This window comes from Melospiza georgiana, chromosome 6, assembly GCF_028018845.1.
Source record: "Melospiza georgiana isolate bMelGeo1 chromosome 6, bMelGeo1.pri, whole genome shotgun sequence".
NCBI lineage: Eukaryota > Metazoa > Chordata > Aves > Passeriformes > Passerellidae > Melospiza > Melospiza georgiana.
Window position 1 is genome coordinate 18,740,144 of NC_080435.1, and position 60,948 is coordinate 18,801,091.

At 40.7% G+C, this 60,948-nt stretch overlaps 2 protein-coding genes across 2 annotated transcripts; both read left to right on the plus strand.

Annotated features, from left to right (window-relative positions):
- The first annotated feature begins 10,224 nt into the window (after window positions 1-10,224).
- On the plus strand, window positions 10,225-18,626 carry PSMA1 (proteasome 20S subunit alpha 1). The gene is made up of 10 exons (XM_058027000.1): window positions 10,225-10,315; window positions 11,289-11,333; window positions 13,472-13,573; window positions 14,069-14,172; window positions 14,942-15,030; window positions 15,244-15,314; window positions 16,187-16,316; window positions 16,941-17,020; window positions 17,710-17,814; window positions 18,281-18,626. The coding sequence occupies exons 1-10, from the start codon at window positions 10,313-10,315 to the stop codon at window positions 18,335-18,337; spliced, it is 786 nt and encodes a 261-aa protein (XP_057882983.1). The 5' UTR covers window positions 10,225-10,312; the 3' UTR covers window positions 18,338-18,626.
- Window positions 18,627-20,620: 1,994 nt separating this feature from the next.
- COPB1 (COPI coat complex subunit beta 1) lies at window positions 20,621-39,257 on the plus strand. Its single transcript, XM_058026773.1, has 22 exons — window positions 20,621-20,717; window positions 22,983-23,133; window positions 23,785-24,014; window positions 25,053-25,222; window positions 25,378-25,492; window positions 26,033-26,125; window positions 26,648-26,785; window positions 27,731-27,850; window positions 28,273-28,380; window positions 28,472-28,618; window positions 29,046-29,191; window positions 30,207-30,303; window positions 30,915-31,075; window positions 31,602-31,722; window positions 32,077-32,304; window positions 32,479-32,658; window positions 33,461-33,605; window positions 35,003-35,122; window positions 35,442-35,587; window positions 36,821-36,910; window positions 37,640-37,795; window positions 38,924-39,257. Exons 2-22 carry the CDS (start codon window positions 23,043-23,045, stop codon window positions 38,981-38,983), a joined length of 2,862 nt encoding a protein of 953 aa, XP_057882756.1. The 5' UTR covers window positions 20,621-20,717; window positions 22,983-23,042; the 3' UTR covers window positions 38,984-39,257.
- The last annotated feature ends 21,691 nt before the right edge of the window (window positions 39,258-60,948 follow it).

A 60,948-nucleotide genomic window follows, 5' to 3' on the forward strand; every position in this document is an offset into this window, starting at 1 on the left:
ACTTTTCACTTCATTTTTCCATCTGGACAGGCTATAGGACTTGAAGGGCTCACTTCTTAAAAAGCTTTCTTGATGATTAGAAGTAAGCTAAAGACACTTTGTTTGAATAAGGCAAAGATTCCATACTCTTTATCAGCTGATCTGTTTCTGTTCACCCTGAGGGCCTTATCTGTACCAGTGCTTCAGGCCAGATAATCTTACTGATAGCAGCAGGGTGTAGGGGGATACAATAGAAGAAAACAAAGGTAGTATAGAAAGTAATCTTACCCCTTAAGGAGTTGCAGCTGAGCCAATTATTAGAGATTGGGAACAGGCCTGACTTTAACAGGATGCAGCTGTAGCCAATAAGAAAAGTGTTATAAAAGAGTGGCTTGGTTGGTTGAGGGGAACTGGAGTTCCTTGGTTACTGTGAGAAGAAGAAGGAGGAGTTAGTGCTTAGAGGAGCTCCCTACAAGAAACATCGAGGAGGTATGAAACTCTAGCAGTATAGAACCTTTGCAGTATAATGACAATAGAACCTTTGTAGTGTAATAACAACAGCAGGGGAGGACACAAGTATCAGCCCCCTGTGTAATGACAATGGGACAATAAGCACCAACCTATTTCTACTAATTGAGTTGAAATGTCCCCTGAATCAAAATGATTCCTCATTTCATACATTGTAGAATGCTGACTCCCAACCTGGAAATGTCTTCTGTTTTCTTACAGCTAAGAGAGTTTTGGCTACTGCTGAAATTTTTAGTCTATGTTTTTTTGGGTTCTTGGGCTCTTGAGAGGTGCATTGATCTTGGCAATTGTTTCCTAATCTCAGATGTTTATTCCCTTTGCACTGATAGCCAGTATTCCTTGGCAACTTTCTCTTTATACTCACTGAGATCATTAGCACTAGTGTCAGGAGCATTTGTTAATTAGGCTTTTGGGGTCTTCAGGACCAAATATCAAAATACCTTATTTTCCCACCAACACAACTAGAGAATTGCTTTTGAGTATTGTTTCAATCAGATGGGGAAAGAGCAGTATTCCAAAGACAAAATCCCATACCTGGGACTCTGATTTCTGAATGAGACCTTAGTAGCATGTCAGCTCCACTGTGGCAACTGGAGAAGTTTTCAGAACTGCAACATCACGTTATTTGTTTTCCAGAGAGCCCTAAAACAGGCTATTGCCTGTTATCATATAGTTTAAGGAAAAGATCTCCCTGTGAGCATCACCTTCAGCTCCCCTCAGAATATCAGAAGTACTTTCAAAGGCTACTTCTCTAAAATCACAGGAGTTACATGTGCTCCATAAAAGACTGGGCTCTTCAGCCTCATTTCAGTTCCACATTTGGAACTACCTTGTGAGCTTCTCAAACTATAGCCACAAGATCTTTGACCATCTGGTGACCTTTATCAGATTACTGCCTAAAGATTTTTGCCAGAAGTTTGACACTCCAATTATTGAGGGTCATATATCATCTAGAACAATCCTGCAAGCCTCACTTGACACAGCAGGGACAGCAGTCTGGGCTTACACTGCCCCCTTATTTCTTAGACAGTTTTCTTGGCTTCTGTTTCCAGGAAGAATAAAGCTGTTATGAAAAAAGAGATTCCTGAGCATCCTTTCCAAAGGAGCATTACAAAGGAGGGTGGAACATCATACCACGAGTAAGCAGAAGTGATAGGAAATTACTTACTCCTCTACTGCCTGTTTAGTCAAGTTTTGTCTTTTTTTAAAGTACAGACTTTTTCATGGATGAGTCTGAGGAACTTTATTATTTGAATGTTCCTGTAACTACCCATTCTCCCAGGTCTCTGTAGCAGGCTCTTACTTCCTTGGCTGGAAGTTGTGTCTGAGACTTGAGATGGGAAGGAGGTATGCTGTCCTTCCAGAAGTAAATATATCAGGTATCAGACAGATTTGCTAGCAATCTGTCTGGGGTTCTTGAATGAGCTGGGGAACAGATTAGGTCAGTCATGTATCCACGTCACATGTAGGAAGTCCATGCCAATGTTCTTGAGACTTTTCTACAAGGAATGTGGTTACCCAAGACCTACTCTTCCCATGGATGTGAATAGGAAATGCCAGTTTTTACTCCACAGTGGCTTTCAGACTCTTTTGTAATCAATTGTTAAAGGAAACAAATGCATTCATGTCCCTTTTTTTTTTTTTTTAATGCCCAGAGTGATTTTTTTCTCTCTCTTCAAAGAAATACCATAATTAATAGAAGAGCAAGTAAAAGCCAAATGTATTTGGCCAAGTAAGCTTAATTTTCCATGTGACACACAGAAAAGACTACTTTCTTTTCCTTGTCAGGAATTCTGCTCTGTTTCCTGGATGGTGCTGGATTCCTCTAGCAGCTCAATCTCTTTGGCTGCTCTTTTAGCACTGCACTTCCAGACTAATACCCTCCTTGGTTTTGTTGCTACAATAGTAATTCAATCTTGAAAGGTTAGTTATTTTTTTCTCCTTTATCTGATACTTTTCAAGTAGGTTTTGAGTATCATACTTGTTTCTTCTGCTTCTCAATTATTTGGAGTGGAGAAATGTCACTTGAACTTTGATGTATTTGTGAATGCTCATCACAGGTCCTTCATAATCCAGCCTAATCTTAGAAGAGTATTTGTTAAGGAAAAGTATGGAAGAATGCATACAAAGATAGATATATCTTTAAAAAGTTATCAACTATTTCAATAAAAGACCTTAAAACGATGATAATGCTTATGCAGCAGTGCAAGTTGAGAAATAGCCTTTCGTGAGCTGAGAAACATTCTCTGAAATTTGCATTCGCTTCACTTTGCAGAAGTGAGTGTATAATGAGTTCCTCCCTGGCTAGAAACCAGAGAAAGTTGGTCAATTTCTAACCAGTGCTCAAAAGTCTGCTAAAGGAGACGTAAACCCCTCCCAAGAATGAAGCACTGCTGTTGTTTTACTGGTATACTACACTTGCACAATGCTGTGTTACTAGAAACTTGGTGAAAATACAAATGTGCATAATGAAGTTGTAGTATCAATTCCTGACCTATTTTTCAATTTCTTTCCTTCTTTGTGGCCAATCAGATTTAGGCCAAAACCCAGAAGACCATTCATAAATGTGTTGCTGGAGGGTGATATTCAGTGTCCAGATTAATCCTTTAAACTCACCAGGCAGATGTTATGATATGGAATTTGGAGATCTAATCATGTAACTGTCAGCTTTAAATCAAAGAAGAAATAAAATATCTTTTATATGCTTTCCTAATTTGTTTTCAATTTGGCAGTTCCAACTATGCGTTCAAGATCTAAGCAAAACTGTGGCTATACTGAAGTAAGTCAGTCAAAAAAACCCACTGATAATGCTCTCAAGAGTATAACCCAGAAACTAGATTTTAAGTTCCAAGTTGAATATATTCTGAAGAAATCAATAATGAGTCTCATTTGCATTTTAGAAATATATACTGATGCCACTTTAGAAGAAAGCCACAATATGAAAGGGCAAGCTACATACATGAGTGAAGCTTGGTTATTATTGTTAGGGAAGCAGCACCAGGGAATACTTCAAATTACATTGTGTAAGTGATTTTTTGGATAAGATCCTAATCAAATTAACTTAATGTTTAGCTTTAGTGGTAAGAAGAGTATTTTTGTCTGAAACTAATCTAAATAACGTGCTGAGTATTGTGCAAAGGTAATAGTGAGAATACAGAATTTGAAAGAAGGAGCATTCTGTTCGAGAGGAGATAATTTTGTAACTTTGACTCATGTGATTTTCTGCAATACAGAAAGAAACACAAATCCATTCGTATTCACTGCTCACTGTGGAGCAAGAAGGTGTCCAGGGCTTTCTGGTAATTGTATTGATGTAATGCATTTTGAATTGCATAACAAAAAATTGATAGCCTCTATCACTGGTGCCTTCAAAATCCTAAGGCATGTATTCAATTTTCAACCTGGAAAATATCTTCCTGTGCTTATTGAGTATTATAAAACAGTTGAAAGGGTCTGTATAAATGCAGGAGTAGTCTTCTGATTTCACAGTATTTTTTGGTTTTGTTTTTTTTTTTTTTTTTTTAGTTTCCGTGCTCCAAGTATGAAACCTTTCATTTGGTGACAACTTTTATCTGAATAATCATTATTCCCATTTGCTTAATGATGTGATAAACACAGCTTAAAAAATATTTTCTGGAATATGTGGAATCTGTTGTGAATGAGACATCTCTAGTCACAAATTTGATACATACTTCTTAAAATTAAAACCAGACATGCAGATGTGCGACTCTGTGCTGATATGTTAATAACAAATGCAGAGCTTTTTAGATACTCACTCAAGGCAGGGTTACATCAAGGTGGTCTGGAATTAATTTAGAGCCCTTTTGGCCCATCACTGAATCCTTCCAGGGACCAGGCAGAGAAGCCAAGGGTTGTGCCAAATACTCTGGATTTAGAATTATCCTTACATCAATGGAATTTTTTCATAATTTAAGCATGTGTGATGCAGTGTCTGAGCTCTGTGATCTGTCCAAATTATTGCAGCCAATGGACACAGCAGTGCCAGAAGCTCTCTCACATTTGTCAGGACAGGCTTAAATTTCTGCTTGCATTGTTATTAGTTTAGGAATACATGCAATAAGGATGACTGTGCCAAACAAAATTTGTTCTATGAAAACTGGGATATGCATGACAGCAAAGCTGTTAAAATCCATGTAACAGAATTAGGGGCTTGGCAAAATGTTAAAAAAAAAAAAAAACAACGGGCTGATGACAGCAGGATTTTTAAGACTAAAGCCTACTCAAACATCTATTTTTCCTGCATATTAATTCTCTATTGATGTCTTTCCTAATCAAAAACTCAATCCACAGTAAGAATAGGCTGAGTCACTTTTTAAAAGATGTGGTCCACAAATACCAGAACCATTGCCTAAACAGTAACTATTACAATGTTTATCTCTCTCACAGAACTTGAAAATGCCCATAAAGAGAAGTGTCACATAAATCCTTAATGCTTTGCCATGGATAGTACGCCATTCCTAGGGCCTTTTCTCTCTCTTTTTTTTTTCCTTCTCTTTTCAGTTTAATATCCTCAAGAAAATTTGTTTCTGTATGTAAATGTCTTTCAATTTTTCAAGCAGAAATTTTTGGCACCAGTAGATGTGGCAAAATATTGTGAACATTTTATTGTGTGATCTACATACAAGCACTCATTGTAAAATATTTATGGCATATAAATGCATAAGTGAGAAGGTAATGCTTTGTCTACTCATTAATTTAATATGACAACAATGTTGGTGGTAAGGAAATGGGATCCATTAGTGATCTCATGGCTTCATTTCTGTGCCATGCTGTTATTTCCAATCTGTGATGATTCTTCCATAGGGAGAAATTTTGAACCTACCTGAGGTAGTGTTTATTAGTGAATCTGTTCACCATTCTGTCTCAAAATGTTATATATCCACTGCTGAAGGTTTGATGATGCTTTGGTTTTGATTCAGGTATACTTAAAAATAGTTCCAACAATATGAATCAAGAGAGCAGTTAATATATTTGAAAGAGCTTATGCAGCTATATGCTCACTGAAATGGATCTCTTATCCACAGAAACTTAGTAACTGCCATCCTTTTTCATTGAAATGAAAAGTTTAGCAGACTTTCTGATAACTGCAACAATATCTTTCATAATGCTCCATAAATTATGATAATTCTTCAGTTGCATTTTGATGACTCATACAATTCTATGTATGCTGTTTAAATCATAATTTCTGGGCTATCAAGCAATTTACAGCTCAAAATAAATTTTTCTTATAAAATAAAAGCATATTATACAGAAACTCTTCCTCACTCAGAGTGAAGAAATAAATTTCAGGTCCCAGAAATAACCAACAATAATGCCCATCTAAATTTATCTCTCTATATATTTTTGGTCTATTCAAACAAGAACCAACAAATAAAAACTATTTCCCTGAGCAGGATATGCTGCAACAGCTCTGCTGTGTTGAACCTTGTGCCCTCGTTTGTTCCAGAACTGGACAGAAAGAGCCAGACCCTTCCCTGCAGCTCTCTTTCCACGGGATTATTTAAGCCTGCTTTCAGCATTGCCTGGTCTTTCCTAGCCAGCTTTGATGATCAAGCAAGGTTAGTTGCCCTGTAGGCCTGTCCTGAAAGGTCAACTGACGTCAGCCCACAAAAGCTAGGGATTAAAAAAAGTAAGGAGTGGACTTTAAAATGTATGTAGCTAACATCTTTTGTGACAATATATTCCAGTGATTTAAATTGGTCAGTAGTTTAAAAATGGTAAAAAAAGCCTCTGGCAACATGAAGGCAAGTTTATCATAGAGACTGAAATGTCTGCATCTCTACTAATGTGCCAGCAAAAGAATAGGAAAGAAATTTGGCATAATTTATATAGAGAGGTTATTTTTTTCCTATTTACAGTATTAATACAAAATTATAGATTTATTTTTTGTTGTAAGAACTTCTAAGATTTTCTTTATTCTAAAGACAAGTATGTACATTTATAGCTGCTGTCAAATTTTTATTTTTAGCCTTAACCTACTTGATGAAAATGTCATCAAATACTACATATGTCATACACCAAGGCTTCTAATTAAGTAGTCTTGTTAACATATATCTATTAATGAAGCAAATCTCTTACCTGTATTAAATCCAAATATGGATTGTTCACATTGTCAAGGCAGTAAGACAGTTCTCAAAATAACTTAGTCAAAATGCTCAGTCTGAGCACATTATGACAGCACTGCTATTTGTGGGCAACCACTTGTCCATCTGACAGGAGTGGCTCTGTGATCTATCCTTCCCTTTCTCCAAGGGGATGGAGGCACTGCCTTCATTCACTCTGTCCCTTACTGGCACAGCAGTTTTCTTCCTCCTCCTTTGGCAGCCTGCTGTGCCTAAGCAGCACAACGTGCAGCCCCTGGGAGTGCTCCCAGAGTGTCACCACTGACCTCAGAGGAGCCAATCTTCTGCCAAAATACTCCCTCTAACTACAGGAGCATAGCACACAGGGGTTAATGTGGGCTGATGGTGAGTATCCCAAAAAGAGACTTACAGGAATGTTGTTTCTTCTCGTGAATCAGCAGAAGCAGAGGCATAATGGCCTTGCCTTTCAGTTGCTGTACATTAATCTCTGCAGAGCAATGCCTGTCATCGCTCAGATGTCAGATGCTGTTTATAACTCTGCTGGAAACACAGCATAGAATAAAACAGGCTCATTAGTTTCTCTTGAGACTGTATATGCATGGTTTAGGTTAGCTATGCTTTCACTGCTGCACTGAGCTCAAACATTGCAGCAGCAGCATTGGTGGGTTGGACAGTTTAGTCTGTGAATCATCCAATATCTCCAATGTGAATATCTCAATACATGACCAAAAACCCACAGTGTGTTCAGATGCAGAGGTTTCCACAGCACAGGTATGACAAGACCCAGAATACCCCCTTGGCTTGAGCCTGCTGCTTTTAATGGCACCCTGTACCAGCCCTGCAGGACAGAGGGAAGCATTGAATCTGTTCAGCATCTCTGTGCCAGCTGTGATTTGGCAAGAATTCAAAGCCTTTCCTGCTATTTACACTGAGGACTTCTACTCCTTACTGTCATCCTTTATATGAAGCTATTCCATAATTTGAGTCCTTCTTTCTACTTTTCCCAGTGCCACAGCATTTCAAGGGGGGAAATGAGTCACAGCCAATGTTCAACAGTGTTAGATGCAGCATGGATTTATACAGGGGCACAGCAATGCTTTGTTTTGTTCTCCTTCCTAATCATTGCTTACATTTAATTTGGACCCTACTGGGCACTGAACTTGTGTATTCATTGCTCCAAAGTCATCCTGGTTACCAGGTTGCCAACTGTGAAAATAAAAGGGAGAAAATATTTTCTGTGGAAAGCCAGGGCACAGGGAACATTTCTGTCTGCTCTGGGGTGCCCTGACCCCCAGGGGAGCACTGACTTTGACCCTCATTCATGGGGAAAGTTTCTTAGACTTCAAGATAGACTGGAATCCACAAAAGTGTCAAAGAGATATACAGAGCAGTGTAGCACTTGCTGAGAAATTTAGCTGTTGGGTTTTTCAGTATGTTGTGGATGGAAGCAAGATGGAGTGCACAGGGTGTCATCCTGGGTTTCTTCTTCATGGGTTTGGGTGGCATTTTGTAATTGGGCAGAAAAGTCCCATTGTGGGCTCTTTAGGATCAGTTATTGGGTTAAAAGGGAAAATAATCTAGGTGTCAATTCTTTATTGGATAGTTTAGTCTTAAAGGACCTTCTAACAAGAGATTGTTGGCCATTTTGTGCCTTCTAATGAAAAGCTGCTGAACTCATGGTTGTGAGACTGTTTTACTGATAAGAAATAACACCCGAGTCCAAACGTGAACTACTGTCTCAAGTGCCTTCAATGCAGACCCAGAGAAACTGATAATTTTCTCCTAACTTAGATTTTTTAATAAGTAGTTTACTTAAACGAGAGCGTAGTTTTAGCTTTACTTTTCAGTCTGGTACTCTTTTACATTGTGATGTCTCAATGTAATATATTGATTCACTTTTTTGCTCTGCAATTAAATTCGTAATATATGCAAAATACTTCCTTTTTGGTGTGATGGCTCTGTTATCTGAAAAAGAACTATTTGATTTTGCCTTTCTCACCTTCTGAATCGACACATACACACTCAGTTCAAATACTTTGAGGAATAAGCTGGGTGCTCTTTAGCACCAGCATGTTGGGATCTCTAGCTGGTCAGAGTGACACCAAGAAAAGTTAGAAAGTCTCTTTTCCCAGCCCAGCGCTTGAAGAAAGAGTCAGAGCTCTTATTTTCTTGGTCTCAAGGTTGTTTATTTATTTATAAATAGAATTTATAAAATTCTTTCTCCTGTCCTGCCGAGGTCAACTCAGTACAACAGTCAGTGGCACTCTGCCTGCCCCCAGGGTGGTATTATGTGTTTATACTGAAAACTACGTGTATAATGTTTACAATTACTTTCCAATACCTATCACCTATGTTAGACAGTGAGCTTCTACTCTAAACCAATTTCAAAGTGCCAATATCACAGCAGAAGATGGAGGCCAGGAAGAAGAAGAAAGGCTGGACACACGCAGTTCCCTCCATCTTGCCCCTCAAATCCCCATTCTAAAACCCCCAAAATTTACTTTTTCACCTTGTGATAAATTCACTATCATTCTACTTAATTTGTCATGGCTTGCAGATCTTCATCTAAGGTTGGTAACTTGCTCCACGGGTCATAATCAAACCCACAGGCATGTTGGGCTGTGTGCCAGGGTCTCTGAGCCCCCTGGCAGGGGTCTTGGCTGCTCAGGACAGCCAGAGGGATGTCCCGGGTCCGACACCAGCACATGGAGGTGAAATCACAAATACACCTCCAACGCTCTGGCTCTAGCCCTGCCTGTAGCGGTCTCGTCCTGAGCCTAAAGGGCAAGAAGGAGCATCCAGAGGGAAGTGAATGACTTCCTGCCACGGTAAGCATTTCCCCGTTCTAGAGATTATTCCTGCCTCCGCCATCCTCCTGCCCTGCTGCCCTGGGAATAGGGAGCGCTTGTGCGGCACAGGAACTGCGAGCGCTGCCCCCTTCCTGCTTCCAGCCCTTCCCTCCGGAATAAATTTGTAATAGCTGGATATCTGCTGAGCTCGGTTTGGCTAGATCTTGTTCTGTCCATCTCATAAAGGGGAAAGATTACTCGGGAAAATACTTCAGTTGTTACTTCATAAACCTACAGTAGTTCATACAGCTTCTAAAAGTTATTTACGCAGCTATTACCACGTAGTTTTACAATCCTGCCTTTTTATCGCTAAAATCCCGGCCGCTGCCGTTCCGCGCTGCACAAATACAGAACAATGGGGAGCTTGGCGTGGTTTAGCCCTCTATCAAAACTAAGGCCGTTTTGCCAAAATGAGGGGAAATTCTGCGAGTGGTTCTGTTTCCCGGGTGGAGTGAATGGAGCTGAGCTGTGGGGAGTCCCTCATTGCCGTAGGAAGTTACTGGGGAGCGCCCTCGGGGAAAGCTGCGGGAATATTTACTGCGAGCGCCGGGACACCCGAAAGCTGCTCAGCTCGCCTCATAAAATGTTTATACATCCTGTTCCCACGCAAAAACGGCGAGGAGAGGAAGTCGTTTCCGAACCAAATGAACTTCTTTATTCATCAGAAAGCCTAAAAATAACAAAACAAATTAGGTAATTTAAATCGCCGTTTCGGGAGCCGCCTCGCCCTCAGCGGCAGCGCGCAGGCGCGGCGCATCGACGACTCGGGGTGCGGCTGGCGCTGTCTGCCCGCTCCCATCCCGGAGCGCTCGCTGCCCGCGCCGCCCGGAGCCGCCGCCGGCACGCAGGACCATGGTGAGGGGCGCCGGGGCGGGACAGGGCTCACGGCCCGGGACACCGCACCCCCGCCGCCTGCCCGGCCTGCCCAGCCGGTGCGGGAGAGCCGCGAGAGCGGCCGGCGGGGAGCGGGCCCGTGAGTAAGCAGTTCCCGGGCCACGCGGGGCCGCGGGCGGGACTGGGCCTCGCTGCCGGCGTGAAAAGGAATGGGAGCGGGGAGCGGGCCCAGCTTCGGGGCCGGGACAAAGAGCTCCGGGGCCCTGCGGGGATCCACGGAGATATCTCTGGAGGGGTCTAGAGCTGCTCTGCTGGGAGGAGACTGCGGGAGCTGGGCCTGCTCAGTCCGGGAGAGAAGGCTCAGAGGGGATTCATTAATGCATACAAATATATCAAAGGGGGCTAGGAGCGTGGTGCCAGACACTTTACAGTGGTGCCCAGGGACAGGATGAGGAGCAGTGGCCATAAACTGAAACAAAAGAAGTTCCCCCTCAACATGAGGAAAAACTTCTTTACCCTGCGGGTGGCAGAGCACTGAAAGGGCTGCCCAGGGAGGCCATGGAGTCTCCCTCTCTGGAGACATTCAATCCCACCTGAATGTGTTCCTGTGTCACTGCTCCTGCGATCCTGCCGTGGCAGGGCGGTGGAATTGGGTGATTTCTAGAGGTCCCTTCCGTCTAACGGTTTGACAAAAGGAATTTAACAAAGTAAGAACTTGTTCACAGAAAGGATGGTCATTGGAATGGGGTGCCCAGGGAGGTGGTGGAGTCACCATCCCTGGAGGTGTTCAGGGAGGCTGGATGTGGCTCTCAGTGCCATGGCCTAGTTAACAGGATGGGGTTCAGTCACAGACTGGACATGATATATATCAGAAATCTTTCCAACCTTATTGATTCTGTGGTGCTGGGATTCTGTGGAAGCAAGCAAGGTTTCCTCCAGGAGCGCTCTGTTAGCTTGTTAGAGACACTAATGAGTTTTATTTTGTTCATTCCAGTTTCGCAACCAGTATGACAATGATGTCACGGTTTGGAGCCCGCAGGTAAAACCTTTATACACTTGCTCACTGGGGTTTTAACTTGCTTTTTGGGTTTTCTCCACCTCACAGCAGTGGTGTTACAGTCACAAAGGTTGTGCTCAGGTGCCTGAAGCTTCCTGCAGGCTGCTCCTGTCTCCCTTTGTAGGCTGTAGGTGTCCAGAAGCCCTCACTCAGCACATCCCTGTCTGCTGGTGTATGAACCTGAGTGCTGCTTAGCTGGGCCTTGTCCCCTCCAGCTGCTTAAGGCAGTTGCTTTCTAAATGTACCTGTGAGGTACAAAAGAGATGCTGTCATCTTTGGGTGGTTGGGCAGGATGAACTTGTAAAGGTCCCTTCCAGCACAAACCACTCCATAACTGATCCATTCACAGAGCTACAGTAAGTTGGTAAGTAAGGTACATAAATCATGAGACAGTTTCAATCTCCCCAAAGTTAAGCTGTTGCTGGTCTTTCTCTCTTCTGTCCACTAGATAATATGGGAAAGAAACGATTTAGTTTATAATTGGGAGTTCAAGTGAGATTTGCATTTGAATTTGAAATTTTACTACCTCTGAATCAGTTTCACACTTTGTATTGTTACTGAAAACATACACTGTGTGTTCTAAAACTTACACAGCTTGTGTTGAAAGTAAATATTCTGGAATTTTAAAAGCCACTGTCAGCTGAGGTACTTAATATTGCCTCTTCTCTCACTCTGGATATTTTAAGACACTTAGAGAAAACCAGAGCCTTGGAATAAGACTCATTTATTCAGCAAAACTAGAGATTCATTTTAAATGCAAGTAGCAAATTGTATTAGTATAAAGCTAATGTATCATTAGTTTGTGGGTTTGTATTGCTACTGAAATTCTTCATCATGTAGTACTATGGCATGTGAGATACAGTGCAACAGAGAGTGTTCTATCCTTTCCATTCTCCATGAAGACAACCTTGAATATTTCCCTTTTTTCAGTCAATACCATGATAGGTGTAAGTGCCTTTGAGTTGTTTTAATCCTTCTTAATGATTGTGTTTCTCTGTTCTGTATCACAAACTTTAATTTTTTTGTCTTATTTGTTACTTTAAAAATTACTTTTAAAACTAAAACTCTTGAGACTTTTAGCAGATATTCAAAAATATCAAAAGCACAAATTTTTATGTTTTCTTTAAATTGCCTTGAAAATATTAATAGTGTTGGATTTTTTCTGAAAAATACATTTAAAATTGCTACTATGCTGCAATTGCTGCTCCATCCAGTCTTGCAGGTGAGGCAGTGATGTGATGCCATAAGAGTTTTTGGCACTGTTAAGGCAGGAGCAAATCATACTTTATTGGGGAAATGTTTTCAAATATGTTAAATATTTTCAAATAGTAAAGAAAAGGAAGTAGAAGATTTAAAAACTTGAAGTAGTTTCACATTTTTACCGTCTTGCATTTTGTTCCTGACAGCTGACAGATTCATGTTGGACAGGTTACTACAATTCAGTGCTGCTCTTGGGCAGGAAATATCCTATGTTATTGGAATTCCAGTTACAGCAGGGGATGAAATTTGACATTAGGGTCTCTCTAGTAGACTTAAATAAAAAACCTTATGCCAAAAATTCCCAAAAACCTATGGAAAGGTGGTGTTCTGTAGCTCATCCCTTGCACATTCACCGTAACAGCTGCTGTGTTCTACTCCTTAGCAGCTGGTGGGATGCAGCTCCATGGTGTCCATGCTTGCAGGATGGGAGTGCCCATGTTGGCTGTCTGACATGGGCTGGGGTGCTGAAAATGGGAAAACTCTCAGTGCTTCTGTTACATGGACATTAAAGCTCCTGGCCAACTCTGCAGAGCTTGTAAGGACTTCATTTTCTTGGAGACCTCTACTCCTGTTTCAGACTTGGCTGCAGTTGGCCAGTAACTTGTTCAGAAGTTATTGGGGAGTGGCTGGTGAGACACAACAATTGTGTAAGACTCGTTCCTGCAGCAAAGCTGATTAAAAGTTAAGTGTCCAACTTCAGCTGGAAGTTCTGTCTGTCTTTGAATCACTTTTGATTTAACCTGTCATGCAGTGAGTGTCCCCACTGGGGTGGGGAATTAAAGGTCTGAGAATGCAGAATTGGAAACTGATTGAGAGGATTAACTAGAGAGTGACTGACAACCTTTGACTTGGTTTTGCAGGGCCGAATTCATCAGATAGAATATGCCATGGAAGCAGTGAAACAAGGCTCAGCTACTGTGGGGCTGAAGTCAAAAACTCACGCTGTCCTGGTGGCCCTCAAGGTAACTTCTGAACTCTGGTCTCAGTGGGGACAGTACTGTTCATAGAAAAGTTTTGGTTTGGCAGATTAGTTTTGTGCAGTCTGTACTTAGACATGAAATGTGAATGCAATTGCAGATTCCCTTTGCTTGAGGACTGAAGTACTTCCAGTACTTATGCAAAGCAGATCTTCACAAAATGGTGAAGAAAATGAGTAGATGATTTTTTTCCTATAACAAATGTGTTCCTCTTTTTTTTTTGTTTTCATTTATTATTAAGCCGTAAATCTATTCCCTTCTTTTCCCAAAACTTGAGTAAGTGTCTGTTCTTTCTTTTGTTCTGAGAGAACTGAAGTGGAATTAGATTTTTCTTGTCTCCTGTTGCAAGTCTATAAATTTAAAGTTTTTTTTTGTTGTTTCATGAACATATTCAGTTCTTGCTGTAAATGTTAGCAGATTTCTCCACAGTGCTTGGCAGACTGTTCAGTTTGCTACATAGCTTTCTCCTTTTATGCATAGAGAGCACAGTCTGAGCTGGCAGCTCATCAGAAAAAAATCCTGTATGTTGACAACCATATTGGTATCTCCATTGCTGGACTCACTGCCGATGCAAGACTCTTGTGGTGAGTACCCTGCTTGTTGACATACACAGTGCTGCAATAATGAGGGAAAGTTCATTCAGACTATTGCAAATGACATTTTCTGCTTTGCTAAGGATTAGTCTTGAGTTGCTGCTTAATGTTGTATTATGCCAAAGACCTCAGCATGAAATTCTGGCAAGTTTTTAACTAGTTGGCAGAAATCTCATTTGTTTGGCTTAAAATTTTGCTCTTTGGTTTTGTTACAAGTAAAACAGTCCTGTCTGGTTTTCTCAGTGTGACAGGGTTTCCAAGCAGTCTGAGAAACTGCATCATTTCTTTTCCTCTGGCAGCTGCTTCTGTGTACACATATTTGAGAAAGTTATTAAACACATACAGTGCTGTTTGTGTGTGGGCTTCAGGGGGGCTTGCTTTTAGCAACTTTGATCAGAAGGGGTGGGAAGGATTTCTGAAATAAGTTTCAATTGCTGCAGTGTCACAAAGCAATGTTACCATTTAACCTTGCCATTTCTCCAGAGGATCCATCTGTTGCCTGTATGAACTTCTACTTTCTCTGCATTTGTATGGCTGAAATACCCAGTTCATGCTTTACCAAACCTGTGGTCAACTTTCTCAATAACAATGATAGGTCATGTAGAAATGAAATCATGGAAAGCCTTTGACCCTTTTTCTCAATGAGCAGAGCTGAAACAAAAATGCTTACCTTAGCAAAGCCTTGAGAAAAAAACTCATTGTATTTTTGATCTGTGCACTGATTTGAATTTTAATTTTTTTTTCTATTTTTGCTCCCTAGCAATTTCATGCGTCAAGAGTGTTTGGATTCCAGATTTGTGTTTGATAGACCTCTCCCAGTTTCTCGCCTAGTGTCACTAATTGGAAGCAGTATCCTTTTTTTGTACACTTCACGAAATGACTTTCATCTATCACAGCTTAAAAGTTGAAGAAGTTTTTTGGACAATTATTTGTTTGCACTGCTTGTGTATACTTTCAGAGAACATCCCATAAGGATGTGTTTTGGTCCATCTCTGTTTGGTTTAGGAGAACTCTTGGGTAATTATCATATAATTTTGAGGTTGTTTCCTTAGCTTTGTTAAGAAACCCAGATTCCAACCCAGCGCTATGGCAGGAGGCCCTATGGAGTGGGACTGCTCATCGCAGGCTATGATGTGAGTAAGCTGCTCTGGCTGCACTGATCTGCAGGAAAATTTGCTCAGGGAACTTTATGCAACAAATAGATGTTGAGAGGGAAAGATGGAAGTGGCAGACTTGTCAAAATTCTCTGAATTAGGAAATACTTTTCTGTATCTTACTCTAAAACATAACTCAGAAGTGTTAATTAATAGTTAATCCTACCTACACTTACTGAGTATTTTAAGGTGCAAAGATGACATTTGTTTATGTAAATATTTTGCAATTGATTTTGGATGCTTACAAACTATTATTTTTAAAACTTCCAGTAAGAAAATGGATGTGGAAATCACCACTGGCTTCTCTCTCACTTGTTTAGCAACAACATTTTGCTTAATGCAGCACACAGAAAATCTCTGTCTTCAAGATTGTTGACATGATGATGGTTGGAAGAAATTATGATATTGCCTGAAATTTGGATGGTGTGGTCTAGTCTACAGCAGGTTTTTATTTTTTTTGTAGATAAGACAGAATGTATGTAAAATACCTGCTGCAAGCCATGAAGTAGGGAGCATACTTGAGCAGTGCAATTTGTAGAACAGAGAAAGAAATACTTCTTTGTTCCAGCCATCCTGTCCCTTTAAAAGCTGCAGATGAGCAAAGTGGGAAAAAAGGGTTTTTGGTTTTTTTTTTTTTAATTGTTGTAGTGTTTTTTTAAACAACAGTTTGGAAGGAATTGCATAAGAAGAGTGATATGATCAGCAATATAAAATATGTATCTGTGCACACATGTAGGTGTGATGTACCATGAAGCAAAACTCTTTAGAAAATGTCATGCTCCAGCAGCAGAGTTGGTGTGAATTTATATATTTGTTTAACATTCTGTGGGGGTTTTCTTCTCTCTTTGAAGGATATGGGTCCTCACATCTTCCAGACTTGTCCCTCTGCAAACTACTTTGACTGCAAAGCAATGTCCATTGGTGCTCGTTCACAGTCAGCACGAACTTACTTGGAGAGGCACATGACTGAGTTCACTGACTGTGAGTAATGGAACTCTCTCTGCCCACTGGTGTTCATCAGTTCTGCAGTTTATCTTCTGCTGCTACTCCATCCTTTTGCATTTAGTGAGATGAAGAACTGTTATTTATCTAACTGTAAATCTGCACGGAGAAAAATTTCAGAGAATATGATTGAGATTTTCCTGTGAATGTTTGTTACATCTAATGGAAAGAAAAGCTGTGCTCAGAAAAGCTGTGAAAAACATGAAAAGCCTCTGCTCTTTTTAACCCAGGGAAAATGTTTCCATAGCAGAGCAGGGTTAGTATGTCAGAGCAAGTATTTAGGTGCTGCATTTACAGTGGTGAATTTATTTTTGTATGGCATGATGATGAGGAACCACTGAATACCTCCTTGGGGGAAAAAAACATGAAACAAGGCAGGGGTCAAAAATGGATGTGCTAGACCTCAGATCTAGGGCAAGGCTGGTTTCTCAAGGAAAACTTTTATAACCAGCACTGCTCAGAAAGGAGAGGAAGTCTAGGAGTCAAGTTGACCCAAAAATCTCACTGATTTTGGAGTTGTCAGGTAGGATTAGGAAGAAGGGGAATGAGTGCCTAGCGGTAATACTATAAAGTTTGTCAATGTCTTTCTGATTCCATTTTAAGGTAATCTAAATGAGCTAGTTAAACATGGACTGCGAGCCCTGAGAGAGACTCTTCCTGCTGAACAGGATCTGACCACCAAGGTGAGGTCTAGGTCTTCTTTGCCATTGTTACTTGGAAGTAACAGTGACAAAATTCTTGTGAAGTATGGCTGGCACTGAAGCTTGGAAGCTGAACACTGGTAGATAATATCTTCATGTCACCAGTTTATCTACTGTTCTGTGTTCATCTCAGATTTAAGTTTCTTCACAAAAATGATGCTTTCACTAAAGAAGGCATTGTTTCCCTGGTGGCTTCTCTCTTATCTTGAGCTTTGATCAGTGTTTCTGATGCATTACCTGCAGCTGTAGAATCCCAGCTTTGCATGGTAAGCAGTCAGTAATTCACCTGGGCAGTGAGTGAAGGTATTGCACCAACAGTTCATCATCCAGAGCATCCAGCATCATAAAGCTGCACAAACATTTGACAATGAATTGAGGACCTGTTGAATAAGAAAATTCTAAGGATTTCCAATTATCTACATTTTCCATGATTTTTTATTCTTAGCGCACCATGTTTTTTAGGCATCTTAAAATACTGAAAATCAAAATGAAATTAGAATAGGCGATTTTAAGGAATTGCTAAACAGGAAACAAAATAAAAGAAATTGAAACCCTTGAATGGCTTTACTTAAAAGATTTTGAAATGTGATAGCTTTTGTAAGTGAAAGCTGTAAAGCCAAAGTTAATTGCAGGAGAATGCTTCTCACTGCTTCCAACGCTTTGCTTGACAGAATGTTTCAATTGGAATTGTGGGCAAAGACATGGAGTTTACCATCTATGATGATGATGATGTAGCACCATTCCTAGAAGGTCTTGAGGAGAGACCACAGAGAAAGGTGAGTGGTTCAGATATGAATAAATAGGTTTAGTTGAAGGACAATAATTAGATATGATCTACTATGTTTAACATAAATTTAGATCTACTACTCTAGCAGAGTTTTAGGAAGGTGATTTTTAAAATATGTAGTTACTGTATGAACGCTGTATAATCTTAACTGGTAACTCAGATGCTTATTAAATCAATTTATACTGGATTTATGCCAAGCTATTCCAATGTCATCTCCTTTCCACATCTCTGATCAAGTATGAGTTTTCACTCTTTTACAGCAGAAGTGGTTGCATATGTTTCTCATGCCCTTAGCAAGACTCCTCTGTAGTCTCCTAATTACCAACTGTGCTTAATTTGGATAACAGTAATTTGTGAGCTGCATTTACCCCTCATGGTGCTCCAGTGGGGATAAAGCTGATTTGTCAAGTGTTGTCTTCTGCCTTCCTAAAATATTTCTTTTCCCTCTCTCGAAGCCGGTTCCGCCTGTTGAAGAAACCGTGGAGAAGGCAGAGGAGCCCATGGAGCACTAGCTGGTGGATGAGTTCCTCTGTTAATGTAAAATTACCCAGGAACATTTATCCGTTTGCTGGTAACTTTATCCTCACCTATATATGTTTTCTGACGCTACATTCTGAGGATTGCTCATAAAGAAAGAAACCAACCAGCCCACCTACCCGTAAAAGATAGGAGGACATATCTGGGTGTAACTTGGACAAGAAGGGTATAATCATTTTCTAAATAGTACATGATAGTGTTTTATAAAGAAAAGATGCTGTCTTTAACTCATAAGGACAAGTGGAAATAAATCACTTTCTCGGAGTCTGTTGTCAGTTTGGTTCTTTTTCAGTCTGAAAAAACAGCTATTCATAAATAGCAGTGTCATATCAAGGTGCCATTTTGTGTTTGACCATTTGTTAAAGTGTTTGCTTACCATGTAGAACTGAGAGGGTCTTAAAATGCCTATGAAACCATAAAATAGTCATGGAGCAAACAGGGAAGAGCATTTCCCTGTGTCACTTTGTCCCAGCTGAAAAGGCATGTGTGGTTGTGAGGCTGAAGAAGCATGAAGCTGACTACCAATTGTGGTCAGGTTTTTTGAGAGGATTTACTCAACCCCACCTCTTTCAGAATGTCAGTCTTTCTTTGGAGCCATCAGCCAGCCTTGGGGCAGAACAGGGCTTTTAGCTAACTGAGGGCTGAGTTGGAGTAACAAAAAACCACCACAAGTTCCCATTAGAGGAACTTCTCCTGAGCTGAGCTGTGGAGTCTGTGCATTGCTGCTGAACCAACAGGTTCTGCAGGGCTTTGTCCCTTCAGCTTGGTCTGCACCTGGGGCTCTTTGGGTTTAAGCTGAATGCCACAAAATGTGGGACTAACAGTGACTTCCTCAGGGCCATCTGCCAGGGAAGCCCAGGGAATTGGTGCTTCCTGGCTGGGATGCTGTAAGCAAGACTGAGTTCAGTCTTTTCTATGTTGGATCATTCTAATATAATTATTCTCCCCAGAGATTGCATTGAAAATTACAAGGAACAACCTTTTGGGGTGGACCCACATAGGACCTGATAGCCTGCTCAGTGTACTTAAAAAAAAGGCCTGGAACTTGCAGATAAAGTAATAAATATTAATAAATTATTAAACAAAAAATAAATCATGGTGCTGTTATGAACAGCCTTTAAATACTGACTTGAATCCATACAAATAGTTCAGTCTGAAAATAGCAAAACAGCAGTGCCAGGGCTGTGTATTTGGTTTTTAAGTGCTAGAAAAAGCTGCTATTATTTTTCCTAAATTTATATTTATTTTAGTTTTTCCCTTTATTTTTCTATTTATTTCGTCCCTTATTTATTTTCCCCTTCACTCATTTTTGCCTGTATTACTCATTTCCATTTTCCCCCTTAATTAATTTTTCCCCTTCATTTATTTTACTTGTTTTTTTTTTCCTTTTTGTTACTTCCCCCTAGTTTTTCCACCTCCCACTGTTTTTTTTCTCTTCCTTTGTTTCTCCTCCCCGTTGTTTTTTCTCTGTCCCATTTTCCCTCCCTTTACTTTTCCCTTATTTATTTATTTGTACACCCTCTTCTTTATTCATTTCCCATAATCTATTTTCCATTCCTTACTAATTTCCCCAATTACTTTTTTTTCCTCACCCACTGTTTTTTTCTCTCTCCTATTTTCCTTCCCTTTGCTTTTCCCATATTTATTTATGCACCCTCTTCTTTATCCATTTCCCATAATCTATTTTCCAGCTCCTTACTAATTCCCAATTACCTTTTTCCCCCCACCCATTTATTTTTCCCTTTACCATTTCCCAACCCCCTTTTACTGTCTTTTTTGTTTTGTTGTTATTTACCTAATTGCTATCTATCTATATCGATCTATATCTATCTATATATATATATATCTTATGTCCATCTATCTATCTAATCTATCTATCTATCTATCTAATCTATCTATCTAATCTATCTCTATCTATATCGATCTATATCTATCTATATATATATCTTATCTCTATCTATCTAATCTATCTATATATCTATATCTATATCTGTATATATCTATATATCTTATATCTATCTGTATCTGTATCTATCTGTGTGGGGAGGGGTGTTTAATCTTATTTTCGGTCGCTATTTTTCGCTGTTTTCCTGCATCCCGAGGGTCCCGGATCCCCCCCCGCGGGAAAACCCCGCCGTCCGCGCAGGTGTGACGTCACAAACCCCGTCCCCTCATGGCCACGCCCCTTTCCCGCCTGGCGGCACCGCCCCTTTCGCGCTGACGGGAGGCGTGTCCCGCCGCGGCCGCCGTACGCGCGATGTGGCCGGGGCGGGCGCGGCTCCACGTCAGCCATCGCCGGAGCGGCAGCGCCGCGGGCTCAGCTCCGCACCGGGACCGGCCCGACCCCTCCGCCCGGTACGGAGCCGCACGGCCGGCCCTCGGAGCGGCAGCCTCGCGGGGCCGGGGGGAGGGGGCGGGAGCCGCTTCTCCGCTGGGCGCCGCAAGGCCCGAGGCCTCAGGGCCCCCATGTTGCCGGTGGCCCCGGCAGGGCCCCGGGGCGCGGGCGGCTCTGGGAGGGTTTGTGGCGCCCAGAGAGCTGCGGGGCTCGGGGCTCCCTCACGGGAATGGCAGGCGGACACGGGCACTGAGGGAAGTTTTGCCTCGTAGCTTAAAATGCCCGGGTTTGGAGTGGAAGCAGGAGCTGGGACACGAAGGGAGAAATAGCCCTCAGCCGGCTGGAAATTTGTGGGGATTTTTAGCAAACATTTTGCACACTCTGTGTTTTAGCTGTGCGTCAGTAGAGCGGTGCATCCCCGAGGTTTGGGTTCATTGGGTGCCCCCGTTGCTCAGGCTCCCCGGGGATGTAGGTGGCGAGCAGGCGTGGCTTTGCCTTCCTGCGCTCTGTAAACTCTAACTTTCGATTCCCGTGGGGTCTGGTTGTGGTGCTCCATCCCTGGACGTGTTCGAGCCAGGTTGGATGGGGCTCTGAGCAGCCTGGTTTGGAATGAACTCATCTTTAAAGCCCCTTCCGACCCCAACCCTTCAGTGACTCCCACAGGGGACAGAGATGTTACTGCTGGAGAGTTAAAGCAGCACCAGATCTGTGTCCGTGTGGGCTCTCAGGGTCTCTGATTTCAACTCTTTGTGCCTTGCAAGGAGGAAAACGGGGTGGTGGTTTTCCCTGCCAGATCTCCCAGCTCGGTGTTTCAGGAGAGTTGTTTTTCATTGCTGCTTTTCAGAATCCAAAGTGCATTCATTTATCACACTTCAGAGATATGTTTGACCGTGATTTTGGAAATTTCTGCAGCTGAGATCTCTGTGTGAGTAAAGAAACGTGCCCTGCTTTCACAGGGATCTGCTCTATGGTCTGTGTGAATTGTTCTTGTAGGTGAAGGTGCCGGCTGCAGGGCTTTGAGGCAGGAATTCTGGGTAACTGCACAGGGAGTGTAAGCAAAAAAGCTGCTGCTGAGGCAAGAAAGCACTTGGGAAAGCCCTCTGAGATCATCAGATCCAACCTTTGACTGATCACCACCTTTGTCAACTGGAGCATGGCACTAAGGGCCACATCCAGTCATTCCTTGAACGAGTGGTTTATGTAGATATTTGTAAGCAACAAAGTTAAGGAATCTAGGCCTTAAAATACAGAAATTCATAATGGGAAGAGGAGAGTTTCTTTAAACATTTGTGTTGCAATTATTTTTTAGGGTGATTGTTTTGGTACTGATTGATGTGAGTTGTTTTCTTTTGTGGAGAAAGAGAGAGCAGCCCAGCTCAGCACAACTTCCCTGCTCTCTGTTCAGGGTGATGTTCTCTGCGTGCCCCTTTGATGAGAAAAGGGAGTCTCAGACTTCCAGACAATTAGTATCAATACAAGCTGATTTATTTTTGACACAATTTCTGTAAAAAGTACAAAATGGCTCATGTAATAAACAGTAACAGTTTTCTTTGCTGTGCTTGTCAGTGTGGTATCACAGCATTAGCCAAGCAAGCTCAGGCTTGAGCATTTTTCATTACCTAAGAAATAGAATAAAAAGGTTGATTTGATCCTAGATGTCTATGACATAAAGAATAAACAAACATGAGAATGAGGATTGATACAACAAAAGGGTTGATTTGATCCTAGATATCTATTACACAAGGAAAAAAAACAAATGTGAGAATGAGATTTGAGCTTAATAGCAGATTTCATTACCTGGACTGTCAGGCACACAGCAGCTTTGATAGATCTGTAGCCTTCTTGTCCTTTTTCACCATAAAATGACTTGGTTTCCTCATTAGTGTCTAGTGGAGACAGTAGAGTTGAGCTGACCTGATGATCCCTGGCAGGTAAAATGCTTCTCTCTCCATCTTTCTCTTCTCTCCCATCCTTGGTTTTTGCTCTCTTGGATCTCATGCTCATCTTCAAAGCCTCCTGCATAGACTGATTCAGCTTGTTAATTGAGTCCAGAACGTTATCTTTTTGTTTTTTCTTCTTTCTGTGAAGTTTTTCAGCTAATTTTGCAGCTTGGGTCATTCACCTGGAGGGACACAGGAGTACAGGAGCTGGGATCAGGGAATGACTCCAGGAGGGAGAAGCTGCTGCATCCATCCTGCAAGCCTTTAAGTCAGTTATAATAATGCTTTTGTGTTTGTTAATAAAGTCTTTTAACTTTGGGATGGTTTTGTTTGCTTGGTTTTTAGGTTGTCTGACATTGTGTGAAAATACTTCTTCCCTTGAGAGAGCTGCTGTAACCGAGAGCCATGACTGCTGCAGAGAACGTGTGTTACACATTGATCAACGTCCCCATGGATTCAGAGCCACCTTCTGAAATCAGCTTAAAAAATGACCTAGGCAAGTATTGGCAGTGACTGAAGGATGCTCCCTCCATCTTACCTGAATTATTCTCTCATAGTGCCTTTCCTCGAGTATTGTTTACATTTTGTAAGCTGAAACAAGTCAGTTTCACGTTTATTTTCTGTTGAGTTCTGGAATATGTCTGTTCCTCTGTTTGATGTGCTTTGACAAACTTCATGATATTGTTTTATGTGCTTTGGTGTACTCCACAGTCTGGGAAAATCCGAAATCTTTTTTTTTTTGGGAGTTTTAATACCTGCTTGGGCTAAGGCAGATTTGAGCAGATTTTTTTGGAATAAGCAACAAATTGTGTTGTCACTCGTTCAATGCACTGTGGGATCTGATATACGTGTGACTCCAGGGCACATTGTAGTATCCTGGTACAAATTTAAGCATTAAAACAGCCTTGGGATTTGAACTCTTTCAATTCCAATATATTGATCTGCTGATTAGTCCATGAATTCCATGCTTATTTTTAAATATCTCTTGCTTCCTCTTTATTCTTTAATAGAAGTAAAGGGAAGGATTTTATTGATGTGCTGTATTTCACCCCTTCAGAGGAGTTTGTGTCTTCTGACACTGAGGATCAATATTCCTGTTAAAGTAGCTGTGACATGTCAGACTTGCTCACTTCATTTCCTCCTGTAGAAAAAGGAGATGTCAAGTTGAAGACAGAGGCCTTGAAGAAGGTGATCATTATGATTCTGAATGGTGAGAAGCTGCCTGGGCTCCTGATGACCATCATACGTTTTGTGCTGCCTCTCCAAGACCATACCATCAAAAAGCTGCTGCTTGTCTTTTGGGAGATCGTGCCAAAGACCACTCCAGATGGCAGGCTCCTGCAGGAAATGATCCTTGTGTGTGATGCATACAGAAAGGTAACCTCTTGGTTATTTCATTGCTTGTGTTCCTCTGCTGGATCTTTGTGCAAGGGACAGCATTTTGTGTTACTGAATAAATATAAACATTGTTTATGCTCAGCATTTCCGTCCTGTCAGCTGTTTCTCAGCGCTTCAGAGCTGGATAACTGCAGATAGGCAGCAGATCTACTACCAAGGAGTTTTGCATTCTTTTAGTGGTACAATTTAACAAAAATGTAGTGCTCTGTTTCCTTGTGAGGGGTAACATAGTTATCATCCTCCAGGAATCTTGGACAAGCCATGGGTCATAAAAGGACGCTATTGTGATATGTTTGGGAAACACCTTCATAAAGATAATAAGGAGCTTCAGATTTGGGAATGGGTTGGAAACAGATGTGCTTATATATACAAGAAATTTATATCCAATGTGCAAGAATGCCCACAGGCAGAGCTTTCACAGCCATGGTAATCAGAGAAAACAAACACAATCCAGACAAAAATCCTGCAGGCTTTGTAAGTTTTATTGCACATAAATACATATTTTTAAATATTGTGGGGCAGCAGTGCTTTAGGAAAGCAATAGGAGTATGTGATAGTCTGTGATACATTGTGTAATTGGTTTTAATTAACTGGTGGGATGTCACTGGGGCCAAGTATGAAAAATCACACCCGATAGTCTTAACAAAATTACAAATACAAAAATTAGAGTGATTTCTGCTAGACAAAATAACATCCTTGTTATCAATCTTTACAGCAGCACAAGCAGTTCTCAGGCACACACAACCTTTACCAGTATATACAAGCACAGTTTTCTGATCAGTGACTGGATGAATTTCAAAGTGACAAATACTCTGTTCAGCGTCTAGACACACATCCTGGGTGGCATTAATATTAATTTCTTGAGAAATAATAAATAAATAATTTCTTGAGAAAACAGTGAGATGTCTTTGGGAATGTTGGGAGCTTGTACCATGGGAGAGCTGAGTGTGGGAGAGGGTGGTAAGTGCATTCATCTGGAGAGTCTGGCATTTCAGCTACGTTTCCTGTTGCTTTTAGGATCTCCAGCACCCCAACGAGTTTATCAGAGGCTCCACCCTGCGCTTTCTGTGCAAGCTGAAGGAGGCTGAGCTGCTGGAGCCCCTGATGCCGGCCATCCGCGCGTGCCTGGAGCACCGGCACAGCTACGTGCGCCGCAACGCCGTGCTGGCCATCTACACCATCTACAGGTACGCACCAACCGGGCACAGCTTTGGAGAGCTCAGAGATTTAGCACTCCCTAGACTGCTGGTCAGAACTTCTATGTTTGTTTGCCTTTTCTCCTCTGTTTTATGGGCATCCCTGGGTTTTACTCCGCTCTTAATTACGTTTTTTTCTTCTAAAGGAACTTTGAACATCTTATACCTGATGCTCCTGAACTGATCCATGATTTCTTGGTGAATGAGAAAGATGCAAGCTGCAAAAGAAATGCATTTATGATGCTAATTCATGCAGATCAGGTAAGGATACCTGCCCTCAAAGTCATTTGGTTTAATAATTGTAAATATGGTGGGTAACTAGCCAGTAGTTTGTTGATAGTATAAACTACTTGTATTCATAAAAACCCCCATGTATGGTAGTGTTAATGCTTTTGTGGGTTATTTGGTACTGATAATGTAGGTATTTAGTGCTCTCTTTATTTTAAAGGAGAAGGTGCTGAGAAATGTGAGCATAACCTCACTGAGAAGTAGTCCATTATCTGCTGTTCTAAAGCTTTTGTAGTTACATGAGAAAGAAATGATAGTGTCTGTTTAGTGTTTTGGATCACTTGTTCTACAGGCAATTGCCTTTTGTGCATAATTACCATTAGTTTGTCTCTCTTTTTGCCCTCTATAGACAGGATGGATTATTTTGCTCTTTAGGTCTACAGTGTTTTCCTAAATTGTTGAAGCATTGCATAAAGGCTGTTTTGTATTTTGATTTTTAGCATGTGTTTTTATTTAAAATTCAACTGAGTGAACAAACTCTGAATAATATAAAATAATTTATTTTCTTTGTAGGATCGAGCTTTGGATTATTTGAGTACCTGTATTGACCAAGTGCAGACCTTTGGTGACATACTGCAGTTGGTTATTGTTGAACTAATTTACAAGGTAAAAGGGAAATGTTGTGGCACATTTAAAATAAATGGCACATGTTAATTTATAGAATTATATTAGACTGTTTTTAAAAAGGGATAGAATATTGCTGGAAAAGGGATTTAGCTGACTTCTTGTTCATGTCAGGAATATGTCATTGCTTAATAGAGCTCAATAAATCTTGTCTCTTGAAATGATAAAGAGCTCAAGTGTGCACTGTACAGAGCAATAAGTCTCACCAGATTTGCTGTGATGGGGACAATATTATCAGAGTGCTCTTCGTGGGCATGAGCAGGCCATCTCTTACAGAGGCTATTAGAGGCTCTGCCCTTCCTTTTGATGGGAGATTTTAAGACTGTAGCATTACTCAGAGTTGTTGAGAACAGCTTTTGAAATTAGAGTTTTACAGCTGTGAATGACACTTCCTGTCACCAGGAAATGCTGTTAATTTTCTCCTCTCTGTGAGATAGTGGAGCAGGTGAGCTGTAGGATTGCTCTTTTCTTTGTGTGCCAACTGTGGATCATTCTGTTATTGAGGTCTGTCACGCGAATCCATCGGAGAGAGCTCGGTTCATTCGCTGCATCTACAACCTGCTGCAGTCCTCCAGTCCTGCAGTGAAGTATGAGGCTGCAGGTACTCTGGTTACACTCTCCAGTGCACCCACAGCAATCAAGGTATGAAAGGGATGTTTGCAGCTCTTCGGTAGCTTCTAGTGCACTGAGGTGAACGCTGTGTGCTGCATGTTGATACTTAAGAGGGAAGGTTTTAGTAACATTTCACATATGAAACACTATCTTAAAGTAACTCTTAGAATTGGTCACAAAAAAAGACTGAGCAGACCTGGAGCTAGTGGATTTCATGTCACTTTGGTAGAGCATAATCTTGAATACTGTGCAGACTGTTGGACCAACCTGTGATCTACTTGGCCTAGTTAGCAAAGCGGACTACAGCTGAAGATTTCAGAGATTGGATGAAATTTTTTACTCATGAATGTCACTTATTTCAGACCAGGGTAGAAGCATAAAACAGTGAAGATTCGTGTTGATTACTGATTGACCTGGGGTTCTTAGTTTTATATTTCTACAGCTGATGGTTGAGGATCACTTAGAAATTTAGAATTTGTATGGAAATTTAAAAGATAGGTTATGCATAGGATTAGAACATTGTCACTCATAGTTTCCAAAAGTCAGGGGGAGTATGAATTCCAGCATTCTTGGTTTGGCATACTCATTTTGGTGAAGTAGACACACTGTACCTAGAAGCTGTCATTAAAACCTAATCTAGGTAGGCTAATACTGCCAACTCTTTTAAGTTGGTTTTCATGCCCTGTTGCACATTTCACAGCTGACCCAAAGCATGTCAGATAACCTATCTTACATCTGTCTTTGAATTTGAAGTCAAGTCTGTGTACTGTAAGGTGATGCCATTGTGAGCCTTCATGTATGATTTTTGTAACATAGTGAACAAAAAATTTTAAACTCTGTTTATAAGGGTAATTTTTGTACCAGCTCTGAGTAGCTGCTTTAATAGTAAAATAGGAGTCTTTTCCTCAATTTCAAAATTTTCCAGTTTATTCTCTTCCTGACTTAAAAAAATGGTTTTGATCCTTTTAATTTTAGGCTGCTGCCCAATGCTACATAGATTTGATCATTAAAGAAAGTGATAATAATGTGAAACTGATTGTCTTGGATCGGTTGATTGAGTTGAAGGAGCATCCCTCCCACGAACGAGTGTTGCAGGTATGTTGCTGTCTCTTTTCCTGCAAGCCTTAGGAAAGAAAAGCCTTCAATAACAAATCTCCCAGGTTTTTGCAATGAAGAGAAGAACTTCTGAAGTTTCAATTTCCTGTTGGTATGTTTTTGAACACATATTGGATGGACTTCTATGTTTATGACTTGGCTGCTTTTGTTGTCTGCATAAGAATTAACAATGACAAATGCTGTCCTGGTTGTAAGGTTTAATGGTGTAACTGCATAGGACATGTCTGTGTAAATGTATTAAATGAACACTGAGAAGTTCTAATGCCTGCTGCTTGCTTGGCAGTACATCATATATTATGTATCCAGAAAGGCTTTGAAAATCATTGAGGACTGAAAATTAGAATTGTATGAAGAGGAAGCAATTTAAAACGGCAAAATACTTGACTTTGTTATTGTTTCAGGATCTGGTTATGGACATCCTCAGAGTGTTGAGCACCCCAGATCTAGAAGTGCGCAAAAAGACCCTTCAGCTGGCTCTGGATCTTGTGTCTTCAAGAAATGTGGAGGAGGTAAATTATATGTGCTTTTGATTCATTACACTATTTTCTTTCTTTTGAAAAATGTCACTTTTTAAAAAATTTGATTTGATCTTTTCTGCAGCTTGTGATTGTTCTGAAGAAGGAAGTGATTAAAACTAATAATGTGACAGAGCATGAGGATACAGACAAGTACAGACAGCTGCTGGTTCGGACACTGCATTCCTGCAGTGTTCGCTTCCCAGACATGGCTGCCAATGTTATTCCAGTGGTATGCAAATATTTCATTGTGTTCTCATTGCCTGTGTTACACCTGTACCCAACACCTGCAGAATTGCTGGAGCTGAGGTGTTCCTCATAGTGGCCTCATAGTGAACCTCACAAGAACCAATGCTATTTTTAGTTCCTAAAGAAACATAGGACTTTTGATGCTGTAATTTTTTGTTTTTCTGAGACTGTTAATATATTTTTGAAGAACATGAGCTGAAGAGCACCTTTAAAAGTGCAATAATTTGTATCACTAGAAAAACAGGTTGGGAATGCGATAATTGGTACTTGTTTGGAATGTACTTAAGGTTGTTTGACTTCATGTTTTTTTCACTGGAGTTACATAAGGAGTTTTATTTTTCTGAACATAGAAGGGAAGTATTATTGTACAAACTTCTCTGTTTGTGCTGATGTTCAATCTTTCCTGGCAGCTGATGGAGTTCCTTAGTGACAACAACGAAGCGGCAGCCGCCGATGTCCTGGAGTTTGTGCGGGAAGCGATCCAGAGATTTGAAAACCTCAGACCTCTTATTGTTGAGAAGATGCTTGAAGTCTTTCATGCTATTAAATCTGTCAAGTGAGTCCAGAATATGATATCAAACAGACTTGGGAGCACCTGAGGCTCACTTGCATTGAATGTATATTGTCATTAAATATGTACCAAAATCCACGTTACCCACACAGAGTGACTGTGAGCCTAGATATTTTGAGGTAGGAGATTTCTAGGTACAGCTTTCTTCTTGCCTGTTTGTGCAAGAGGTAAATTGGGCATTTGTTGCATTGAATAAATGCAAAATGAAATAAATTCAATTTCCATTTCTATAATGCACTTGATAATTGTAATTCCCCTTGCTCGGATGTAGTGTTGTTGATGAAGGCCAAACATAAAGTAATACATTTATTAAAACAGAATTCCTAAGGAATTTGCACTTGTAGGCAACTGGAAATACTGTACATTTATTAGAAAGCCTAATCTAACATAGACTGAGCTTTACAAAGTATAAAGCTATTTTAGTACCTTTCAGGGCTCTAAAAACTTTGCTTGCTGATGGATCTGTAAAGGTTAAGTCATATGAGAACTTCTCTGTGTCAGAAGAGCACTCTGTCATTCTCCTAATACACAGAAAATTCTGAATCCCATCTCCATTGTAATCTCATTAAGTGGGGGAAAAAATCCCTCTGAAGCTTTGCTATTCTTTTCCTAATCTTCATTCTTGTTCTGGTTTTTCATTTTCTCCTGTATAATGGAAAAATGAGTTTGTCTCAGTTAAATGAAGAAGTTAGAGCTGACTTTATTCACATGCAGTGGAGTATTTCATTATGATCCCAATGAAATTTAATTTTGTGTATTTCAGGTTTAAAATGGAAATTAAAATGTAGCAGAGAATATATCTGATTTGATGTAGTTTTTCATGAGTTTACTGAGGCTTAAAAGATAATTGCTTTTGATTTAACCTGCTTTTGTCAGTTGTGTCCTTTTGAGTTTGTCAAGACTGGCCTTTACTACCTGATAAATCACTTTAAATCACTTTTCTTGGTGCTGATTTGAGTATATCACGAAAGCATGATTTAAATTACTGTTCTTGTCTCAGGATTTATCGAGGAGCATTATGGATCCTTGGAGAATATTGCAGCACAAAGGAGGATATACAAAGTGTAATGACAGAGGTTCGCAGATCACTCGGAGAGGTGTGTATGTTTTGGGGTTTTTGTGTTTCCTGGCTCTTTGTGGTTTTTCCTGCCATTATGCAGTGGGTTTTCTAAGAAAAAGTATTTTAGAAAGATCAAGTAAGATGTAACAGTGTTTTGAGGACTTGTGTACTGGCATTTGCACAGAAAATCTTAAGTTAAAAGCAGTCAGGGTTTTGCATTCATTACTCATTTTTTTCAAGTAGCATACTTGAGCTGAGAATAAGTGATACCTGTTACAAGAAAAGTTGGGAAATTCCTTATTTCAGAAAATTATGGCAGCTTTATATGATTTAATTATATCCAGTAGCAAAGAAAAAATGCCTTCAGTTTGTGTTGTTCTGAGAGCAATGCTTCTCTAACAAAATCGAGTTCATCAATGAGAGCTTTATTGCATGTATAGGAAGCTTCTGTGTGTATTTCAATATCTGCTTATTTCCTCAAATTCTCCCCAAACCGATGCACTGTAGCTGACCTTTTGGTTATAAAACCAATATTTAGAACCTTTGGTTATAAAACCATTATCTCAGTAATGCAGATAATTTTTATTAAAACCTGTAGAACAAAAATATATCTTTTAATTGTAACAGTTGCTTCCTGCTCATTTTTAGATCCCAATAGTAGAATCCGAAATCAAGAAAGAAGCTGGTGAGCTCAAACCTGAAGAAGAGGTGTCTGTGGGTCCAGCCCAAAAATTAGTGACAGAGATGGGCACTTATGCAACACAAAGTGCTCTTAGCAGTTCCCGACCTGCCAAAAAGGAAGAAGACAGGTATTTGTGATTTCATGCTTGGCCAGGAATGACTTGGTTAATTTTTATCTTTGTTTATTTGAGTGGTGTTATCTGTCATACAGAGTTCAGTGGTTGAGGGAGTTTCCTGTTTTAATCCTAGCTAGATAGAATAGGAAGTTGCCTGATTGCTTAGGATTTGTAATCAAAGCTTAGTGTATAAATAAGTGCTTTATTAATTATGATGTCCTGAATTCTAGTTGATTTTTTTTACATATAAAGTTCTCTCACAGTTTTAGTTGGATACAGAGATAGTGCCTTTAGATTAAAATATTTTCTTCCTTTTATATCACGTTGCATTCCTACACCTCTCTCTCCCTAGTCCACATGGAAATGACTGTGGTGACTTGTGAAAATCTCTGTATCTAGAAAATTACATTGAGAAGGAAAACACTCAACCTTATGAGGTGTTTCAAACTTGTTTTGCTTGTACAGTATGAAGGTTAAGAGAAGTAGGCTGAAGATTGTCATCCAGAAGTAGTTTTCTGAGGATCATTTGTCTTTGCAGACCTCCCTTACGAGGATTCTTGCTGGATGGAGATTTCTTTGTTGCAGCTTCCCTTGCTACAACTTTAACCAAGATTGCTTTGCGTTATGTGTCCCTAGTTCAGGAAAAGAAGAAACAAAATGTGAGTCATCTCTTGTGTTTTCATATTTAAGGAACAGCTGCTTTTTGCCTCTTTTCTTTTCAAAAGATGCAAAATGGGTTAAGTCCAAAGTGAAGTGCCAGTTATGTAATTGGATAATAATGATAGTTTGGATCACAAACAGGACCTGCTGCTTTCCAGCCATTCTATCTAGAGAGTCTCTAAATCATTCTGCTTGGTTTCAGATAACAAATGCTAAAAAACTAAGTAATCTCTTCAGAGATGTTATGGTTTGATTAATATGCACCTTTTCCTAAATAAGTCAGAAGTCAACATTTCTTTAAAGCTGTGGCAAATGCAATAACCTTCTTCCATTCTCTTTGTGCTCCTTCTCAGTCCTTTAATGCTGAAGCAATGCTGCTGATGGCCACAATTCTCCACTTGGGAAAGTCTTCTCTTCCCAAGAAGCCAATTACAGATGATGATGTGGATCGTATTTCGTTGTGTCTGAAAGTGTTGTCAGAATGTTCTCCTCTCATGAATGACATTTTCAACAAAGAATGCAGGCAGTCCCTCTCTCACATGCTGTCAGCCAAGCTAGAAGAGGAGAAACTTTCCCAGAAGGTGAGCTGTTATCAGTGTGTAACCATAAACACTTGGAGTTTTTACAGGTGTTCACATCCAAGCTGGTCTCAGAAATGTCACCATTTGACTCTGTGTAGGTGAGCCATTAGTTGACTTTTTCTGTGCTAAGGAATGGAATTCACTGTGAATTCTTGAATTGCTCTCTTCCTGCAGAAAGAATCTGAGAAGAGGAATGTGACAATTCAGCCAGATGATCCCATTTCCTTCATGCAGCTTACTGCTAAAAATGAAATGAGCTCAAAAGAAGACCAGTTCCAGCTTAGCCTTCTTGCAGCAATGGGAAACACACAGAGGAAAGAGGCTGCTGATCCTCTTGCTTCCAAACTTAATAAGGTAGTGGAAAATCAGTGCTTTAATTGTATACATGGGATCATTTTGGGAATTGCAGTCTGGAACTGATGAACCAGACTGTGCTGCTTGATTGGGAAGACACAGTTATATTCTGATGAGGAGAAAAAGAAAACCACTTGTGCTTATAGTTGTTACCTTCTCAAATGGGGAGAGGAAGAACAAAAAGGAAACTTGGAGAGTGCTCAGCTGGTGAAATGTGGAGAAGAAATTAGGGTTTGCTGCTTTGAAATCCCAGTAAAGTTCATGGGGAAGGGAGCAAGGATGCCAGAAGTGATTAAGATCCCCTTTCTTTGGCTGCTGTATCCTATTGCCAAGTGCAATGCATCCTTATTTCACTCTTTATGCCTTTTTTTTTCCTGTAGATTAGCAGAACCTGCTGAGAAGGTTTAAAGAGAAGCAATCAATTGAGTAATTCATTAGTTAAGAGTAAAACCCCCAGACTTTGAAAGAACAGATGAATTCTTTTTGATGTTCAAAATTACCTTTTCATATTAAGTCAGCATTTCTTTGTGCTGCTGATCATCTTAAGAATAAATAGCATTACAGTTCATATTTTAGCAACTTATTAGTTCAGAATTCATTTCATCTGGAGGGGTTTATATGTGTATAGAAATATATAGTGTGTATGCAGGGGCACATGTGAAGGAAGGCAACTTGTTTTGGAGGCCCATATTAAATAATAATCAATTTAAGTGTACTTTATTCTTATTTTTTGTCATTGTTTGAATGATTGTGTGTTTTAAACTGCTTTCTGAGGAGGTGAATCCCTTGGCTTGTGTGACAGGTGACTCAGCTGACAGGTTTCTCAGATCCTGTGTATGCAGAAGCCTATGTCCATGTCAATCAGTATGACATTGTGCTGGATGTGCTCGTGGTCAACCAGACCAGTGACACCCTGCAGAACTGCACCCTGGAGCTGGCCACGCTGGGTAAGGAGGGCTGCATGCTGCAAAAAAACAGCTCTGAGCTTCTGGGAATTGGGCATTACCCTGCTGTAAGGAATTCCTGAAACACTTCCAAAGTGATGCCAGCTAGTCACATTTTGAATGCCTTTAGAGATATATTGGTTTAAATATTTGGTGGAAGTTTGTATGTACTGACAATGCAATCTGCTGATATAAACCATAGCCAGACTTTATCACTAAAAACATAGTGTTCCATTTCCCCTTCTCCTTTTTTTCTGATATATAGACAGGTTTTTTGATGTACTTATTTTTCATTGTGCTGCTACCATAGACAGGAAAATAAAAATAGGTCAAAATCCCAACTGGTATGGAGCAGAAAGCCATCTGCCCTAGGTGGTTTTTGCACTCAGCCTGAAGCACTTAAATACTGCATTTACTCAACTGAAACCATTCCCTGTACCAGAGTCTTGCTTGGACAATACTGAGGCTTCATTAACTTCTCTTAGAGGAGTCACTGGAGCACATAATTCTAGAACAGTAACCAGTTTCTTATTAGTTGTCTTCTGTTTTGGCAGTCAGGAGCTGACATACATTTACAATATGTTAGGAGAACTCATATTATGTACTTTTCACTATAATAAACATGACTGGAGGGGCATAACCTTTCTCCTAAAATTTTGTAAATCATTTGATGAGACTAATGATGGGAATAAATTGAATGGTTGCATTATTTAATAGGTTGTATTTTTTATTTGTCAGCTCAGTAAAGTGGAATTCTGTATTTCCCAGCTGATGTACTGCAAAAGCTGACTTGAGGCATCACTCCCATGTGTGGAGTTCGTGCTGTTCATGCTGTGTTCTCAAGTTGCAGTTTAATAGAATTAAGGAGTCTTTCCAATTGCTTGTTGAAGGATTAGTAAAAATGCATCCCTTAGTGTTTCCTTGGAGCAATTATATTCAGAATCAAGGGGATATTTTGACCTTTTAGTAAATAGCTTGGTGCCTGTAGTGCTGGACATTGTACTTTGGATTTGAGGCACTTGACTATAGGGTTAGGCCTTATGATGATGTCAGTGATTAAAATGCAAGGTAGAATTAACCATTTCCTTGTTAAAAATTAATACTAAACTCCATCCAAAGCCCATTTAATTCAGTATTTGCATTTGTTTTCTGTGGGGTTTGGGTGAACACAGCAATATTTTAACTGAAATTGTTATATAATGTAATTTCTCTTGCAATTAGGAAACTATAAAAAAAATAAGAACCAATTCCAAATCAATTAATATTTTTATGGGGGTGTTTAGTGCAGCTGTATAGATGCAAAAATTGAATGACAAGAAAATAAAACCTGTTGTTCAGAAGCTAAGCTCATTGTATACTGCTAGTGTTCCCTGATTTCATCTCCCAATTTCTTTACACAGGTGACTTGAAACTTGTGGAAAAACCATCTCCTCTGACACTTGCTCCACATGATTTTGCAAACATTAAAGCTAATGTCAAAGTCGCTTCTACAGAAAATGGAATCATTTTTGGTAATGTTGGTAAGTAAACAATTTCAGTGTGCAAAATTAACATGAATGCATTGTATTTGTAACTGCTTAATGAGCTCAAAAATAAAGCCCTTCATATTGAAAGAAGAAATTAAATTACAATGAAAGAATATTTTGTGATGATTTAAAAAAAAGCTGTATCACTGTTACTTAAAACTATTGTAGAATGTGCTACCTTTAGGACAATTGTCAGCATGAGATTGAGCAAGGGTTGGCTGTTGTTAACTGGCAGATGGTAGCTCAGCACCCTTATTAAGAGCAACTTCACTTTTTGGAACATTCAGAAGTGGTTTTGTGTGTTCTCTTGCAGTGTACGATGTCTCTGGAGCAGCCAGTGACAGAAACTGTGTGGTTCTCAGTGACATTCACATTGACATCATGGATTACATCCAGCCTGCTTCCTGTACAGATGCTGAGTTCAGACAGATGTGGGCAGAATTTGAGTGGGAAAACAAAGTTAGTTTTTGAGTTTTTTTCTGTGTTGCTTTGTTGATGAGATACAATTCTGTCTCTTGTTCTACAGCAGCTCATTGCAACAGCATTGTCTATTGCCACATAAACCTCATTCAACATCCTCATTGGATGCTTGCCTCAAGTAGCTTATTCTCTTACAGCTATCTTATCAGTTTCACCAGCTTAGCAATGCAATAACTGGGGTTTTGGCTTGCAAAAGAGCTTGTGTGCATTGAGCTTTACCTCCTGTATGGAAGCTGTCCAAGCTGACTGGTGATTGCTGTGTATTTTGGCTCAAAGGTGAGATGGCAACAAATTTAGGTTTATGCTGAGGCTGCAGAATTACTCATGCTGCTCAGCCTCTCCAGTTCTAATCACATTGTCCTGTGGGTTGCTAGAGACCTTCTAAAGGTTGTTTAGTCCAGCCCCCTGCCAAGGGGACAGGAACATCTTTCTTTCACCTTGCTACTTTGCAGTACAGCTGTAGCATAAAGTTCTGGGTGCTGTGTAAGACCAGCAAGACAGTGGTTACACTTCTTAGTAACTAGGGTGCCCAAACCTAAAAAAAAAAGGGTTTAAGGGAGATGATATATAAGAATGAAATAGAAGCAGAATGGGAGATACTTTACATGAACTGTAGCCTTGTGTGGTACATAGGTGTGCTCACTTGGGACTAGATTTAAATGTCTCAGGGGAACTTGTGCACAGTATATTGTAATGGATGATATATGAAGCCTTAGTAGTTTGTAAACTCCTCCTAAGAGAGATGTTAAAAACAATTTAAACAAGGCACATAATATGCAATATGGTAAAGCCAAGGCAGCCCAGAGAGCTTTGTTGCTAGAAGAGGAAGATGAATCTTTATCACTGGTTAAAAGCAAACTTTGGACTAGGTGTTGCTTTTTCTTGTTCTGGCAATGTGTAAACTGTATTCAGACAAGGAGTCCACTGTTTGCTGTAGAGAATCTAGATGTTCAACAGAGTATCCTATTCACCCAATAGATTTTAGAAACCATGGTAATAGCATGAAATTTTCCATCTTAACAAGTGGAGGGCAGGAGGGGAAGACTTCCTGTGATGCCACCACATAGTGGGAAGTGCATGCAGCTTACTGAGTGTGCTGTTCCTCAAGGAGGGATGTGGAAGTGATCTCCTTTATAGAGCCCTGAAGAAGAGATTTCAGAAATACCTGAGGAGCTAATTAAAGTAATTGCCTTTTTTTTTTCCTTCTTGAAGGTAACAGTGAATACAAATATCATTGATTTAAATGAATACTTACAGCACATACTGAAGTCAACCAATATGAAATGCCTGACTCCAGAGAAGGTGAGTTATTTCTTGGAGAGTTTTAGATAACTTTTTTACTTCCTGTACTTTATTATTTAATTTGTTCAACATTTGTTGTTAATATTCTTCAAATAAATGAAATTAAATGAAACAAAATGAAATAGTACATGTACCTCAAAGCTTTTACTCTGAAATGAGTAGAAGCAGATAAATGTTACCAAAATTCTGTTGTCCCAAGGTGAAAAATCAGAATGTCCATTTTGATTCATAGTAGCTAAGCTGCAGCATAGACTTTATAGGACCATCTGTTTACATAAAGGGTTTTTTTAGTAGCTCCATATTTCTTCCTTCTCTGACAAAATTTACCTTTCTTTTGCCAGTTTAGCCTTTTTGTTGTAAAGCAAAACAAATATATATAATAGCTACTAGCTGTTAAGATAGACCATGTATGATAGCTATTACATGTGTAGTAACCAAATTTAGTAGCTATTTAACTTCTTTGCCATTTTGCTGTTGATTAAAACAAACCATAGAATGCCCACCTGCCTTGTCTTGATGAATTCTATAGACTGCATAATTCCCAGTATGAATTCTAGAAAAAGGCCCACTGCTGTTTCCCTGTGCATGATTCCCACATGTTATAAAACATTGCAGGTGAAGAAAGAAGTGTAAACATGACACATTGATAACTGCCTAGAGAACTTAGGCTGAACTAAACTGTGTTCAGAGGATTTTGGTTTTTTAAGGGTTCCCATGTGCTTTCCACAGGCCCTTTCAGGCTACTGTGGCTTCATGGCAGCCAATCTTTACGCCCGCTCCATCTTCGGGGAGGACGCCCTGGCCAACGTGAGCATTGAGAAGCCGATCCACCTGGGCCCGGAGGCGCCTGTCACGGGCCACATACGCATCCGGGCCAAGAGTCAGGTATGGGCCTTGCCACCCTCACCCTTTGGGGCAGTGTACCAAGCACTCCCAAACACTACAGACTTTTTACAGTCCTTTCTCCTGGTGCGTTGCCATAAAATTGGCCTTTGCGCCAAGATTTCCCAATTTTGTCCATAGTACTGCAAATAGGATGTTGTATTTTATTTGCTTTTAAATAATAAACCAAATATGCCTCAGGGTTACATGATGTTTTTCCTACCAAATTGCACATTTCAGTGTCACACAACAAGGAAATTTTATGTGATTGCTATTCACTGATTCTTTTTAAAAACAACAAAAGAAAATTCCAAGGTTTTTAGCAGGAGTTATTTCTGTAGATATGAATCTGCTTTGGCATTTAGAGTTTCTACCTCCCAACTAAAAAAAAAGACTGGGATTTGGGATAAATAAAACAAAAACACCAATGTAAAATAGAAATATTTTCACCAGTGTACAATAAAGGAGTACTTGAGAGTTTTCATATTCAAAGAAAACATTTCGTTTATGTGATGGCACTACAAAGATTTTGGTCTGGTTTAAATTAAAGTTTCTGACATGTTACAGTGCCATTTTTACAGAAGACTACATTCAATTACATATACCCGCATGGTTGCATCTTGAAATCATTGTGCTGTTGAATATGTGGATTTATTCATGCAGTTTCTTTTGATGATTCTTCAGTTTTTGTGCAATATTACTCTGGCTCTGTGATGAAATAATTTTCCATAGCTGTGGTGTACTGAGTGTACTGGTATCAGCACTAGGACTTTCAGCAGTTTAATTTCAGTAACTGGACAGGCAGTTGTCATTTCTCCCCTGGTAGTCCAGGGTGGGAGGTCAAAAGCTAACAATATATTTTAGTCTTTTGCTTTTCATATGGATAACACATGTAACAGTTGCCAGCTCAGTTAAGCTTCGTTGTCTCAATAATATATGTAGACCTAACCTTTACCTAGTGATAAGGAAGTGAGCACTATGAAATGTACAAAGAAGTGAGCAGCTGGAAATTTCCATGCCATTGATTTAATAGATTTCTATATATGGAATTTCTATTTTAATATAGATGAGATAAAGTTCTTTTCAAGTGAAGTATTTGTGTCATGATTGTTGTTTTCCTTTTCCTTACAGGGAATGGCCCTGAGCCTTGGAGATAAGATCAATCTGTCTCAGAAGAAGACAAGTTTATAAATTTTACCTAATGTCTTTTCAGGTCTTTTACAGTTTAACCTTAGGTATGTGGCTTTTGGGATCCAGAACATCTTATATTCTTCAGTGTTCTGTAATTGTAGAAGCCAAGCTTTTGAGCTGAAAGCATTCCAGCAGATAATTTATAGGTTCTCCATGATTGATATCGGGCAAATTTTAAATCTCCAGGTTTTTTTTTCTTTGTCCTGGAAGTCATGTTTTCTTTGTCTCTAATATATACTGATGCTCACAGTACAATAAACAAGTTACACCAGTACTGCTTTGTCTGTCAGTTATAATCTCTGTATGATCTGATCAGTGTTGAATATCTGTCCGGGGGTACTTGGATACTCTGAGAAAGTTGCAGTCTGTAATAGCTTCAGTGTTTGCAGTAATGACTAGGCCTGAATATGTGAATGTGTGATCATAATTCTTAAAATACTCTGGTATACCTAGGAGAATATAAATTTGCCAGCTAAATTAAAGGCTGCATATTCTAGATGGTAATGTAATAACTTGGCACAGACAAGCTTGTAGTATCAAAAAAGAGACTGGCAAAATTCAGCTCTTTCCAGCAAGTTGTAGAACCTTAAACTTTGTTTCTGAAGTGCTTTCCTAGCAGTGTTATCCTGAGTAACATAACATTGCTGGTGGTGTTCTTATTTTTCAGTTACTGTGAAAAAGACAGCCAAGTGCAGCATTAAAGCTGTAGCAGCATAAGCAGTTTTTCAGTGAATGCAGCCTTTGGCCATGTGTGTGAGCTCAGGAAGGAAAGATTCAGACTCATTGTGAACTTGCAATGAATTGAACTATGTTGAAAAGGAAGACTTGTGAGTGAAGGTCAGGTCAGGATGTTGAAGTGAGTTAACACCATTTGGCTTCTAAATCTTATGCAAATTAGCAGTGGATTAAAACATATAACCATAGAGTGAAAATACTGTCTGCTGTATCTATTCAGCATTAATTCTGAATTTATTAAATTGTTGCAAGCAATTGCTTCTACAGAAGAGTGTCCAGAGCCAGCAGTGCTCTTCCAGTTGGCTGAAAATCCTGCTGCTGGATTTCCACAGCTGTGACCTGCTCCAGAAGGACAGAAGAAAATATTCCATGTAGCTGATTCCCAAAACATTTCAGGCCTCAGTGATGAAAATACCTTTTTTTCATTCTGAATAAGCACAAGGAGCACACACGTAAATTCTGAAATGAAATAGTTAGGGCTACAGTATTTTATCTGGCTAAAGGATGGCCCTAGAAGTGCAATGCAAAACCTGAGCATAGTTTTGCTGAATGACCTATTTATTTTTCATGTTTTGAAATCCCTGTTTGGTTCTGCCATTGTTTTGTTTTTTAGTGAAAGCTCTAGCTTGTGAATAACGTGATAGCAGCAAGAGCTGAAGCTCTGAGTGTGCAGGACTGCTTTGATCCTGTCCTTATGTCTCTGCATGATCCCACAGCAGCTGTATTCCTTTCTGGGGAGTTATTCCAGATTCACAAGGATGTAGAGATAATCAAATTCTGATCTTAACTGCTCAATACTTCATCATTTGGGGGTGAGAGTGCTGATGGGAGAAAAGCAATAGGAGTATGTTGTATGGGATCTCCTGGGAAATTCCATGGATATCAGTGTGCTGCTCTGAGGTGAGTGTGGGGGATCTCATTCTGCAGTCACTTAAAGCCAAACCAAGGTAAAAGAAAATCCTAGGAGTCCAATGGATGGTTTCATCTCTTCATGAAGACACTGTGAGTTGTAAGACACTAACAGAGACTGAATCATAGCTCTGTGGGCACTGACTGGTTTGGATGGGATGAATTTGCTGACCACAGCCAAGGAAAGGATGTTTTTGGAGAAGGAGAATGACTTCCAGTGTGTGTTATCCAAGCCATGCTTCAGTCACAATCTGTTCTCCTCACTGGAGAATAGAAAAACATCCTGGCATGTGCAGTCATCCATATTTCAAGTGGCTCTTAGTCAGCTGGGAGGGGAACATAATTTTGTTTGGGATATTTTTTGCTGTCAGGATTTTATGGAAGGACACGGAAACATCTGTGTAGCAGGAGCTGCCATGGCTTTGGGATTCATTTTCCACCTGCCATGCCTTCCAGTACCTCTTCTGCAGAATTGGTTTTGTACAAACATTTTCCTTGGTGACATGCATTTTTTCAGTAGCCTGAACACTGAAAATGTTAGATATGTGTTTCATGTCTTTGCTTCAGAGATGAAATTCCCTTTTTTTTATACATCCATCCTCTTGTGTTCTGGCTAAGATTTTGCTCAGCAGCTCAGATAACAAATTGCTTCTGGTCTTGTGCATACAAAGGAATATCTTCCACAGACCATCATTCTTCAGGAGCCACTTGCAGCTTTTTCACTGCAGTAAAAGCTGGTGTACAGCTGTGGCTCTGAATTGTTCTAAACTTGATATCAGAAGTTGCTATACCCTGTTTTCTGCACAGGAGTGTGTATTGCATGTGCTAGGGTTAAGGGAGTGTTATTCCACTACTCTGATTTCAGAAACTTGCATGTGTGTATTGCTGTGCTAGGGGTAAGGGAGTGTTATTCCACTGCTCTGATTTCAGAAACTTCTATAAGAACAAGAATAAATTATCAGGAGGAGTAAATGGAGCAAAAAAGCTTGCTGCTTTTCCATTAAAAGTTTTAGAAAGTCATTGCAGGATGCAGTGTTAGAATAGCAGGAAGCCAGTTTGTACTATGCCCCTGCTCCTGGTGTCCCTGCTGCAAGGAATCACAGCCAGGTTTATTTATTCAGGGCCTCATGAGGATTTGTATTTATGTTTTTTTATGTATTTATTACTTAGATGCTAACATGAGAAGCAGGAATGTTTACCTGAGGACAGACAGATGTGGACAGCTCTTATTTGAGAGTCAAATAAGACTTGGGGCTCATCCTAACAAAACATGAATAGGGAGACTGAATTTATAGAAACTTTATGGGTAGTGTAAAATAAAATAAATTATAAATCAGGCCACAGAGAGACTTAATTTGTACACTGGCCTTCAGAAAGGTTTGTAAGTGGTTCTGTAAAGGCAGCTTTGTGCACCTCTGAGAAATGTGAAGCCTTGTGTGAGGTGTTTGCTCTCCGTTTTGTGCTTTCTGGCATAAAGCTGCAGCTGAAACACTCAGTCACTTAATCCTAATTGAGCAGCATCCCAACACCAATTTAAAGCATTTTATAAATTCTTCAAAGTTTTCTTGTGTTGTTACACCAGGGGGTGCTGTCTTGCAACTGATAAATTTTCAGAGGCTGTTTATTTGTTGTCTTTTTTTTAATTGTTAAGGAAGAAAGTAAAGGATCTGGTGCAGGGGTGTGCTGCAAATTTTGTCATATAAGCAGTAGGGAATAATTTTGGCCCACTCTTGGGGTCACTTTCCATTGGTTTTTGTATATTTTTAGGTTGCCTAGCTAAGTGTAAGCAGTGCACACCAATTCACAGCTCAGATTACTAATACAGTACATCTGTTCAAACACTGCCTTGTCTCTAGAGATTTTACTTTTCTAAAGCACAGTGAGATGGATTTGGCTGTGCACAGCTGGCCTAGGGAGGATCTCCCATTTGAGAGACATGAAAATGAATTCACTAAGAAAGGGATGTAGGTGTAATATAAGAAATTCTAGCTGTAACTTTGCCTGTACACTTGTGATACTAACCTAGGCCATTTTCTGTTTGAGCAAAGTCATAAAGTATCCACTGTATTTCACTAGATATTTCTTTGGAATTTTTTTGGTATATATTCTGTAACTTGTGATTTTAACCTTTTCTAAATTCTTTGTATAATTATTTTTTTTTCATCAGTGATCCACAATTGTTACGAGTAGAATGGAATTGCTACCAAAATGTGATTTCTTTTGTTTTGAAAGATGAGCATAATTCTTCCAGCTATAGATTGTAGGTATTTTATAATTTGATTATAAAGTACAAATATTTTATGTAGATAAAATGTAGCCATTTTATACTTGTCTAAACCAGTTACTTTAGACAGGTACAAGATCTGCAGTTTCTGTGGCTTGTAAGTGCCTATTTTGCTCTTTCTTTTGCTGAAATTTCATTTTGGAGAAGCAGAACATACTGAGCTTATTGTTATCCTGGCCCTAGCTCAGAAGCAGTGTTAGTGGGTCTCACTGTTCCTGCATCTTATTCACAGTGGTTTTCAGGTTTGATGATGTCTCAGGTCTTTCCTGTAATAGCTGATCAAAGTCTGCCACAGCAGATGGTCACACTACATCTTCTCACTAAAAATGTGATCTCTTCTTTTTCTAAGGTCTCACAGTACCAGAAAGAGTTGTAAGAATTTTATCATGCTTCTGATTTTAGTTATGTCCTAAGTTTGGTGATGAATTTCAAAATACAGTGATGACTTCTTAATCTGATCTTTCTGAATAACTTCTATCACTAATATTTAGACACAAGAATAAACAATTATTTCTGCTGTGTTTTTCTTAAGCTATAGGTAAATATTTTATTACTTTGTAGAAATTTCACTCAGATGGAATTCCCCATGTCCTTTTGGTTTTTCCTTCCTTGATTTTAAGTATTTTTCCCTCACCGTGATCTCTACATGATCTGTGCAAAACTACCATGATGTGTTGCATAGGCATCCCTAATTTTAATTGTTTTTCACATGAGTTTCTGTCTTTTTTTAAATATCCATTGAATTCAGTGGTGCTAGTGGATCACTTTCCTCTGAGCTATGACTAAAAGTGATGAAAGGGTTGTTCATGTGCAGAAGCATGCACCATTTAGCAGGAGATTCTTTTTTGAGGCCAGGAATTGTGGGTGACAAGCCTATGTAAGCCCCTTCAAATTTGGGATGGTAGAATTTTCACCTCAGAGGTGTCCTAACTTGTGGCAGAGCTCTGTGGGACCTGTGGGTACTGAAAACCCCCTGGGTTCATCTCTTTTAATAAAGCAGTGCATGTTTTTAGGGGGAATCTGTTTTGCACATTCAGTAGTCTTTGGGATGGGCTCGAACTTGGTGCAGTTTTCCTCCTGATGGGACCTGAAGTTGTGACCCAGGCCACAAACCTGTGCCTCACTGGCACCGTGGCTGCCAGCACCTGCACAGTGTAAGTGTCTGTGGGATGTGCACCTGGACCAGGACCTGGCAACAGCTTCATTCCTGCCCAAAACCAAGCCTAGACTAGCAGTACCCGAATGGCAACAGGTCAGAGCAGATCAAAGCTGATCTCCAGGTGGGTGTCTGAGCTTCAATTCAGCCATGAGCTAAGCTCTGTCTTTCCTCCCTCATGCAGAGAAGTAGCTGCCTGCTTGAGGCATTACCCCATGCTCTGAGACCTTCCAGGCTGTTCCTGTCTGTAGGAGGCTGATCTACATCACCAGGCATCTTGTCAAGAGCCCAAATGCACAGTTCTCTGTACCAGATGGGAGTTATGCTCTGGGCTTCAGTCTGTTTGATCTTAAGCACCATCTCTGCTTGTTTACAGTATTCTAATATCTGAAAACTGCAACTTGAAATGATCCACTCAAGTTCTTGTGTGTGATGCCCAGATTTGATACCAACCTGGAAGGCAAGTGACCCAGTTTATTTGGTGAGTGCAGCTGATGTTGTCAGCATTTAGAAAGTGAGAGTGCTCACTGTCTCCTAACAATTACTTCCACATTGACATGAATTATTTTTCTGAGGAGAAGGAGTGAGGTTTTGAAGTCTTGCCATCTCCAAGGATCCCCTCATCCACGCTTGAGCTTGAGGGAGAAGAGAAGGCAGCTTGAATCTGTAACTGATAGCACATGCAGCAAAGCACATATCAGAGCTGGCTTCAGACTGGCTGCAAGGTCCCACACCTGTGCCCAGGGGGAGTCCTGCTGACTGCACTCTCTCCTAAAGCCCCTATAAACTTTCCATAAATATACCCCTATAAATAAACCTCTGTAAAGTTTCTATAAATCCAGTCTTCCCCAGTTTACCAGGCTGCATTCAGGCAGCTGTTTACCTGCTCAGATGGCACCTACCTGCCGGTAAAAACCCTGCTGTAGCAGCATCCTTCTTTTCTGGTTCATCCAATTTTCTTTGTTGTAGTTTACTTATATAAATATTTCCATCATGAAACACAGATTCACCTTTTACTCAGATTATCAGGAATTGCCTTAGATTCTTAAGTGGGATTTTTTTAATGCCATATCAAACTTCCTTTTAAAGTTGAAAGAAAAGAAGCTATTAAAACTTTAATGTGTTTGACCTGATAGTTTGGTGCTTGTGTTTTCAAGCATGTAACACTATGTTAATGCATCATTACTAAGAGAAGCAATTATTGCAAGGTTTGGATGCCTGATCCATAAGTAAGAGCAGGTGTTTTTTTCCTACGCCTGTTCTCACTTGCACTCTCAGAGGTACAAGTTCAGCAGTGCTACTATATCCAGCCTTAATAAACAGGAATGTTACCTTAGAAACACCACAGAAACCTGCTCTTGCAGCAGGCAGGTGCTCAGAGCACATGAAGACATTTATCAGGTAATCTGTCAAACGTAATATTTATGGAAAATACAGAATGTGTGAGACTATGGAATGCATTTCTTAATTAAGTGAAAAATCAGGAATTGTGTGTGTTCCAACCAATTCCTCATGTGTTGTTGTAAAGCATGAAGATACAAGCCCTAACAAATACAAACTTTTATTTCTGGAAGCATAGTCCCTAACTTCCCAAGTAAAGCACATAAATAACAAACCTGCATATATTGGAGTTTGTAACTGGGACAACCATGTTTTCAAAAGCTTGTGACTGGTTTTTGTAGCAGTATTTAATGGATGGTACCTGAGAGCAGGTCAGTTTTTCTCATATCTCCAGGAAATGGCCTTAAGACCTGAGTTTCATGGTTGTGGGGGTAGGCTGCCACCTTTGTGAAGTGTTCTGAGATCTGCTGGTGAAAAGTTCTGTACAAATCTCAATTGTTGTTGAAAATGTGGTCAATAGTCCCCACTTTCTTCCTCATCACTGGATGGGCAGGTAGCTGAGCTTAGACAGATTTCAGAGCCAACTCTGGGTACAGTGAGACAGAACTGGGAGCTGGGTGGCTGTGAGCACCTTGCTCTGATCAGCTGCAGGCTGAAGAACAGAGGCTCTGCCAGCTCCATGATATAATTTACATTTTGCTGTAGTTTTGTGTGAAGACAGTAAGTTCTCAGTACAGCAAGACTAGTTTTTGACATGCACAAAAGCTAATAAACAGTCAAGTAAGTGATGTGTTAAGGGAATAAATCACATGGGACTCCATTTTCTTCACGGTGGAAAAAGCCCATTCTTTATTCACAGAACTCATGTGTGACTCCAATTGGTCAGTAGCTTTCTTGCCAGTTTCTTTATTGGTTATTAACAAGTTATTATCCTGTATTGATTGGTCACTCAATCCCCAGGGTGTATGTGCAGGAAAGGTTGTTTGTGATAGATAGAAAAAGGAAAACTATCTAACAGTGTAAAAACAGTTTATAGAGGTGCTGGTTGTTTTTCACCCAGGAGTAGATTGTTGTGCTAACAAACTGCTCACACCAGGATTGCTTTCACATGGGAACTTGCAAAATGCTAGCTTGATTTAGAAGAAATGACAGGCTAACAGAGCAGGCCTGATTTTATAAGGCTTTTCTTTATAATGTTTCTACTTTACTGCAGCAATGTGTTGTTTAGCAGTAACAGGACAAAGCTGCAGCAGAGACAGCCCAGTGTGTTTCACCTTTCCCGTGAACCAGGGAAAGGAAATGGATAGATAATTGGAAGCTGGGCTTCTCAGACTTGTCCTGCTGCTCCCATGCCACCAGGAGTGAAAAGACTTGTGCAACACCTTGGTTGTTACAGTGAAATGATATTTTCTAGCTCTGTTTTGCAGTTTGTCTTTAGCAGAGCCCAGGCGCAGCCGCTTTTGGAGGCAAATGCTATCATCCTTTTGACATTTGTAGGCAGTACTTTGGAAGCTCCTCTTCTTGCTGGACTGTTTCTGTTAAATCATGTGTACATCCCTGGATGCAGGGGGCCAAATCCACTTCTAGAGGGCTGCAACAAGTATCTGTTTCAATGCCTCTGGGGAACCCCAGCCTTCCTGCAATACCTTTGGCACCATCTTGTCCCAAGGAACCCAGGTGTAGGAAGGGGCAGCAGGAGAGCAACCCTTAGAAAAGACACCCTCAGTTTTCCCCCTTCTTTTAGGCCACAGGCGCCAAACAGCCGTAGTTTGTCACATGTGTCCCATAACAGTGGTGTCCTGATGTCACAGGCCATCTTGCTGCCACTTTTTAGGGCTCTAAAAGCACAGGAACCCTGGCAGTGAGCCCACAGTTGGCTGAGTTAAAGCTCTCAGGTTCCAAGGGTGCCTGAAACCAAGAGGTCCGAGACCAAAGCATGTGGCTGCCCTTCTTTGTGGGGAGGGACAGAAGACCCCTGGCTGCAGGAAGCACAGAGGAAGAAGGGGCCAATTGAGATGGGGATCCCACCAGCCCCATGGACCATCTGGCTGATGGTGTGGAGCCCACAGAGGAGGGTGCACATCCAGCACAGTTTCTCTGGCACCAATACACAGTGCCAGGCCTCCCTTCTGTGCCACCTTGGCACTGGTGTCACAGGGGGCACCCATGCCAGCCTCTGGCCATCCTGCCAGCTCACCAGCCCATCTCCCAGCAGCAGCAGCAGCAATCCTTGTGCTCATTGCCAGGGTGGTGTGGGCTGTGCATTGCACTGGATGACTTTTAAAGGTCCCTTCCAACCCAAACCATTCCATGATTCAGTGCTTCAGTATATTCCACCAGTCTGCAGTTGCCTCAGGTTGCAAAGAAACCAAGTAGACCAAGGGAAGCCTAGAGGCTTTCCCTTGCTGTTTTAAGGAAAATCTGCAAATTGGCACGTACTTCACCAAGGAAAGACAGAAGGGCTTTGTATTCATAGAAAAAGGGAAGAGTAGTGGAGTTAGATCTTCCTCCAAAGAATCCTTAAATCCCCTGCTTGATTAGATTATGATAAACTTTTAAAGGAAGTAATTTCCTCAGCTTTCTCTGATACTATTCTATATCTACCTTTGTGAAAAAGGTTAGTAATCCCAAGTTGTTCAGGAATCCTTTAATGGCACTGTCCTCTGCCAGAAATGCCCAAATCTTACCAAAGCAAGGGAATATGTACTTTGCTGGCCTAAAATGTGTTATGTGTGATCACTGCAGTTTTTGGAATTATGGGTGGGGCTTTTTGTTTTTTGCAGTATATGATGTATTTTTAAAGTGACCTAAAAATGCACTTGAATAATTAGGAGCTGGAAGTGCAATGACAACTGAAGAAATGTTGCTGTCCACTAAACTCCTGGCAGTGCTCATTCAGAAATGTTTCTGCCCTAAAACCCTGCTACATGGAGGGTGTGAATGACACTGGAGCAGAGGTATGTTGTGGTGTGGGTCTGTATCACATGAGCAGAATTTTCCTGGGTGATGTAAGTGATGCAGGCATTACAACCACTTGTCTATTCATGTTTTCTGATGGCAGCCTTAAATGTGATAGAGCTCTAAAATTATAGATTATCACAGAAAGTTCAGTCATCTCAAAAGTATGTTGAATTGGTGCCAGTCACATGGAGGAGTTCTATGGAATCATTTCAAAATCCTGCTGGATTTTGTAGATTGCCCAATGGAGATCCAATGCAATTTCTTTGACTGCTTGTACCTATTTGATGTTCCTAAGTCTAAATTTATTTCTAGTGCTTGTGACTGAGCAAAAGATGCTTGTCTCTATGAAGTTCCACTAAGCCTTAATTTTCATAACTACTTTGAGAAATGGGTCTTGTCTTAGCTGTTTCCATGCAGAATTTGTGTGATGAAAACAGGATTTAAGCTTGGGAATAAGTGACTGATGACCATCTCTGCCCTGCTGGGATGCAAGCAAGTATCACCTCATGCACAGCCATGCTGCAATGTCAGCACTGCAGTAACTGAGTGTGAATTCAAGTTTTGTCAGTGCTAGGTTTGGAACTAGTACATCAGATCATTGAAAAGGCAGACAAGGAAGGTTGGTCTAGAAGTTGGTCTGAAGTGATGAGGAAGTTTGCTGGTGTCCCAGTCAGAGCCAGGTTAGAGCTTCTTGGAAACATGAGCAAGATGGAATCTTGAAACCTGGAGCATGAGAGGTTTGGGGCTGGCAGAGGCTGGGCTGTTGCTCCCCACAGGAGAAGGACAAGGAGGACTGGACCTGAGGGCAATGGGGTGGCTTTTCCTCTGGTGCATTCATTGCAAAATCCACAGGCAGGTGTTAACCATGCTTGGAGCAGCAGGTATTCCTGTCTGTCCCAGGGTCAGGCCTCAGCTGATATCCTTACAACAAACCTCTTGTACCTCTTGCAAATTTGCAGAAGCTTGTTTCTACATAAAAGCTTAGCAGCCCTCCTCCAAGGGGGTTAGGGATCTCTGCCAAGGACTGTGTTGTATTTTGAAACCCAGGTACTGTGTGCTTCCTTCCACAAATGTTCTCAACTGTGCATAATGTAGCAATATGTAACTGAAACAAGGGTGGTCCTTGGTTCCCCTACACCAAAACCCACAGGGAGAGCACTTCCCCATTCACACACAGCCCCACATACTCTCAGAACATCTGAAGCTTTTTAAAAAGGTCTATTACTCTAAATTTCTTGAAAATTTCCTGAAAATTAAAAATCAATCAGTTTTCTCGATCTCTGTCAAATTGTAATCTCAGGGAAGTACTTTTTGTGCCCAAAGAGAAGGAGTGTGACAGGAGACAAATGCAGTCATTTACCCTGGCAGACTCATTCTCTGCCTGACCTCACCCCAATGGCATTTTGAGAGTGTGGGCGCATTATTTCGTTCAGGTGAATCACTCAAAATTACCGTTTGTCTGAAAGAGTTTATCAAAAACTAATGGGATTTTGCAGAATAAATGGCTTCACAATTCTTCATCTAGCAGATTGCTGAGAGATGAAATGAGTCTCTGAGGTATTTATTAACTTCTGTGGGCAGCTCTGAACAGAAGAAAGGCAGAAACTTTTGTACAGGACGTCTTACACTCCTTGTTTATCAGTGAGGAGTTGCTACTGCACAATCAAAATGCCAATCATCTATTTGCCTGCTGCCTATAACACTCTTTGTAACATAAGACTATTTTAATAAATAATTCAAATTTTTCTAAGACTAAATTTTTAAAAATTAGAATTTTTAGAAAATTCTTTGGAATCCTATTTTCTGACCAATCAGTGTTTTCTACCAGCTCAGAACACTGGTGGATGCATAGCTCCTGAGAGGTGGGAGAAGGGTTTCTCATGGACTTGCCATGATGCTCACCCTTCTCAGAAATTTTACAAAGCTATTAGAATAGAGTGTCAAGTTTTGATACCAGATGTAATTGTACTCTAGAGGCAAGTAAACATTTAATCCTGAAGGATAGGAGTGTTGAGTAGGCAGGGGAGAGTTTGTCTGTATAGACTACTGCATTCTTTAATGATGCTGGAGCAGGCTAAAGCTTATTTGTGCTTTTGTCTCTACATGCCACAGCACGAGCATGAATCACAGTTGGTGCAGTGCAAATGTGATGTGCAATTGCAGTTTAGTTTGTGCAAACTATGTCAGTGAGAGGGAACCCACCTTTCCCAAAAGGGACTCCTCACACTGGGCTTTAGCCAGGACACTTGTTAACTAAAAGCCAGCTGTAAAATTGTGATTTGAATCTTATGCAGATTGTCAGATAGGCTTCATGGAGAAAGGGATGGTGTGTTTGCAATATGTGCTAGACATGTATTGACCATGGTATGCCGTGCCATCAGCTAACACCACATAAACTGAGCCATACCATAAGGGCTTCAACTGATTTTTGCCTTCCCTTTACCTCCTCTCAGGGATATTCTCAAACTGCAAGGAGCAAAGGATCGTGAGAAAAACAAGGGAAGATTGTGTGTCGGATGGGAAATTTCTTCTAACATTCTGTAATTCTGTAATTTTCCTTAATCACCTGTGTAAGTGGTTTGCTTTTAGTTTTGAAGTTTTTTTCTAAACACTTAACAAATAATAATAAAAGCTTAGACAAAGAAAAAAAATAAAAGAAAGCACATTATCACTGTGAGGTTGTTTTAATTTTGATGGTCAACAGAAAGATGTTCAGCAGTGTAAGGGAAAAGCAGATGGAAGCAGCCACTCTAAAATCAGGTAATTTTTTTTACAGTAGTTTTTATCAGAATGTTTCATTTTTAATAGATATTAAGACCTCTTCACAGCATGTTGTAAAGGCAAAATATTTTTAAAGTAGTTTTTTGTTGAGCATTCTGCAAATGGGGAAAGTTGATTGTCACTAATGAAGTGTTTTATGGCTAAGACCATTGCTGGAGTAAAACTGTTGGCTACTTTTGCCTGCAGGTTCTACATCAAAATCCTATATACATTCATTAAGTGTAGTTTCCTCTTTTCTTACTGCTCTTATTCATTACTGAATGATGTGGGTTCCTTTATTGCATCTTCTTCATCCTGGATCATTATAGGGTCACTAAATGCAATTTTCCCTGTGGGTATATATTAGCTGTTCCTGCTCATTTCACAACATTGTAATTATGGAGAATCCAGAGGTTTCAAATTATGAAAACAATTTGGTTTAATTTAGATTCAGTGTCAGCCATAGGGAACAATCCTTTTATGCACCTACTTTGTCGGGTTTGTTTTTTGCTTTGTTTTTAATGGAAAAGGACCTGGATTTACTGCTCCAATACCTTATAGGAGGTAGGAATCTTGTGGCAGTGTCCTTTTTTTCATAGCCAGTGGGTTTTGAGATATTACTGCATTTTGAATGAAATAACTCTTCTTTGACCAGGTAAGTGCATCTGGGGCCCTGAGCAGGGTGCAGTGAAGGCCATGGTCAGTTCCCCCAAGGGCTGTGCTGTGCACAAGGGCACTGCCTGTGCCATGAAGGAAAGGGAAGCACTGCTGCTCGAGGCCTCCTGCTCTGAGTTCCTCCTTTCCTCCTTTGAGGGGAGCCAGGTGCTGGCACAGGGATGGCTGCTGCCCAAAGGAATTGTGGTTTTCTCTTGTTGGGAGCAACAGCAGCTTCAAAAAGATGGCAACTGGCTCCTCTCATCTTTGGAATGACTACTTCTCTTCTGATCATGTTGGCATGGAACTGGTTCCCCATCAAGGACAGCTAAGAAAGGACTGTCAATGTTTTCCCTTTCTAAGTTTTCAGGGTGAGGGGTAGCACACCTTGCTTTGCACACCCACTCTCTGTTGCAGCATGTCCTTGTGCTACTTGTATTCCTCTGATGTCCCAAGGAATGTACAGTTGTGCTCAGGAGGGAGGGCTGCCAGCAGATGCACATACTTTATCTGAGTCTGAGAGAGATAAGGAGAAGGGGAAATGCACATCTTTCACTGGTCAGTGGCAGAAATGGTCCCAGGCAGGTTTAGTATTACACTGCTCTCACTTGTGTAGTTGGTGTTTAAACCCAAGGATGACAGGTACCCCGTGGTGCTTCTGACAGCAAACAAAGCAGGTACTGAGTACAGATCTGCACACAGTGCTGCTGTTGAAGCTCAGTTGTTTCCGCCTACAGGACATCCATTATTCCAGTCCTTAGGCTCATCAGGAAAAAGCTACAGTGCAAGTGCTGCAGTTGGAACAAATCCCTGAAGTGTCTGAGGGCCAGAAGCCCATTTCACCTCTACCCATGCATCAAATATGAACTCATGTCTCCAGTGACTCAACTTTCTGCACCAGCGGCCTCCAGCCCTCTCTGTAATGCTCTTATTTCTGGATGGGTCACAGGGGATCCTCTCAGGCTTTTAATCTGTAGCTTATTGTTTAAAGATTTATTTGTTTTGCAAGACTACCGCCAGTGCTGATCACAGGCCAGCAACCATGGGAGGGAGCTGGGCAATTGGAAGAGTTTCCACTCTTTCCCCAATGCTTATCTGTTTGAAGGATTCAAGTCATTTGCAAACATCATCTTAAAACTGCAGGTGCTTAATTGTTTGCAGGGGAAATGTGTGAGAGAAAATGAGGTGTAACCAGCAATCCCTTAATGGTACAGAATAGCCTTTTTGGTTTGTTTTTGGGGTATTTTTTGGTAGGAGTGTCTTGTTTCCATGGCTACCCTTTGTTGAGATTCCTGCTGTTGGGATCATCTTTAATTCTGTACCAGAGGATGCCCAGCAGTGGGATGGTTTGGTCTCAGGAGGAGATGGGTGCAAGGATTTCCCCTGCACATACAAGCAGCACCTCCTTTGCTGGGCTGTGCTAAACCCTTCTCCCTCACTTTAAAGAAGACAATCTCACATTTCTTTCTGTGCCTTCTTCTCCCTCCAGCAGACTTTCCCACTTCAGGGACACACTGCCACAACAGGCAAATTAATTAAGCCAAGAAACCTTAAAGAAAACACTGATCTTTTTCCCTGCTGCCAATTCAGGATAGTAAAGCCAAGGGAGCACTGGAATTCTTGCTCTGATCCCTCTGCTTAGTCAATGTTCAGTCTGTATCCTGCTAAAAAACAAAGAGAGCACCAAGCCCCAACCAAAACAAAACAACCCCTGTCTCTTGGAACTGCTCCTAATTGCAAATAGAGATATTACTGTTGATGTTTCTGTCTCATACTTTTCCCATGGGTTTTTTTTCTCCTTTTCTAGATCCTTCCTTCCCCATGCAGGCAACAACATGTTGATGGGATGAAGCGTTAGATTTTGGTTGTTAGTATAGCTGCACTCATATGCTACAGTCTCAGGAGTGTTGGGTAGGAGATGAAGAAGTAGTTCTCTACACATTCACATAAATAACTGTAATTATAGGAAAAAGCTTCTGGAAGCCTCATGGTGGTTTGATAACACTGGTAACTTCTAAAAGTTTGCTTGGGTGTTTCTGTGAGTTTATAAGTGTGTCACACATTGATCACTTGATTCCCCGTCTCTCTTCTGTGCTGAAATTTCATGTTCTTGTCAATGATGTGTGTCCAGAAGCAGTAGACTTCAAACCTATTCATGGGTATTTCTAACTTCTTGTTATCTCTCTCCCTTTGGAACTGATTGAATATGGCTCAGGCTGAGGCTTTCTCTCTTGTCACAAAAAGGAGCAAAGCTGCTTGCAGCCTTTCCTCCTACTTATCTATTTCTGTAGCCATGAGGTACATGAGAAATCTCAGCTTCTATTTTCTTCAATTTTCCGCTAAATTTCCTTTGAAGGTTATCTTCCCTGGAGGCTTCAACTGATCCATTTTCTTTTCATTTCCTTCTCTTTTTTATTTTTTATTTTTTTGGCACTGTGTAATATGTTCATGTAAAGAAGAAAGGAGGGGAGAAGAAAGTATACCTTTCTGCTGGCATAAAAACTCTTCAGTTCTTACTCTGCTTCTGGGCTCTCTGCTTGGAGATCCTAAATACAGCTATGCACCTCTTCTGTGCTCTGAAAGGGAATGCAGCTGTGAAGGAGGCTGTTTGAAGTAATTTTCCTTATGGACTTTGAATCAGACCCTTTTGTAGGAGATCTGATATCCATATATGTATTCATGTAGTCATAGCTCTTTGCTTTATTGATTTAAAGTCAGTTTTAATTATTCCTTACTTTTCTAATTCATCTGGAGCCAGTGCAGCTAAACCACATTTATCATATTTTGTGGAGGGTAGTTCCTCTCCTTTTGTAGAGGGTAGTTCCTGCTCCATCAAGCAGGCTGGCTTTGCTCTAGGGTGGGAAATCCCAGAATTGCCAGAACCAAGCAATTGGGTGAGGAGCAGAGCCACACTGGTGGTGGGAGCTGAAATGGAGAGTGCCTGGGTGCTTGTGGTGTCCCAGACCCAAGGCACTGAAGATGGGTTGTGTTTGCACTGTTCTCTCTCCTGATGGAGCTCATCCTCATTTACAGAATTCATTGATGGCATCTTTTCCTGAGCACACTCTGCCTCAGCTTCTACTTTTGCCTTCAACACTCAATGTAAAATTTTCAAGAAAATTAATATTTTGCCAATTTGACCCACTTTCTCAGCAGCTCTTCTGCACTTCTTACTATTTTCTGATTTTACCTGAGTGTGCCTGAGAGTTTGGTGAGTATTTAGAAAGCATTTATTTACACATTTCCCAGCTTGTAAATAACCAAATGGATGGGTAAGTCACAGTCTGCACCTCAGCACTAATTTGGGGAGATTATTGCATTTCTCCAATTCAGAACCTCTCTTGCCCAAAAATCAACCTTAGACATACTGAGAGCTGTTTGTGTTACAGGAGGATGTGATGCAATGCATTTCAGATCAGCCCTGCTCCTGTCACAGGCTGTCTGAGGGGGCTGTAGGATGGCTGGCACCACAAAGTCTCCTCAGATTCTGGGCACTCCGTGCTGGAACCTCTGTCTGATTTAAACCTGCACTTTGTGTTGACACCAAGTTTCCCTTGCAGAACGAAGGGTTTGGCCTGTGGATTTCTCAGTTGAAAAATTCCATGAGAAAAGCAAGTTTTTGTTCACAGCAGAGCTAATGTAGCTTTCCTATATATATTTGTGCCTTTCTCACATGCTCATATCCACACTGCTTTTCCTTCTGCTTTTATAACACTTTCTAGTTCCCTTTCTGTGTTTCTCTGGACAAGCAGTAGCATTTTGGCTAATGTAAAGTTATGGAGGGTTTGGCTGGTAGGTCAATATTTATGCCCTTGTTAGTCTGCCTGTTATTTCATAGTACCCATTTTCCTCTCTATGTGTCTCCTTGCTCGGGTTTCTGTCCTCCAGCCAGCTGATTTGCATGAAGAAAAAAAATAATCTCAAGTGGTATGTCAAATTTGGCTGGAATTGGTATTAAGTGGAGTATCAGTTTGCTGCTTATGCTGAAAAACTTCTGTGTGCTCCTTTTTGGCTCCAAGTCATCTTATGTTTTATTGAAATTTTTGCCCATGAGCCTTAAAAGATACCAATAATTGAGCTTTCATCCTTATTTTTTTTTTCCTGTGGAATTTTATTTATTCATAGGGGAGTAATCTGATAGCCTATATAGCATGTAGACCATTGGCTATATGGCTTTAGCAGAAGGTCATTGTGCAGAAGATTAATAAAGGTATTTGACTGTGTTGCATTTCCTCTTTATTCATTGTATGAGCAGCGTTGACGTGTGCAGTACACTGATACAGATTGTACTCTTTCATCCAACTATACACAGTCCTATTCTCCCTATGTTTTGCCTTTAAAGTGAACCACTTGTGGTGGTGAATGATGTGATTTATTTTATTAATGGTATCTTTGCTGCAGGCTGTAGCATTGAGTCTCTTTGTCCCCATGCAGTCTTTTTTATGACAATGAGAATATATGACGGTGTTTGTTTCAGTAACAAGGAGACAACTGTATTTTGCTTGTACTTATTTTTTTCAGTCTCAAATTCTTTGTCCATTCCCAAAATAGACAAAATGGGCTGAAGCATATGCCAAGATCCTAATTTCAAACTTAGAATTATCTATTTGAATACTATTTTTAACATGAGAAAACAGCTCTAGAAAACCAATGCATTCCTTAAGCATATCCTTAGACATTGAAATCAGTCTAAAATTTTGGGGCAAGTTCAGTAACCCCAGCCTGTTAAATTTCCAAAGTTAGCTGGAACTGCAGATCACTGTGTTTCTGCACATAAAGAGAGAGCCCAGGCCCCTGCAGAGGTTTTGCTGGGATGGCAAATCCTTGTTGTCTCCAGCTGCAGGAAGGAGTGAGGATGCAACTGTATAGGCTGGACGTTGTCCAGAGTATCGGGAAACACTTTCCAAAAGAAAGTGCTTTTCTTGAGCCCTCGTCACCAGGGCTGCCCTTTGGAGGCCTGTGTAAGAAGTGGCAACCCTGCCTGAGCAATTCCTCCCAAACCTCATCCTGCAGCTCTGGCTCAGTGCTGGGTCCAGCCCAGCTCTCATCAGCATCGTTTCCTGCCCTCCTTGGTGCCACTTGGAGACCTTCCACTGCAAATATTGATCCAGCTTACACTGCTTGGCTTGTGAGATCTGAGGAGATGACAGCATCTGGCCTTCTGGCTGCAGGCTATTACAAATGATTACAATGTGAATCAGATCCTCCACCTGCCTGAGAGGTACCATGTTTGGATTCTTTTCCACCCCCTGCCCACGCAGTTTTTAGCCAAAAGAATCCACCTGGGCAGGGAAACGTGCTGCTGGATGGATCAGGCTGGCAAACACAGTGGTTTGTGATTCTGTCTCAAACACATCTGCTTTTTCTGTTCATTATATGCCTACAGTAATGCCTTGGGTGAGTGGCAATGTTTGGAGGTCTTTTGGCTCCCGCTGTGCCACTGCCTGTTCAGCTCAGAGTCATGATTCACAGGTCTGCATTCTTTGCACTGAATCAGACATCAGAGATGCAAAAGGTCTGTTGGGTCATCCAGCACGCCCTTTGGTGACTCTGCCTTTCAGGATGTAAGAGCAGTTTCTGTTCTGCTTAGGAGAAAAAAGGAAGCAGGATTGCGCAGTGTCTCTGCAGGTTTGGATTGCTGTGTGAACCCAGGTCTTTGGTCCTTTGTGCTTGTGGGGAGTTTTAGGTCCTTATAGTTTGAAAAAGTCAGTATTGTTTCCTTTTTTTTTTGCCTGATCATACAGCAAAGGCAGAAAAAAAGGCACAGTGTATTGGGTAATCAAAGGGGAAAAACTTTCTAAATGGTGGGGTTTGGGGATTTGTGCCACCTGTTCTTTTCTGTCACTCAGGGAAAATACTGCACATGTGTGTCTTCCCTGGCTTATTTGTCCTGACAGTTCTTTTTTTGCTGCACTTAAAAGCACTGTTAGAATTGATATTACTCTGATGAGCCTATCCAGGGCCTTGTTGATTGTCTCACTGAAGAGAAACTGGTGAAAGAGGTGCTGCTAGGAACAGATCCTGTTCATTGGAGAGGCCAGTAGTCCTCCTTCAGCACTAAAGCCAAGACTCACTCCATGCTCTTACAGCTCTTACACTCTCCTTTGCTCACCAAGGTGTTTTCATGATTACTCTGCTGTGCTTGCTCAGGGTGAGCTCCCCTCTCTCTCCATGTCCCTCCTTGGCATTGTGTGTGTGCCTGAGTGTCCAAGAACAAAGGCAGGACTCACAAAAACCTCCTGCCTTGCTCAGGTTTCCAGCTAGGCTTGCATTTCTGCTTGGCTTTGTATGCTGTATTTTGGAGATTATTTCAAGTAATTTTTGGAGATTATTTCAAGCTCTCAAAGAGGAGTTTACTGATTTCCTAAAGCCATTAAAATAATAAGGTCAGTGTTTAAATCCCATTGATTTAGTGAGGTATATATATCCCCACCAAGAATCAATCTAGATTATTACCTGTGTTTCAGCAAGACCTGGATGGAAGTTTGTCTTACTGGGCTCCATAAATTCATGGTGGGAGTCAACTTGTATGTGGAAGAATTTACTGTTTGAGGAGGCACTGCAAAAAAAGGCTAAACAAACCAAAAACAGTAAAAGTAGCAGAATCAAAGCAGCACACAAATCAAGACGGAAGACTGACTTAGAAACCTATCTTTCCCAGATGTGCCTAAGGCCCAAGAACTCCCCAGAACTTCCCAGGTACTCTGCTGCATAATTTTAAAAGCATTGAAACAGTAACAAAAAGCTGATGGCTTTAAGTCCATCGTGCAGGATTCCCATTTCATTTCATACTGAGGAGACTTACTGGCTGAAAGGTGAAGTTATCAAATCTAACACAGGGGCCTTTCTTCTCAGTGGAGAAGGGAGTTGCTGCCAGCTTGTTTGGATAACAGCAGCAAGCCAAGCCTGTGTCCTGGAGTGTGTTTTAACCCTCAGCAGTTCTGAATTCTCCAGCTGGATCATGGCAGGCATGGTGGGAGCACAGGTTTGCAAGAACTTCCCACCAGACCCAGTGTGGTGGCGGCAGCCTGGACTTTCTCTTCCTCTGTGAGAAGCACATCAAAGAAAGAGGTGCAAAATAATGGCAAGTTACAAGTTAGAGTTAATTTGTGTTCCATTTGTTGGATAGCAAGACAAAAAGGACAACAGTGAAGACCCTTCCTCGTTTTCTTAAACGGGTCTTATAAGTCCTTTGAAATTGGGATACTTAGGGGAAAAAAATCTCCTCAGAATCTCACTGTTCAGGAGAGGAAACTGTGATTTCAAACCACCTCTGTCCTCTCCCAATCTCCAAAATAATCTAATGATGCTCTCAGGCAGAGGAGAGCTTGTAGCTCCTTCTGGCACAGGCTGCTCTGAGCTGGAGCTGCTCTCTGCAGTGTCCCAGTGGGATGTGGGGCTGCAGGCAGGACAATGGGCAGTGGGGATGTGGCTGCCAGCAAGGAGGATAACAACTCAGTGACTCTTGTCCCCTTTGTGTTGCAGCTCTGCATCCCCCTTCCCATACTGCAGGGACCCTTTATCCCACCCTATTTCTGTTGAGTAAGTGATGTGTAAAAAATGAGGGAGGGGTTGGTTTGGGTTTTAGTCAGCAGCAGAGTTTTGTGTTTTATTTATGTTTGAGGGAGTAAAAAATTCATGTCCAATTGCTCAGGGTGGGAGATCTTGCCAATATTGTTCTGGTCATGCCTCAAGGCTATTTGGGAATTCAGTTAATGAAGTCCATGCTAACAGCTAAAGAGCCATACCTAAGAAATTTTTTTTAGTGTTTTTATAAATCTATGGATCTTTCTTAATTTTTTAGGTTTTGCTTTAATAAAACAAGTGATTTTTAACAGCAATCTTTCCCCATGTGTTGGTGACCTGAGTTTGTAGTTTAGGGGCCCAGCAGTGATTGGAGGATGAGACATTTCTCAGAGAGGTGAATGCCCACATTTAGTCTGACTCTTCTAAAGGCTGCACTTGCTCTGCTGAAGGACCCATTCAGATGAGAAATTATTAAGTTTCCCAGCTCAGATTTTTTTTTCTTTTGTTTTATTTGCATTTTCCTTACTTGTGCCCCTAAAGCCATCCTAGGGTGTTGTAAAGCATCACAGAATGTTCCTCGTTCTCAGGATGACCAGGTCCCTGAGCAGGTCCCATCCAGGGATACCTCCTACCTGGCTTATTTCAGCTTATTTTCACAGAAAATTCAGGGTTCTCAGCAGCGCAAACCCCCATGGTTTTACTTCATCTGCTTGATTATATCTAAAATAAGTAAAATAATACGAACCTAAAAATAGATAAAATTATTTTTACTGGAAAACGTTTGCATTGGAGTTCTTAGTCTGTTCATTGATGTCTGTCTCTGAAAGGGCAGATGAATCTCACATTTCCAAGAAGACTATAAATGCAGAGCAGTGCAGTCTCATTTACTAATATTATGAAGGTAATTTGGCTATAAATTCAATCGTACATCTAAACCATCAAGTAAAAAGTCACCATGCTGAGAGACTGAGTTCCCAGCAAACCTCTAAGCAGGAACACAAGTCTCTATCCTTCTCTTCTCTTCCTGTAAATCACAAAAATTGTGTCCTCTTGAAGCTCTAAAATTAGAAAAACTTTATAGATTTGGTACCTACTGTTGTTTAAAGACACCTTTATATATATCCTTTTAATTTCTCTCTGTTTTGTGATTTCTGTGTATTTAAGGATTACAGAATTTTACTGCAGGTAAATGCAGGAAAGCATCTTCTCCAGTATTAATTTAAAAAAAATAACTAGAGAGAGAGAACCATTTGATAGTCTGCCTGGTGCTTTTCCAATAATTGTGTGATAATATACTATTCTAGATATCTTGAGCAACCCATCAAGCCTTTCAGCACTGAGCAGGCCACTAATGGATGCAGAATCAGTCCCCACTAAAATACAATTAACTTTACTGGAAATGGTGAGCCTGTGACAGTGTTCTCTAGTGCAGGGTGGCAGGGATCTACCTGGGGTGGAATTTGGTGAGACACACAATTTATTGTCACTGGCTTACAAGATGTTCCAGGAATTTCTTCTGATTCTCTGAACTTTCCCTCACGTCACCTGACTTTGACTCAGAGCCCAGACTGCAAAATGTAGTTTGGTTTATGAGATAAGGTTTTCAATTTCAGCTTTAACAGAATTAAGTATTGACTT

Coding starts and splice junctions, on each gene's coding strand:
- PSMA1 (XM_058027000.1), top strand. Junction 16,317..16,940: donor CATGACTGAGTTCACTGACT/GTGAGTAATGGA, acceptor TTCCATTTTAAG/GTAATCTAAATGAGCTAGTT. Junction 17,815..18,280: donor AGGAGAGACCACAGAGAAAG/GTGAGTGGTTCA, acceptor CCTCTCTCGAAG/CCGGTTCCGCCTGTTGAAGA.
- COPB1 (XM_058026773.1), top strand. CDS start 23,043: ATGACTGCTGCAGAGAACGTGTGTTACACATTGATCAACGTCCCCATG. Junction 26,126..26,647: donor TTGTTGAACTAATTTACAAG/GTAAAAGGGAAA, acceptor TCTGTTATTGAG/GTCTGTCACGCGAATCCATC. Junction 35,588..36,820: donor AATTTGAGTGGGAAAACAAA/GTTAGTTTTTGA, acceptor TCCTTCTTGAAG/GTAACAGTGAATACAAATAT.